The sequence below is a fragment of the Phragmites australis genome, chromosome 1, assembly GCF_958298935.1.
Source record: "Phragmites australis chromosome 1, lpPhrAust1.1, whole genome shotgun sequence".
NCBI lineage: Eukaryota > Viridiplantae > Streptophyta > Magnoliopsida > Poales > Poaceae > Phragmites > Phragmites australis.
Window position 1 is genome coordinate 8,092,857 of NC_084921.1, and position 56,623 is coordinate 8,149,479.

The 56,623-nt window shown below is 41.0% G+C and overlaps 2 protein-coding genes and 1 pseudogene across 2 annotated transcripts; 2 read left to right on the forward strand and 1 right to left on the reverse strand.

Annotated features, from left to right (window-relative positions):
- Positions 1-3,772: 3,772 nt before the first annotated feature.
- Positions 3,773-4,700, reverse strand: LOC133887438 (uncharacterized). The gene has a single exon (XM_062327398.1). The coding sequence runs from the start codon at positions 4,638-4,640 to the stop codon at positions 4,059-4,061; it is 582 nt and encodes a 193-aa protein (XP_062183382.1). The 5' UTR covers positions 4,641-4,700; the 3' UTR covers positions 3,773-4,058.
- Positions 4,701-23,580: 18,880 nt separating this feature from the next.
- LOC133904187 (eukaryotic translation initiation factor 3 subunit A-like) lies at positions 23,581-31,913 on the forward strand. The gene is made up of 14 exons (XM_062345692.1): positions 23,581-23,728; positions 23,923-24,003; positions 24,743-25,224; positions 25,686-25,901; positions 25,986-26,354; positions 26,443-26,472; positions 26,974-27,201; positions 27,315-27,476; positions 28,027-28,248; positions 28,331-28,534; positions 29,380-29,583; positions 29,667-29,747; positions 30,171-30,372; positions 31,135-31,913. The coding sequence occupies exons 2-14, from the start codon at positions 23,958-23,960 to the stop codon at positions 31,623-31,625; spliced, it is 2,937 nt and encodes a 978-aa protein (XP_062201676.1). The 5' UTR covers positions 23,581-23,728; positions 23,923-23,957; the 3' UTR covers positions 31,626-31,913.
- Positions 31,914-32,631: 718 nt separating this feature from the next.
- On the forward strand, positions 32,632-46,602 carry LOC133930794 (probable histidine kinase 4; annotated as a pseudogene).
- Positions 46,603-56,623: the final 10,021 nt, after the last annotated feature.

Sequence of the window (56,623 nt, forward strand, 5' to 3'; positions counted from 1 at the left end):
TCTGACCACACAACCTCTTGAGCATGCTCATGAGGCTCTTGTTCTTGAATTGGCAAAAGAAGTTCGCACCCAAATGACTCATGCACCACATACTCTACAAATCTGGCCACACAGGTCCCATCATACCATCGTTCTTTCTATTTTGCAGATTCTGAATTACAGCGAGCATCTCAGCATACACTGTGCAGAAACCAATACCAACTGCTTGTGTTCTCACTCTCCACAAATGCAAAAGCCAACGGTAGAACTTGGTTGTTCCCATGAACTCTAATAGCAGTCAGGATCTATCCCTTGTATGTGCCGGTAAGGAAAGTGTCATCGATGCACAGGATAGGCTGACAATGGTGAAAGCTTTGATACATGTTCCTAATGCGAATAAGCATCGCTTCAGGACATACTTGCTAAGTTTGGATAAAAATGCATACTTATCAATGTCGTAATACGTCTCCGGATTTCTTCGAGCAATAGTCTGCATCAAATGTGGCAAATTGTCATATGACGCTTTGTAGGTCCTAAACCTCATCTCAGTTGCCTTTCTCTTCACCTTCCATACATTGTTGTAGCTGATAGTGTACTTGTACCCCTCCTCAATTTACCTGATTATGAACCCTGGTTAGTAGTTCATGTTGTTCACAATATTGGCGTACATCATATTGGCAACAAAGGTTGAGGTGATATTCATGTGGCTAGGCTCAAGTTCATCCATCATACAAGTGTGGTCGATCACAATCGACATCTCTTAATACTCAACTCACTTCCCTTGAAGCTGTGCACCTACCAAGGGCAACTCTCCTTCACGTATTTCACATCATATTCCTTCTTTCTTGACTTGACAATATAAAACTGTTATCGAAGCGATGTCGCCCATTAAGTTACAACATCCTTTATGACATAATTGGTAGGATACCTAGCACCCTCGATCACCTTATTCTACATATACTCCCAGGGCACCTGATTCCCCTCATTCACTACAAAGGTTGTTAAAGTTAGAATTGTTCTAGTCCGTGGGAACATGAGCATCATCCTCATCATCCAACATATCATACTTAAGAGATTCGTCGGCCTCAACATGATCCCGCTCCATCTGTTCAATTAGAGAATTGATTTGTTTCCCTCGTCTGTCTCACTGGTCGGTCCAGTCGGATAATCTGATGAATGTGAACCATCCGAATCAACATCCTAATCATACTCTTCCTCATCATCCTCCTCCTCCACGTACCCCACTCTGCATCTCCCCAACTGCCTCATTATTCCTCCATTGGATAAGCAACATATGAGACCAACCTCTGTGCATAACATCATGCAGGTACCTCCTCTAGACTTCATTTTCCCTGAGCGGGTACACCTCCCAATACATATCATCTCTCATATTGTTACCCACAATGCTAATAGTCATCTCTTGAACCTCGAGGTCCATTTTGAAACGCTGCGTCAGCCAAGCGTACAAATGTCTAACACTTTTGTGCATAAGTCTGGAGATACCCTTGTCTATTGACTGAAATACGGATAGTATTACCTCTTTCGGACCATATAATATTTCACTATCCCCATAAAAAATTATAAACTGTCACTGATCCAACATATCTGCCAATTATCGACATAAAACCCTAACATTATTATGATAGAGCATAAAAAATATGTAAAACTATATCTACAATAATGCAACATTCATTAAAAACATGACCCACCAGCTAATCTATATTGCAATAAAATATCCCCAGGTTGCTACATCAAACACATCTAAATCCTACATTCACTACCTTAGTTATGCCTACACTATATCTAATACTTAATATATGTCTAAATACTATATCTAATTACTAAAATATGCGTACAAACTGGATCTAGTTGCTAAACTATATCTAACCTTAATTCAAAACCTAGATCTACATTCTAACTTACGTCTAGTAACTATCGTACCGGGTTTTAAAAAAATCCTAGATATATCATCTAACCTATGTCAAAACCTACCACTACTGGATATCCTACCGGATTTATAAAAAATGGATAAAAAAATATACCTCATTCCTTAGGTAGGGATTCACCTCCGATTTCCCCTCCCCTCCTCCCCTCTCCCTCTCCCTCTCTTAGTTGCGCTCGGTGCAAATGTGGTGCTGATGTCGGCCGGGCTGACATGCATGATTTTTATACCCAAAAGGTGTCGTTCGAATAGTGGCAACACATTTTGGATGGGCCCGCCGACATTTCTCGCACGAAGATCTCACCCGATCACTGGACGACAATAAGGTGTCACCTGGTGAACGGAAGATACGTGGCCACACAACATTTTTTATTTCATGACCTACGGGCCCCATAAGGTGTCGCCCATTCACAGGGTGTGATCTTGCTCTCGTCCGATGAACAGGTGACGGTAGGCTATTGTTGCAATTTTTTGATACCGCCGTATAATTTTGCAAATAGTTTTAAAAATATTAAAATTTTCAATAAATTGCTATATCCTCCAAAAGAAATTAGTACATATTTGCTAAAAAATGGTTATGTATACTTCCGAGCAAAGTTTCTTTAGACCCCTGATAAATTGCTATTATGGCTACTTTGTCTTCTCAAAGAGAAATATTGCTGGAAAGAAAATTATATGTGTAAGCTAATAGTTTAGGAGTCTCCGATGATGTATCTCCTCTTATAAATTTCTGTTGAGCAAAAGAAATGTTTATCTCGCAAGTTGCAACCATTGGGAACCGTTTTGTTGAGTGTTTTATATACTTGCAGGTAGATGATACACTGGCATATCTTATGACATCTCTTTGTTAGCTTCAAAGCAACATGGCTTAAAATAAGGACCATTTTCATACATGCTCCATTTTTTCCCCTAACAAGTTGTAGCATGTACAGCTAAGGCCCAATCGGTATTTTGGCAAACATATCTTTGCAAAGTTAGAATACAGCTCTTTACTCCCCTAATAATAATATATGCCCTCTATAACCTGTGTGCCGTCTGGTTAGTACCCCACAGAGTCGCACATATAATACACCAACCAACTGTAGGATATAAAATGTCGAAGGGAAATGCGAGAACATATTTATTGTCATAATTTTTTTGTGTGCTACCATGCTGCTCTTTCATCAGAAGATTATATATATTTATGGTTTGACAGAATTGACGCAGAATCAATCTGTCGTGCTGCAAATTTTCAAATCTAAACTCGATCTATGTGTTCAGACAAAATAAAAAAATTGCAGGAAAAAGTTATAGAATAAAAAAGGTAAAGAAGATAAAGATTGTATCCATTTATATTTGCATTTTCTCTCTGTACATAAGAAAAATTTTAGTTGACCTTTTTTGCAGAAGTGCTAGATTATACCAACTTTTTAAAGCATACCCATTACCATCATTTTCCAGGAACTCCTTCCATTTTCATATTTTTGGCAACGTTGAATTTACTATTAAAAATTGGAACTCTAACAATTTCTGAATTGTTCGGTTACGATGAATGAAAGTTGTATCATTATTTTTGTTATGCAACATACTTCAGTAATATTGCATACTTTTATGTATTAGCAAATTTATTATTTTAAAAAAGCGGTCAAAGTTCACATGGTAAAATCAACGATGTCAGGTAAACGAACGGAGGGAGTAAATTAGCACATGGCACCAAACGACAGTAAAAATATACGTTACGGGGAGACACGATCAAAGAAATTATAGCTCAAAGCAAAAGCTAATATCATGTAAGAAAATGTAAGGCCTCGCAATAGTTGAATTGTTTACCACAAAATTCCTAAGTTCCAAACAAGGCACAGAGGTGGCAAATTCTCTCTCGTTGTAATCTATGCTTTATATGGGAAAAACCCCAAACAGCACCATAAGACGCACACTCAATTTCTTATTTTCCTAGCACAAAATTGACAATAATTTTGCCAGCATTGTATGCGTAAACAAAAAAAATGGCTTTACAAAAAAAAGGCAAAGAGAAAAAGAATAGCTGGAAGCTAGCTACTGCACACTCGAGAGCCAGCTCAAGCTAGCTGCCGCCTTCCTAACACCAGCGAAATCAGAGCTGCTCACTTCTGCGGTTCCCGGTCAACCGACCGCCGCGTCATGGAACCTCCTCTATGGTGTCCAGCACCGGCTTCCACGACCGGTGCCGCGTCAGCCCTGCGGCACCGCTCGACTTGCTGACGCCAGCGGCGGCACGTTCATGTTGATCAGCGCCGAGATCGGTGGCCTCGAGCAGGCCGAGCATCGGATAGACCCTGGCGCCATCGTTGCAGCTGTCTCTCGCCGGCCTGCTCGTGCTCCGGTCATGGTCGCGTCCTCGAGCGGTGGTGATCCTCTTCCACGACGACGCAGCGGCTGTGGCGGCGTGGAATCCGGAGAGCGCGGCCATCTCCTCGTCGGTGAGCACGGAATAGAGCATGTCCATGGGCAGGAGGAAGTACGCGTGGCGCGGCTGGAGGAGCTCGTCGGCGGCCACGCCCGGCACGCGGCAGCCGACGGCGAGGCGGCCGGAGTCGCAGACGAACTGGCCCGGGTGGTCGAGCATGAGCTCGGACGCGCGCACCGGACGCGCCAGCCGTGTGACCGTGCCGTCCACGTGGATGACTTTGGTCGTCGCCGACGCCGAGGACGAGCAGCCGCCCCCAGAGGGCAGCGGTATGCACGACGGCGTGTTCCCCATAATTCACTCAGTCAGAGACCAGAGGGATACTGAGAGAGAGCGAGAAAGAGGAGAGAGAGAGAAGGGGATGCTTAGAGTGAGAGGGAGATGGTGGTGCTGGTGCATGTATACGACGCAGCAGCAGGACAGGGTGGAAGAAAGAGTGGAGCGGCGCATGCATGGGAGAGGACAAGCAAATAATTAGACTCTAAGCAGCGGTCTCTATCTAGTAGATAATTTAAATTTAACATCTATAATACTATTACAACATCACATAATATTATTATAATATTCTTTATTTTTATCTCTAGCGTCTATTATATTTTCTACCTTTTATTACTTTTCTTTTTTTAATCCACACTACATGAACAGTGATAGAAGAAAAAAGAATACCTCAAATGAGAGGTTAGGAGCACCAAAACCACGACAGGTTATTCATCACTTACAAAAATTAAATTCTTTTATAGATCTCTACTTCCAGTTTTACATCAAATTATAAAATTATAGATTATAATAAAATAATTTAAATTACTATTTTTAATTTAAAATAGAAATAAGATAGTTCACCTAAGCTACCCTCTATATACCCACGAATCAATTCTACGAATTCCTAAAGTTAATACCAGCTCCCGAAACTCTTGCAAACACTTAATCCACGGCCTTGCGTTGTGGGTACGTGGCAGCGAGAGGACGCGAGACAGCTAATCCGCTCGGACAAAAGGGAGCTGATTCAGTGGAGCGCCAAGCTAAGCATGCATGCATCTGGACCATCTCGGTGGGATGTCACTGTATCCGCTTCTCTAGCCTGGCATATGTTAATTGTTAATCCGTTCTTGATTAAGCTGGGTGTCACAGGCTCAGCTGAACGCTAGCTGCTAATCAAATAAATCGCTTTCTTGCAGGCTGCTGCTTAAAATATGAGCATGCATAGCCTGACAAAGTCGGGCCGGCACCAACGACCGCTTTGCACTCCCGTGTTAGCTAGCTAGCGATTGTTGAGCTGGAGGCCACAAACTGATCGGCAAAAGTTTCATAACAAGAAGGATTTTTCGGTTCAACGAAAAATGTTAAGCAGAGATTAATGCAGAACCCATAAATCCATTGCCTCGAATCGGGATCGCAAGAACAGCTAGGGGTAGCTGCAAATTTTGCAGAGGCAGCACAGGAGAAATAGCATGTTGCAGCCTCGATCGGTCAGCACAAGTTCAAGAATTTCCACAAAGTTTTCGTTTCGAAGAACAGTTCACAATCTAATCACGATTACAAAGACTCATGTTCCTCACTCTGACTTTTGCAGTGGACCGTGGAGTTTGTATATAATAATATCAACACGATAAAAGCGGTCGTTCGAGCTGAAGACCTAACTAATTCCAGTTCGCTGGAGAGCATAAACAATAGCTTAATCGACACATTGTTTTTCTTTATTGTTATCTTGCTCTAGGCAGATGACTAAACAAAAGGAGTATATCATTTGCAGGGGAACGAATGCGACAAATCCAGCTTGCATGCGACCTACTGAAAATCCGAGGATTGTGGCGTTTGGCCCCATATATTCCCCAATCTCTGCTATCTGTGTTGGCGACGACAATCAAGGAGCTGGAATCTTATTAGAAGTTTTATTCTTTCTTTCTTTCTTCAACACTGCGAATGGTTAGCTCACATTTGTCCGGTCGATCTATAGAGCTCAAGTACTGCATGTGTCCCCTCCAAAGATGAACATTTTTGCACGAAAGAAGCTACTTTTATATAGTACTAGTAGTAACATTCAAGTAACCATTTTTTTTAAGTGCAAGACGGATATGCACACACTCACACATATATACCGTACTTAGTTCACACCGACCCACGTGAGTGGTTCAAGTAACCATTGAATTAGAAGAGTAGTTTTTCCCATGAAAAAAAAAAAGAAATGGCCATAGGAAGTCAATTCCATGTTTAACTTTTCCCCCTCAATTTTTTTGTTTTTAGCGAAGAAGCCTAATGCATGTGCAGCATGTTAAAAACAACACTCTATCGTCACATTTCGGTAGCAAGCTGGAGAAGATGATGCACGTACAATGTGTAATTTCCGTGCTAGTGAAGGATGCCTCAGAAGTTTTTCGAGACAATTTTAGACATATTCCATGTCGAATCGGCATAGTGGCGCTGTGGAGGTCATGTTAATTAGATTCCTATAAAGCATAATCAACGAGCGTTTTTGGGGCGAGGTTTTGTAATTTCCTGTTCTTTAACCCTAATAACATGCGTTACCTTCTACTTGTCTTGTTGAAATCACCTTTTTTTTTTTCAATTTTTCACCCTAAAACACAGATAAACACTTCGTCACAAGGAAGACAAACAATACAAGTATTTTCGTAATATAAGCACTTAACTACCATTGTGATTATAATAATTGCTAACATATAACTAGCGAAAACAATGGTAAAACATGTTTATTATGGATAGTGTCCATGTCACAAAAGATATCTAAAAAGATAGAGGTAGTATTAGGGCTTATTTGTTTTAGTTTCAGATCGTGAGACCAATTTATTCTGCAGAATTTGTAGAAGCTTATTTTCTTTTTCTTTTTCTTTTTTGCTTTTGAGATTAGAATTCATAATTAAAATAAAAAACAAACAGGGTCTCTGAACTAATCAAAAAATTGTTGGACAGGATACAATATGATGACGATCTTTTGTGGCCTTCTAGTTCCATTGGCAAGGCCTACTCGAGCTTGGGCCACACTTTTCACTACCCAATTCCTATTTTTTTACTTTTTATTTTTTAATATAAATAATTACAAAAATATATCCCTATAGAAATATGCATCTATCACCCTCTTAAAGAGTTGTAGCGTTTTCAGAAGGCGATAAGCATGCCACGGTGGCACGGGTAGCCCTTACCGCTCTCTCATAGGGCTGTTATGTCCACGCCGCCCTTACTGCCCCCATGAGATGGCTGTTAGACATTGCCGCTATAGGAGGGGGCGGTTAGCCTAGTTTATTTTTATAAAAATAATAAAAATTCTAGAAATTATTTAAGATAAAAATAACAAAAATCATAAAAATATTTAAGTGAATATAGAATAAATACATGTAAATGAAATGATTAAACCACATTGAATGTAAGATAGAATGTGTATATGAGATGAATACATGAAATTTAAACATTACTAATGACATGTAGGCTACATCTAATATACATACATGCCTTAGGTAATAGATTAAAAATGAGAAAACCACCTTGAATTCAACAAGTATAACAATTAGTAGCATAAATATTACGGACGAAATGGCCCTTGAAGTTGTATGTGTCTTATCTCCCGATCCATCCAATGGTAATCATATTCTGGGGATTTTGGTCTACATGGTGCCAGTGTATACAAAAAATAATCAAAGTTAGGATTCTAGTCATCTACCCCATCGTCAGAGAATTCACAACGTTGTGAAGTTCTCTGAGTAGTAAGCATGAAGTCATCATCATCGTAACCAACCCATTCGGTTGTGGCAGAAGTGGTAGAAGCACGTTCTCTTGTGGTGGTTGTTGAATGACCACCTCTTTCATGACGTCTCGAATCATCGGCTCTTTCATAGTGACGTGGATGTCTCGAATGACCATATCCGCATCTCTAGTTATGTATGGGTAGGCAGCTATCATCGAAGAGCAGATGCAACTCTAAAAATTTTTCGATAAGTTTGTTCAGCAACTCTTCATCGTGAGGGAATACATAGTATATAAAAAGAGCATAAAAAAATATAAACGTGCCTTAGAAGTGTATCCTAATAAATAACAGGGACATGTAATAACGATGAACATACCTTAATGCGCTCCTCGTACTACTGATGGTGCATAAATATGGTATGCGCTCGCTTGTTAAAACACTTTGCTATATTGGCTAGTTCACACACTCTGATATATCTCTGAAGACACTTTAACAAGTGGGTCTTGAGGTCCATAAAGGTCATAGAGCTTACCGTTCATCATCATTCCTCCATGGTGAAATAGGGACAACATGTCATGGTCTACCATTTTGACAACACTTTGTTCAGATTCTTCTCCTTGAACACATCGTCACATTTTGCTTAGGTCTTCTTCAGAGTCTATAGGGCTATCATTGAGAATTTGGATGTTCATGACATCTACTTGAGAAGCCAGCAATGGTTTGGTATTAGGTATCACATGCTAGTAGTGTTCCAAAAAACTACGATGTCATGGCCTTCTCGTTGCCTCGGTCTCCCATTTCATAAGTAGAGACCGATGGTTTACATACCAAGTGTATATGAAATTTGGAGATAGTGCATGCATTGGATGCCTTCCTGTAGTGAGCGGTCACTGGACTCTGAGTAGTTGGCAGCGTGCGATCACATTGCTCTGAAAAGGTGGTGGTGAGAGGTTTCGTCAATCTAAAAGGCTAATAGCGAGGTATCATATCTCTATGTAAAGGTGGCAGCGAGAGGTGACGTCACTCTAAAAAGCTAGTAGCGTGCGGTCACATGAGATTAAGAAATGCACATGGTAAGTAGTAACGTCTAAACATGTAATATATAGAAAGTAGACATGTACGAATATGTAAGACTAGACGTGTTGTATATGCTCTTTGTTATATAGCTGACAAAGGCAGATCATCGGAGGGAGATAAGAAAATAGAGCAGATGACTAGTTTGCGAATCGAAGATGCATCATGAAACAAACATCTAAGTTACAAAAGCAAAGATAAACTCCTGTTGATGTCTCCCCGTTGCCGTTTGCTGTTCCCACCATCATGGTCTTATCGCCGCACGTTGGTTCGCCCTCATGTGGCCCCTAGAGTAGGTTAGGTTGTTCGTGGAAAAACCTGCCTAGTAGGCCTCATAGCGATCATGAGTGTTGAGGCCTCCTTCTGAGTCTGTTGTGTCGGTAGTGGAGCACTAAACAACTGGGACTGCGTGACGACATCGTTGTCCGGTGTGCTCCTGAAGAAGTCCCTCACGATGTTGAACGCAGAATCCAAGCTCATCTTTTTGACTCAAATATGATGACTATGATGTTGCTACCATCATCCATGCATAATCACTCGAGGGCCTGCGAACGGATGAATTTGTTAGATACGGTAAATGTGAAAAGAAATGTATTAGTAAAAATGCAATGTTGTACCTGTATGGTATGTAGGTGCAGCTGTAAATGGTCATGCCTGATTGCCGAAGTAGGGTGCGGACATTGGAGGTGTAGATGCAGACATCCCGACTTCATCACCGTTGTAACTTATAGACAGATGATTATATTAGATATACTATTGAATATATTTAATGATGTAGTATTTTGGCGCCCATTACCTAAGAGGCCTACGAACGATGAAGATGTCGGCGTTGGCCATGGTCTAGGTCTTTGTGCTGTTAAGTTTGTAGGTGCACCTAACATATTTTTTTAAATAAATGCATAAGTAAGAAAAGAATATCTCTAACCGATGTGCGTATGAATAAGGCATACCTATTGTTACTAGCCCCAGAGGGCGTGGTCGACGGGACGGTGTGGATGCCAGCCCCAGTGAGGTCGTTGCACATCAGACCTCCTGGATGACTTTGTGTTGACCTTACTGGACCTAGAAGGGGCATCGACAACCTCTGCGGTGGATCAACATGACGTAAGCATCAAGGCCCGCTGGGTCTTGTCAAAAACCTATTTGACAAATCCCGCTACATCTGCCGCACTAAGATGCATCCCTTTCCTGAGGCGTCCCATAGCTCCAGCTGCGTCCTTATTGATTCGTATATGATATCGGGCTATTAAAACAAATGTGATTCTCAGTTTATAGCAGTTCATATGAGATTATATGTTAACAAAAATGATAAGTTACTTAAACATATCACTAATGTAGCATCCTCATCCCAATGGCCCAGGCAGGCCTTCATAGTCGAAGCGACGTGTAGCCAGACAATATATGTGGTGTAGGTGACTCGTGTACGTACACACGCGACGTACCACCGTAGGTACTCCTTGTAGCCTGGGTCGGCAAAACGATGAGGCTCGTCGCTAACATCCTCAAGATCATGGGCCCACGTTGAGACGTATGGCGTAAGTGATGTGCCCAGAGGTTGCCACCCGGTTGGCTTTACATGAATACCTACGGTTCAACCACGTTAGATAGACTATAAATGATACGAATGCTATACATTATATATTTGATTTTACTTACCTGAGAACGTGGGACTGAATGATGCGAATGTTGATGAGAGGGAACACCAGGAAGCGTTCGAACTGACTCATCATGCGGTGGGGTGAGTACTGAATGTTCAAGATGTCGTCTAGAGAAGGGGTGATTAGGTGTTCCTAAAAATTAAAACTTTGCAGCGGATTAACACAATCCGTAACTTCTGGGTTCAATCTGGAACTTCCGGGTACCAAAAGTTTTCAGTTCAACCCAGACTTTTCGGATGTAGAGAACAAAATCAAAATATAAGTACGTGGATCTAGTTGATTCTAAGTGTTACCACATGTTACTAGAGATGTAGTAGGACCTTTCCATAAGTCATCTGGAGTCATAATCACACAAACACATAGATTGGGGTAAATCGCCCAAAAATCAACTAGAGTAAGAATGAACACAAGTAAGCAAGGAGACAAGAATTTGTTTCCCGAAGTTCAGACCCCTCCAATGAGGTTCCTACATCTCCATTGAGAAGCTCTAAAGAGTCGGGTCTCTCTTAACTCTTTTCCTCACCAAGCGATCACTTAGATCAAGCTTGGGCTTACTCAAGTATCCTCTTCCCTTGTGGAGGTAAAGATGAACCTTCACAAATGTTCTTATGGCGCACCACACACTTGGGTGCTCACAAGCGACGCCTAGCCGTCTAGGAGCTCCAAGCTCCAAGAGTAACAAGTGTGGAACGATCGGCTTGACGACAAACTCAAGTGCTCAAATAATGGTAATGTAGCTCACTAGCACTCAATCTCAATCTCTCAACCTAACTCTCAAATTCTTGTAAGAAATAAAGCCAAAGGGAGTGAGGAGACCTATTAAATGGATTTGAAAGCTTTTGTCTCGTTGTAGGTTAGCAGCAAGTGAAAAGAGGGGGTGAGGGGTATTTATACCCAACCCCCAAAAACTAGCCGTTATGCACCTTTCTGGCTTAACCCGAAACTTTCGGGTTGGTACGAGATTTAGCAATCGAGAACTCAGGTCAGAAAAAATCTAGAGGTTCCGGCTAGCAGGAACTTCTAGGTCAACCCAGAACTTCTGGGTTGGTTTGAAAAACCAAACCGAGCACCCTGCTTGGAGCCTTACCCGAAGGTTCCAGCTACCCAGAACTTCCGGGTTGCACCCGGAACTTTTGGGTACACAGGGCAACTTAGGCAACCCGTTCTTTGCGGGGTGTTATGTTTCACATCCCCAAAAATTAATCATGTAATTAAACATTCTTATTCACCATCATGTTGGGTTTTTACGCATTTGAATATTAAGTTGAGTTAAACATGTTTCAAAAGTATGTGGACATAGTTTAGAGCTTGTTAGAAAAACCCTTAGTGCCTTGGAGTTGGAGAGGTATGCAAAGAGGGGAGGCTTAGGAAAATTCAGTAAAGAATCCCACTCGGGTCGGTCGGTCGATATTGTGGGTTGTGGAGCTAGTTCAGCCCACTAGGACACGACCCTTTGGTGGTGGGCTGGCCTAGCAGGTCGGTTGCTACCGGGCCGAACAACGACCTGATTTGGTCAGCCACGGTAGCAGGCCAGGGTAGCCTAGAGCGCGTGGGTGCACGGGCACGATGGGCAAGCGAGCGTGATGGGCGAGCAGAGCAATGAAGGGGGGGGGACGATTGCGAGCAATTACGGTGTAGCCGCGCCGATGATCTTGTCGGAATCATGTTCCCACTAGAGTTCTGCGACGAGATGCTAACACTGTTCACCTATGTGCTACAAGGAACTTGGTTAGGGGTTCACTGAAGGTAAGCCATGATCGGAGCAACGCTGGATGACAACCGAAGAAGGCGGCAGTGGTGCAAAACTCGGACAACACCTTCCCTATTCTACGCGCGATCTACCTACAAGGAAAAGGAGCTTAGAGCTCCTGGGCTACATGGCATGATGGTCGGACCACACCTAGAGGGTATACGCATGTCGACGGTGACCATAGCGCGATGACAGAGGGGAAAAACACTTTGTTGTACACGACAGTGCGAAGAGAGAGCACTAGGACGTCGACATGTTAGCTAGGAGGTTACGCAAGGGGACGGGGATGCTCACCGAGCTCAAAAATGGTGAGAAGCTGGACGACGGTCGGTGATGCAATGGAGCAACCCGGTTTCTGGTGCGGGCATGCTCACGTCGGGCTTCTAGGTAATGGATGGTGGCAGAGGAACAGTGGTGACCTCCTGGTGCTCTTCGACAGCTCACGGGAATGGAACGACGACGGCAATGTCGCAGCGGCGAGGAATGGCAGTGCGACGGTGCTGTGGTGGCGGCTAGGTGGGAAAACAACGAAGGTCAGGCTACCCTATTTATATAGGGGGATGGATGAGCAGAGAGGCGATGCGATGCACTATGCTATCCATGGTGAACAGAACAACGACGGTGATCTTTTCTGTGGCATGGAGGCTCTACGCCGGCCATGCGTATGCTTGGGAGCAGAAGTCACACGACGTCGGGCGCTCGAGCGGCGTGCTGCAAGGGTAGAGAGAGGGGAGAGAGAGTGGGCAAGTTGCCGGTGCATTCAATGCGGGGAGGTGGTGATATTTCCCCATGGGGGGATGACGGCTATCACGGTGGAGGACAACACGATGGTGGTGCGTTGGAGGAGGGAGACAGCTCGGGCGGGTGAGCAGGCGGATGGGCGGCATGTGGATGGCTACGTGCGCGTGGGTGCATGCGGCAGGCGCGCGTCGAGTGGGCTACGCAACGTGGTTGTTGGGCCGAGCACAAGGAGAACGGGGAAGGGAAGCCGGGCCAATGGGTTGGTTTGCCGAACCATGCAAGGAGAGAGGGAGAAAAGATTAGGCGCGAGGAGAAAAAGAAAAATGGGGAAAAAAGAAAAGAGTTTTGAGACAAATTCAAAAGAGAGATTTGAATTTGGATTTGAGTTAGGTCTTGCCATAAATTCAAATGGGAATATTTGATTTATGAGATGGGAGTAAAACTCTAAGATTTGGAAGATTATTTGGATAAAAAATATTTGAATTCAAATTGGATTTAAGCTGAATGGAATCTAAGAATATATTTGAAATTAAGAGACATTCAATCTCAAATCTCCACTTAAAGAACCATAAAAATAATAAACCAAATGTACATGAATCAATTAATGTTAGGAGAAGTTTAAAAATTAAAGTAGTGCATTTTAGAATACATAGCCAATTTAATATATATGAATATATACATACTAGTGTATATATATATTCATATACATATTTCCTTGATTTATTTGGTTTAATTAATTATAATTTTTTTAATTTGGAGTAAAATTTACTATTAATTAACATGCTAAAACTCATGATATTACACTATGTTCCTACGTACCCGACGCCGTCACCACATCGAGCCTGTGGTGTGCCCATCCTCCTGAATGGTACGGGGAGTGGTCCACAATGGGTCGGTTGATCATGAACTCGTTGTACGACCACAACTACAACAGGAGTGAGCACCCAACAAATGTGGTTAGTGGCTCCTTTTTCGTGCACGTGTCGCATAAGGCCCGATTTGTCGCCGCTAGGACTGCGGAGGTCTAGCTGAACTGGGGGACATCATCGGGCTCCGCATATGCGATCCCCCTCGTGTAGGGAAGAAGGGTCATCAACACCATGCGGCCTTGGTTGCTGGTGAACATAACACAGCCGGACAACCAAATCAGGTAGTACTCCAGGTGCCTCGCGACTGAGTACGAACCAGCGTCCAGGTGGATGTATGCAGGTTTGAAGTAATGTAAATCTGGATGAGTAAAATATCTTGGAAATCGTAAAATAAATAGGAAGATAAATTGCAAGGTACCTATAATCGGATGATCCACTTCTTCGTGGGCCAACACGGATTCAATAGGAACTCAGGCATGTAGGCGGGTGCATCGTCCTTCCATTGAACAGCGCCGAACCACACAAGCATGATGTTGATCCAGTCTATATCCACGTTGGCGACTCCAACGGTGGCTCCAACGCAAGGTAAACCTAACAAGTAGGCTACATCCTGCAACGTCGGAGCCATCTCGCCGCATGAGAGTTGGAAAGTATGGGTCTCAGGCCTCCACCAGTCGACCAGTGCAGCGATCAGTGAGCAGTCAAAATAGAATCACCTCGCGGCTACCTCAGGGTTCTCTGCCACTCAGGCCTCCACCAAATAACACAACGGTAGGAGTCTAGTTGCTGCCAACATGTATCAGTGAATATAGAACATGCAACAAATAAATAATCAGAACTATACGTAGATAATTTGCGACATATCGGTGCTTCCAATGATCGTCGATCATAAGTAGCTCCCCAAGGCCACGTGATCGGAAAACTCCTAACTCGGTCTGTTGAACGGCGAACAAGAAGCTGTGATGCTTCTTGTCCACTGCAAGGTCAAGAAGCTCGAGGGTCGGTGGGTGTGCCATATCTCTATTGAAAACAAATATAAATAATTTGTACCATACATATACACACAGTTACATGAACATTGTATAACATACATGTACCCACAGTTACATGAATAGATTACATATACACATAGTTACGTGAATAGCGTATACTATACATGTACACACAATTACATGAACATATTATAACATATAGGTATACAATCAAATATAAATGTAAGGTCTAAATACAACGTACATAGGTTAGGTGAAAACCTCACAAATATAACATCCAGATACGATAAACACATTCACACTTGACCATCGTTATGACCCCATCTACATAACACGTGCGTTTCTCAAGCAGTTCTTGTATGTGTGACCAGTTTCATCGCACTTGCTGCATTGCTTCACCCTTGGACCTGCCTCGGATTCATCCATATCATTCTGAATCTGTTGAGTTTGTCAACATCCTAGTGTGTACTTCATCTTCTCAAAGTCTGGCCCATAGATTCGCGAGGGACCTGGATCACTTATAAACGTATCAACAATATCGTAGCCATAAAACTCATGGTTTCATGTGTTCAGTATCTAATCGTTCATAAAGTAGCAGCAAACATATTGTCGGGTAGCATATTGAACTCCCCACATGTAGCTATGACGTGTGTGCACAACATATGTAGCAATTGTGGCTTCTGGCACGAACAGACGTATGTTCCATTCCTAAGCACGCACTTTTGCACATGACGCTCGCGTCTGCCACTCCTACGACCTTTATCCCGACACAAGATATTGAACCTGTGCTCGCAGTTCCTTCCTGATTTGTGCGGTGCATATATGCCTTCTTTGTGGCTTTCTTCATTACTCACATAACATTTATCCATACAGCATATAGTTATCTGCCATTGCCTTAGAAGCAGATGTGTAGCGATCAATGAAACATCTGCAAGTTTCATACAGAATACCTTCAACAATTCCAACAAGAGGGAGGGATCTCATACCCCGCATAACCCAATTGTAGACTTTAGCAAGATTAGTTGTCATTATCTTATACCTTGCCCTTCCAGTATCGTACATCAAAGCCCATTTCTCTCTTAGCTCATTTCATATCCATTGCGAGAAGTTCCTAACAGATGACCCTAACCTCCTTATAATCTGGGGAGTATTTATTGGGATGGGTCAAAAGCAACCGACTCATCTTCGGTGTCTGCTACCTCAGTTGACTACTTCATGGTTAGTTTGTCTAACCTTGCCCATAGTGCGTTGAACTTTCTCTGTTAGTTTTAGCCACACAATTTCTTGAAAAGATTTATCAAGTGCTTGTTTTTTAATTGTCTTTAAAAGTCTACACCCATATGCCTCATGCACCACTGCTCTTCAAGTCGGGTCACTTTGCTGTTACACACCGTCTAACATTGTCGTATTGCATATCCAGCAAAGCCTGCAACAGCCCTACATGTCTATCATTAATCAAAAATACATCAAGCGGGTCTAGAACAATAGCATGCTTCACTCGCTCAAGGAACCAATACTAGCTATTCTCATTCTCGCTCTCCACAAAGGTAAACCCCAGTGGCATGACTTGGTTGTTCCCATCTACCCTAATTGCAGACAGTCTATCCTTTATAATTCCTAGTGAGGAATGTCTCGTCCAAGCAAATAATAGGTCAACAGTGCCTAAATGCCTTGATGGTTGCCGCAAATGCAAAGAAAAGCAGGCTGTAATACTCGCATTCCAGACACTTCACTCAAGGGGCAATGCTTGATGTCAAAGTAACTTCTAGGGTTTCTTACACATATTGTGACTAGTTGACGTGGTAAGTTATCATATGATGCTTTGTATGATCCAAACCTCATCTCAATAGCTTTTTGTTTTGCCCTTCATGCCTTAGCGTAGCTTATTGTGTACTGAAATATTTCCTCAATAACACAGATTATTGATCGTGGCTCATACTTTCGGTTGCGCACAATCTCTCTGTACATAACATTGGCAACAAAAGCATATGATATATTCTAGTGGAAGAACTATATCTTTTCAATGTGACAGTTATGCTCCCTAACTATTGAGCATTCACAGTGGTCAACCTATTTCCCCCTAAATGCGTGCACCCGTCACGAATAATCAGACACCAAACACTTGGCATCGTACTCTCTCTTGTTTGACTTCACAACTTTGAACTGCCTCCAAAGAGAACACGATAAGTATTTCACTGCATCAATAACAACCTCCTTATTATAGTACATAGCACCCTGGGACACCTCGTTCTAATAATATTCACATTGTGTTCGATGACCCTCACTGACCACTAGCTTTGAAAAATCCTGATTCCTTCACTCTGCAGGAACATGAGCACTTTTCTCCTCGTTGTATGAATCCTCATCGACTATGGCTTCCTCGAGTTTCTGATCCTCCCTCTCTATCTCTTCAATTATGCTAGAGATATGCTCCCCCTCATGTCTACACCCCTCGGTTGCAACTCTTGCATATCCCCAACGTCCTGCTTGTCTCCCACATTTGTTGAGTTTGTTTCATCCACCACTGCCTAACTTGTTCAGGCTATTGTTTCCCCAACGTTTATCTCTGTTGGATCCTTCTAGTACGCTTTAACTAGCAGCATAAGAGGGAGATCACGTTCACATGCTATATCTAAGTACCTCTTCCAAGTAGATGTCACATTAATAGGGATGAGCTCCCCATAGTACCCTTGAGTAGAATGGCTTAGCACAACTCTCAGCTTAAGCTCATGGTGCTGAGGATTCAGTTGAAAATGGCGCATCAACCACTTGTACACAATGGTCCTCTCATTGGCTGTACTAAGTCCCTTGATGACATGCTGAAATTACCAGAACCAATGATCATTTAACAATACGTTTAGTTCACTATAATAAATATTGCTCCCAAGCAAACTTAAATTAATTAAACCCCGTCTACTTAATAAATTTATAATTATTTATAATTATTACTTATATCACTATTTTATAGAATCTAAATAATCAAAACTACCACACTCTAAATATAACTATACCCAATTCTTCGTTCCCATACTATAAAGCACGAGTTTCTCAAAAATATTTCTCACCCAACAATTATCTACCCAAATCAATTTAATAGCGTTGGATCTGTTGCACAATTTTTATCCAACAGCATGCATGGATGGTGGCCCCACCTGTCCATGCCCGTCCAAGTGCGGGCACGCCTAGGATTCAAGAGAACGCTTGTGTTTGGCCTCCGAGGTCGCCACTACGCGCACCAGCCCCATTTCTACCCACCCGCCGATACCCGCTTCTTGCCTCCATCGCCGCCGCCGTTGGCTCCACCTCCCTCTGCCGCTCTCGACCCCGTCACCTCCCTCTCTGCCTCCCTCCGTCGATCTCAATCGGCCACCTCCCTCTCCGTCATCCCTGGCCCCGCACCCTCATCCCCACACCACACCTCCTCCTCAAATCCTCAGATCCACCACCTCCTCTTCACCCTCACGCCGCGCCGCGCTGTGCCTCCACACCACACCCCATCCCACCCTGGATCCAGATCCGCCACCACCACAACTACCTCCTCCACCACCGTGAGGACTAGTAGGACGATGGCGACAGCATGGGGTTGGACCATGGTGGGGTCGAGGCCACCTCAGCAAGGAATCTGCTAGTATGGGGTGCCTACCGCTCGGGCCCTTGCTTGCTCCGACTACCTCCACCGCCATAGTGAGGGGTAGGTGGCGGATGTGTCCAGTGTGGCCCCTACCATGGAGGTGGTAAGGAGGCGGAGGACGCGGAGGTGCTGTGCTTGGGAGTCGCCATGGATAGTCATCACGGTGGACTTCGCCCTTTCAGATCCGGCGAATCTGCCTCCAGATGCGCCTTCGACATGGGAGGGGGATGGTTGGAGCTGAGTACTACAGCTCACCAAGCTCCACAACACCAATCGCCGAGCCCTCCCACATAGGATGCACAACAACCTCTAAGGTCCCCATGGTGGGCACACTCCTCTTTGTCGATCTACCTCGGGGCTAGGTACACCAGGTTGAACTCCCCCCTATCTATTTTGTTTGGAATTTTAGACGAACTTGTATTGCTAGGACTTGTGTTCTTGGAATGTGAGAACACATGAGCAGAGGGTGCAACTTGATTGCTAGCAATGTTAGGGCAAGGTATGGCAGAGTGGAAACTGGATTGTTAAAAATATCTAATCAGAGATTTTGATGGATTCTTGTTGTCCTAGCACAGTTTAATTTGCGCAATTTTATTCCTACTTCTACAATTAAGAGCTTTAACTGCTAGTGCTTGTGCTTGAAGAGAAGGGAAGGTACTTCAGGGCCACCCTCACTCGACACACTTCGACATAGTGAGGATGGGTAAGGCGACGACTGGATCCTAGGAAGCTCGTTGCCCTCTCCATCCCATTGTCTGCGCAGCTGTAAGTGCTCTAGACTCCGGTGCATGGCGCTTGCCTCTCAACCTGTGACACGGTGATGACCTTCCCCCATCTCATCAGCTTGCACCTGCGAACTTCATGGATCTAGGTTTCCTCTATGTTCCTATCTACCATTTTGTCTTAATTTGACTATGAATTCAGAGATATTTGGCACTCTTCCATCCGTCTCCCATGGGTGGTTTAAATGAATGATCCCATGGAGGTACAATATATTTTTGCGTATGTTTTCTTAACTGAGATTGGCTTGAATTGCTATCATATTCTCTAATACAAAAAAAGACATAGGTATCAGGCTAAGCTTGTCCATGTATGTAATACGAATTTCTTAGGTAGTCAGATTTTTATGGCACTTTATTTATGTTTAACATTCTGAAGTAGATACTATTCTATAACTTTCTTTAAAAGGAAGAGAAGAAATAGATGTAGCCCCATTCTATTTTATTTAGTATTAATCTTTCGTATCAAAATTTTCATATTGAATGAACTGTGTTCTATATACTAACAACCTCCATTCCATGCAGTAAGTGACCACAGCCAGGGAGCTGTTGGAGCAGCTGGGAGTAGAAACTATACTAGAAGGGATATCAAGGTGTGTTTTCTTCAATGATGTAGTGTTGAAAGCTTTTTTTGGAATGTTGATATAATGATATGCCAGCCATCTGTGACCCAGCCAATGTTTGTTGAGGATCCATTCCAATGCAGTATGTGACCACAACCAGGGAGCTATTGGAGTAGCTATGAGCAGAAACTGCACCAGAAGAGATATCATGGTGTGTTTTCTTCAATAGCGTAGTGTTGAAAGCTTTTTTCGGAAATACTGATATAGTGATATGCCGACCATCTGAGACCCATCCAATGTTTGTTGAGGATCCATAATTTTTTGAGAAAAAAAAGGCGAAAACCAGCTGCCATATGACAGCATCAAACAAAAACATCAAAATTCTAAAGTGAAATGTAAAACTGTTAAACATAAATTTCAACATTGATCTTGTTGTGTCATTTTGCATTAATGTAAAATCTTGAAGTCTGTATGAGGAGTACCAACTGCTAATGAAAGAATAACTTTGCTGCTATTTGTCTTTGGCTGACAGTGTGTTTCAATATTTTGTTAAGCCTTTTTAATGTCTTTACATTCTGATTACACAAGAATGCCCCCCCCCCCCCCCCAAAAAAAAATACCAAGAATGAGGATTGAGAAACTCATGATCTTTCTTTTACATATAAGTGCTACACTAACCTAGCTTCCATAGAAGTCTTTCTTCTTTATCCTTTTGTATGTAGGGTTACAATATATACCCTTTTGTTGTGCTAATAGAAGTGACACATCAACATGGAATTTCATTTTTACCGATGTTGATGTGTTGCAATAGATATTGTAAAGTTGTTTTTATGAATCTTTTTCGGTAATGTGAACTTGTGAAAGCAAGGGTTAAATCTTATTTCTAGCTAACCTACTGGCTAAATTAGTCCACTGTTTCCTTCATATTGAAATATTGTATCGTAAAAGGCAACATTACTTTTGGGCTCTTAGATGCTTACATGATGCATTCATATGATGTTTATGAGAAAAAAAACTTTAACCAGAACTCTATAGAATCTGAAGTAGTTCACCCAACTACCATACATTAAGCAACTGACTTCTTTTCTCTTGGTGAGAGCTAATAATAAACTATGTTGGCATCTTTGTTCAAGCATCAGCTGTAGTATTGCTTAAAGTTAGCTAGGGAGCAATGTCATCTAGTTGTTTAATTTTCATGAAAATATAGCACTACAGTTGTTGGGTACAGCTATATGACCGAGTCAAAAGTCTAAACTGGAGTGCATGCATGGAATCATAATATCTCATAGAAAACATGGATAATTTATATCTGAGATTTTATTCCTATTTACTGGTGAATGTTGATAATCTTTTCACCACCCCTGCGGTCCGTTGTCTTGTGGTTAGTTTTTTTTGAGAAATTACATACATACAACACATGCACGCGACCCCCCGGTGCAACACCCGCGTACGCTCAAAATTCATACATGGGCGGGTGGGCCGTTGCCACCCACACCCCATCACGGCCTTGAATCCGAGTCGTCACGGTAATGCTCGGGAGTTTTGCTACCCGGGCCAGGAGTCGTTCACGTCTTGTGGTTAGTTAGGTTTGGAGTTTTTGGCAGAATGTTGCACACCTATCTACATCTGTGCTGTTGTTGCAGCTTTTTCCCCCTTGGTCGTAATGCGCTGAGTGAAGTTATTGTATTATGTTTCTGGTGGTTTTGACTTTTGCATACATTTGGCTTGAATCTGTTAATGGAATCTGAAAACCTATTCTTGCTCATCTTGTACACTGCAAAATTGAAATTTCACCAAAATGTTTGAAAATTTTCAGCATACAGAGGATCTAATCTGGGTGCTACGGTACATGGTAATAAGCAACTGGAGGTTAGGCATTTGCAAGGAAGCTATACTGCTTAGTCTGGCCATCAGCTGCTTCATAATCACATCTCCCATCAGGTCAGTTGTTGGAAGGGCTGCTTTTGTCTCCTCCTCCTCCTTCTTTCTGAGCTACTGTAGTGCCCTGCATACTGCATCCATACATCTATGCTTATCCTGAAAAGGCTGAAGATTATTATGGAAAATTGTTTCATGAAAAACATGAATTTCTGGCTATTTGCTGATTGGTTGCGTAACTATGTATTAGCTGAAAGTTTGAGTAGTCTTGAGGCAATACTTGCCTACTGATGATCATCTACGACATGATCTATGATAACACTTTGTAACGCATCTCCACTATATTAGTCAGTAGTGTTTATATTTATGTTAGCATTGCCATTTAAAATTGAGGACACGAAAAAGAAAAACCAAACTAATATGGAGAAATAGTGTAAGAAAAAAATGAGAATGCCTACATTAGTCACTCAGATCTAATCAGAAACTAAATTCCTATGTGTCTTGGATTGTCTTGGATTGCACCATCAGGATCCTACAGGTACCACGTTAGTGGGGACGTGATGTACCAGAGTACATCTTCGACGAGAAAAGTAATTGGAATTGGTGGTCGCGCTCCATTTAGTGATCAGACAAATACAATAGGCAATGCTAATGAATGTATACCGCATGTTGTATTATATGCGGGTTGTTGTAGCATATGTGTCATTGCTTCGCTCCATAGTATATTTTATGATGAAGCTATATGATGACAATCACTCGCTGTTTATCAATGTTTGTGTTAGATGTTATAGGCAATGAGTATTTCGATAAGGCTGAGCATAGGCGGCAAAAGGATAGGAAAAGGTTTGCTAAGATGTTCGATTAGGATAAAGAGAACATCCGTGCTAGAAAGCGTATATATCAGTGACAATATAGGGATAGAAAGAAAGTACTGGTTCTGTGTATCGATGAGCATGTCTCATCACCATCTACAACGTCTGCGACAATATCTTGTGTAATAAATGACAACTTTTGATTATTTATATTTTTTAAAATTAGCTATCATCAATGTTTTTATAAAATCAATTGCACGCTGGTAATTATATAATATCTTGTAACTTCAGATGAACATGGGGAGAACGTTCTGAACCAGATCATGTGTAAAAGGAAGCATGGGATGGCAACATACTAGTAATGGATTTAACCTTTTTTGGTTGTCGTAGCTGTTTTGCATTTCGCCCATGTAGGAAGCAGGTAATATATAATTCCTCACAGGAGCATCGTGAGTCAGAATGAAATGGACATTGACTTGGAGGATATAACAATGTAGGAACCACATAGTCTATAATTCTTATACACATTGTTTTATTTTAAATACATGACTTTCATATAATATATTGGATGTAAAATACATCTACATACATGTATAAAAATTGCGCGTGTGATTACTAGTGCAGAACAAGGGTCCCAATTCCTTCGTTCCCCCGTCTGCAGAACAAGGGCCTCACGCTCTCACGTTTTGATCACGACCGCCCGTCCGAAGATCAGACGGTCCGTATCGGCCCTTGAAACACCGACGTCCACAGATGCTCCTCGCATTTAAAAATAAAACTCCGACCCCACCTCGCATTATTTCTCTCATCCACCTTGCGCACCCACGCAACCCTAATAAACCCCTCCCTCCCTCGCGCCGCCGCCTCCACTTCCAGATCCCACCTCGGACGCAGACGGCATCACGTTGCCGTCCCCCGCGCACTTCTCCGGCGATCTACAGGTACCTTCGACCCCCAGCGCTCAGTATCATCCGATAGTGGTTTTTGAGGGCTTTTTTTTTGGGATTTTTCTGTGGATTTACCGGTCGAATCGGTCTATTGAGTGGGGAGCTGTTGGTTTATGGCTTTCTCGTTTCTGTTTCGTGAATCTGTGAGCTAATCCAGCTTCTGGTGTTGTTTTTGGGGTGCAATACAGGAGTAGATCGCCTCCGCAGAGCCCTCGCTGCGACCATGGCGACCTTCGCAAAGCCCGAGAACGCGCTGAAGAGAGCTGAAGGTCAGTCGCTGGGATCTCTTGAATTCGGTGGCTCAATTGTATCTGAAGTGATACTGGCTGTTGCCGCGGTAGTGTTGCAGTGATGCGCATGCAAGTAGGGTTTGTTAGTTGATTAGGATAGCGATAAGATGCAGTGTTTGAGTTGTTTATTGCTTTGCGCTGGTTCATGAGGAAATATGTAATACGTTTACTGCTGATGAAGCCGTCAAGTGGTATGTTCTAAACGTTAGGTTGACTTGGAACATTGGTTACACTGAGGTCGTTTCATTAGATAGGTGAGGCTTGGTTACCGCATACAAACAAATGTTAGCTCGCTGGCTTTTCAGGCTCATTACGTGGCGGTGCCTTGTTTCATTGGTCTTTTAGTATTGATGCGTGTATAAGTTATGTAATAGTGCTAGGCCATGTCATGCTGGTGTTAAGAATTTCAGTGGATGTTGAAGTGACCACCCACTGTTATGTTTATCTTCACTTCCACGTTTGAACTTGTTATTGCCTTCTCCTTGTGGACCAATAAGTTGTCAAAAAGGAATAATAGAAACCCAAGAGTTGTTGACTTCAGTTTCATTTTATCCAACCTAGTTTTAGATGTCTTTAGGAGAATTACTATGCAGACTTATAGCATTACATTATTGATACTGGTAGTTTTGAGCATGCATTGTTCTTCAGTTTCAAATTCTTAGACATGATATTTGGCCACAAGATGTGCAGACTGATTATTACCTCTGCCTTCTTTCAGAATTGATTCATGTTGGGCAAAAGCAGGCGGCGTTGCAGGCTTTACATGATCTCATCACCTCAAAAAGGTATAGGTCATGGCAAAAGCCTCTTGAAAGGATTATGATGAAGTATGTGGAGCTTTGTGTTGACCTGAGGAAAGGAAGATTTGCGAAAGATGGCCTTATTCAGTACAGAATTGTCTGTCAGCAAGTAAATGTGTCATCCTTGGAGGATGTGATAAAACACTTCATGCAGCTTTCCAATGAGAAAGCTGAACAAGCTAGGAGCCAAGCTCAGGCCTTGGAAGATGCTCTGGATGTTGAAGATCTGGAAGCGGATAAGCGGCCGGAGGATTTGATGCTTAGTTATGTTAGTGGTGAGAAAGGAAAGGACCGATCAGACAGAGAGTTTGTCACTCCGTGGTTCAAGTTCCTCTGGGAGACATACAGGACGGTGCTTGAAATACTAAGGAATAATTCAAAGCTTGAAGCACTATATGCTGTAAGCTATTCTACATGCTTTCCCCTTATATATCTATAGGTATTTTGTTATCTGTTTCTGATGAATTTGCTTTCGATGTGATAGTAATTTTTCCTGGGTAGTGATATAACTATTTATGACTTACAAAATTGTTATAGTTCCTTTAGTTGTTTTTGTTTGTCGATGAATTCTCTAGACTTCATTCTCTCTCCCAACAGGTTCAACATCAAACCCTTCATCCTTTTGTTGCTGTGACCAGTTTTTATCTGATTTCATCCTTTTGTTGCTATTAAATGCAACCTGCTTGTTGTCAGAAACTTCTCTTTTGGAGTGTTTGGTGCCATAGTTTTATTGTCAGAAACTTCTCTTTTTCTTTTGCTTTTCTTTAATTTCAGAAGTACTGATTTTATTCCTTGTACATATTGTGCTCCGCTTAATACTTGTAAGGAGCTTTTGTGACTGACTAACTTCCTAATATGCAGATGACTGCTTATAAGGCTTTTCAGTTTTGTAAGCAATATAAGAGAACAACTGAACTCCGTAGGTTGTGTGAGATTATCAGAAACCATCTTGCTAATTTGAACAAATATCGTGACCAACGAGATCGTCCTGATCTGACTGCCCCTGAAAGCTTACAATTGTATCTTGATACCCGGATTGAACAACTTAAAATTGCTACAGACCTATCCCTATGGCAGGTTTGTTCCAAAACTTACATATCTTCGTTCTTTATGCTATGAACGTTACATTCACTGTATCATCACTGAACCTACTTCTTGCAGGAAGCCTTCCGATCGGTGGAGGATATCCATGGTTTGATGAGCATGGTGAAGAAAATGCCAAAACCATCTGTTCTGGTTGTATATTATGCGAAGTTAACTGAAATTTTCTGGATATCTGATAGCCACCTTTATCATGCGTATGCGTGGCTCAAGCTTTTCAATTTGCAAAAGAGCTACAATAAGAACTTGTCACAAAAGGATCTACAATTAATAGCATCTTCCGTCTTGCTTGCTGCACTTTCTGTGCCACCATATGACCCAAAATATGGTGCATCTCATCTTGAGACAGAAAATGAGAAAGAGCGTAACCTGCGGATGGCCAACCTTGTCAACTTTTCGCTCGACTCCAAGCGTGAAAATAGAGAATTGGTCTGCCCTCCAATCTGCTTGTGAATTGAAGTTTATTTTTCAGTAGCACTTTTTTCCGTCCTAACAAATCTCCTTTCCCCTTTTGCAGCCTTCAAGAGCAGCTCTCCTATCTGAGTTGGTATGTGCTGATTATTATTTTGAGAACTGTTATTTCTGAAGCTGTTTCGCCTAATTTTTGGAAGTGCTCTTTGTTATCACATATGTTCCTCATTAAGCAATTGCTTCTGTTTTGTATATTTGTTTGTTCCTATAATATGTGTTGTGATGACTAAGGAAAGTTGGCTAGCTTAGCAAAAGTAAATTCATTTACGGAATTACCTGAAACAGTTCAGCATTGCCACAAAATGTTTGATGCTCTTTCTAGTATTTCATCTGTGCTGTTGTGTTTATATGATAATAAACCGATTGTTTGCAGCACTTACATTGCTGCCTTTTGTTCTGTCATTTGCATAGCTGAAAAATATTAAAGCAGTGCCATTATTTGTTTTGCAAGTATAAGAGAGTTAGAGAGCCTCATTTACACTGCTTCAGTTTCTATGCTCTTGTAGTTTTGTTGGTAGCCATGAGTAGTCCATGCCATTTTTTCTTACAAAAATATCTATATTTTGATGGTTTGTAGGCATCCAAAGGGGTGATTTCCTGTGCTTCCCAAGAAGTGAAAGATTTGTACAACCTTTTGGAACATGAGTTCCTTCCTCTGGACCTTGCATCAAAAGTACAGCCCCTTCTTTTGAAGATTTCAAAGATTGGAGGGAAGATTTCATCGGCTTCTTCTGTTCCAGAAGTGAAGTTATCGCAGTACATTTCTGCTTTGGAAAAGCTGACAACACTGAGGGTGCTGCAACAGGTCTTATTCTATGCTCAGTACTGTAGGAAATAGGCCTTCATGTTGCTTTGCATACCTTAGTAGTTTGTATATTGTTGCATACATGGTATAACTCCCCTTCTGTACTTTTGCAGGCCTCTCATATTTTCCAGTCCATAAAAATCGATATGATCTCAAGAATGATCCCATTCTTTGACTTTGCTGTTGTGGAGAAGATTTCTGTTGATGCTGTGAAACACAATTTTGTTGCTTTGAAAGTTAACCATTTATCAGGTGCTGTTCATTTTGGTACTGTGGTATGTAGCACTGTCTCTGCCCATCAGCTGTTTTTACACGTCTCATATTCTCACTGATATTATATGTTCACCATTGTTTCTTGGTTGTATGTTTTTTGGTTGATAATATAAGTATATGAAGTGCTACATGATTCATACTTAGAAGTTGTTTCTTGGTTGTATGTTTTTTGGTTAATAATATAAGTATATGAAGTGCTACATGGTTCATACTTAGAAGCTAGAAAGGGAATAGTCTTTTTAAATACGGTTCAAGCTGTAGCACAGTGGCTTCACATAATCACCATGTTCAATAGAAGAATCAATCTAGTTTGGTTCATATTATTTCAGGAATGTCACCTTTTTTCATTGATGATATTGTGCCATAGTGCAAAGCACCAAATCTCATTGTCATGCTGCACATACAAAATCATGACCGCTGACTTCTTTTGGTGTTCCTATATGTTAGTGTGATTACTTGAATTGCAGTATATTCTATTTCATTTGCTATTGAACGCAGAACGCCAGCTTGATCTTGAACACCAACTTTATTATGACCGTTTTGTTGTTGTAGGACCTAGAATCTGATGGGTTAAGTGATCACCTTAGCATTCTGGCTGATTCCTTAAATAAAGCGAGGAATCTTATTCATCCACCTGTGAAAAAGCCATCCAAACTTGGCGAAAATTTGATTAGTTTAGCTGGAGTAGTGGAGAATGAACATAAGAGGCTTCTTGCGAGAAAATCCATCATTGAAAAGCGCAAAGAAGAGCTTGAGCGCCACATATTAGAAAAGGTATCTTATTTGATTACACTTCAATCTTCTTAGCTCTTGGCTGTTTTATTTAGTTTTGTTTTGCTTGTGTTCTCATTTCCAGGAAAAAGAAGAGGAAATGAAGAGATTGAGTAAGCAGAGGAAAACTGCAGACGACGAGAGGCAGAGGCTAATCAATGACCAAAGGCAGAGGGAGAAGGAAAGGATCCGTAAAGAAATAGAGGAAAAAGAAAAAAAAGAAGCACAAAAGATGCTAGATGAAGCTACGAAGCGCACAAATAGAAGGAGAAAACCCGTCATTGAGGGGGTAAGAACCAGTAATTGCTTTCCAGCAACTAGCTCTGCTTGCTAACTGTCTGCATGTGATGTTAGCATTCGGGATCCCTTAGTATTCTATGTATAGTTGCTTGTACCTTACAACATTTAGTTTGTGTTTGAGAACACTTCGGTGTACCATTTGCTTATTCAAACAGTAGATCACCATGTTCCTGTATGTTCAGTTCACTTCTGAATTTTAATGAGTTATAGATTAATAGTAGGTGATGTAGATGTAAAGCAGGATCAAGCTTAGGAAGTCATCACTTAATTAGATCATTGGTTCATTTCGGTATGGATTTTTTACAAACATATTGGCGCATGTATCCTCATTCTGTTTTGTTGGTGTAGGCAACTTAGAATGTTCTGTCCAATAAGATGCAAGGAACAAATGAATATAAAATGAATATTATTTTGGGCAAGTGAATTTATGGAAAGTACTCTAAGACCTAAGTTTTAAATTTTATACATAGGTGCTAATACAAATGGATGTGGACCTGGTAATGGTATTTAAAAGCTAGCTTCCTAATATTCAATTATTCATTATCTGGCTGCATGTTCCTAACAGCCTATGTCTGTGCCATCTCCTTTTTTGTTTTAACTTGGGTGTTTGCATTATCATTGGCCCACCTCTATTATGGTATGCATGTTAACATTTAAAACCGACCATCACCTTGCAGGCTTGAACTGAAAATTAATATAAACAACCACACCTTTTGTGCTAAAATCCTCTAGTCTAGTGTTGGTGAGAACTCAAAATACTTAGTTGTACATCTTACTGTTTTTACTATTTTTGAACTTTACACCACTAAAATATTTTGAATGTTTTGGATGCAGGAGCTTACTAAACAAGCCATCCTCGATTTGACATTGAGTGAACAGTTGAAGGAGCGCCAGGAGATGGAGAAAAAACTACAGAAGCTTGCAAAAACAATGGATTACTTGGAAAGGGCAAAAAGACAGGAAGAGACACCGCTGATTGAGAAAGCTTTCCAAAAACGTCTTGAGGAAGAGAAAATCCTTCATGAGCAAGAGCAGCTGGTCTGTTTTCTACTATTCTTTTGTTGTTTACAAAGTGCAGATAACCGTCAGCACTCACTTTAGTTATTAATTTCTGCTTGTAGAGAGAGATTGAGCTCAGCAAGCAACACCATGCGGGTGACTTGCAAGAGAAAAATAGACTTTCTCGAATGTTGGAACATAAGGTATGTATGCTACTTGTGACTTTGTTAAGCATTTACATCACAGTACAGCCTGTATATTTTTGGTAATAAAATAATTATATATTTCACTTATGATGCTATTTTGGTCCAAAACCAGCTTTTCTAATTGCAAATGGAGTATTCTGATATATACTGCGAATGATTTGTTACCATATAGTGTATAAACGTCTGCTTTTTTTTGTGATTGATAGAATGTGTTACAGCGTTAGCCTATTCTATGACTTAAGATAAGATTGCTCAGGATCAACTGCTGGCAATTTAGTGTAATTTTAGTTGACGTTTACATAGCATGAAGTTCAAATATTACTTACTAAATGTACTGAGCAAACTCTATTCCCACATCTTTGTTCTCGTCTACCTTCTCACCTCCCTTATTGTTTGTGATTTCCTGTTTTGCTGCTGCAGAATGTTTTCCAGGATAGAATTGTCCAACGTCGTGAAGCTGAGTTTAGTTGTCTGAAGAAAGAGAGGGACGAACGGTTCAGTCAATTGATATCATCAAGAAAGCGTGAAAGGGAGACAGTAAGGAAATTGATGTATTATCTGAACTTGGAGGAACAGCGGATCGAAATGCTTCGTGAGGAAGAGGAAGCCAGAAAACTTGAAGGCAAGTGAACTCAGAACTAATTAGCTCTATCATCCATTGTACTTGTTGGGTGCAACACTACTTGTGCTTGATTAATTTTTTTCGATAAATTTGGAAGTGCAAGTTCGGCAATTTATTACCCTGTGTTGAAAGCTAAATGACTGCAATGCAGTATAAGACTAGGAACGAGCAAAAACCGATGAACCTAATTGAGCCAAAATAACCCGCAAAATTGGCCGGGTCTATTTTTGCTTAGTTTGGTTTTAGGTTCTGCAAACCTAATAAGCTGAAGGATCATATAATTGAGTTTTTTCACCTAATTTATTAGGCTTGTAGATTTCTTACATTCATTATGTTAACAGTGTTTTTATTTTGCATGCTTTATTTAACTTAACAATTGTTTTAGTAACAATTCACATATGTTTTGTTTATGATTGTGCAGGCAAACCTTGTATTCATTGAATCGATATCTTGTTCATAGTTAATTGACATAAGCAAATTTCTGTTTGTTTACTTTGGTTTTTGACAATGCAAAACTAAAATATATTTTTGGTTAGCACATCTATGAAAACTGACCAGTCTGAACTGACTGAATACCCTAGCATTGATTTCTGATACTTAGGCAATTAATAGCTCAAAACTATAAATGCTACACATTGTGTAACAGAATGTGCTTGAATTGTGGCTATCTTGTGATTCTATATCTGGCCAAATGGAACTGATTTTTTTTCTTCAAAATCTAGCTTATCCATGTTATTGATTATTATGTTCACTCTTTTGCAGAGGAAGAGAGAAGGAAAAGAGAAGAGGCTGAGAGGAAAGCTAAGCTTGACGCTATTGCAGCCAAGCAGCTACAGAGAGAGAGGGAGTTAGAGGAAAAGGAAAAGCAGAGGAGGGAGGCTCTCTTAAGAGCTGAGCCCACGCGTGCACCTGATGCTCCTGTTGCACAGCCAGTTCGCGAGCCAGTGGCAGCCCCTGTTCCTGCTGCGGCAGCACCAACTCCTGGTAAATATGTTCCCAAGTTTAAACGTGGTCCCGATAGTGGCAGCGCTGGAGGCAGCCAGAGGTCAGCAGCGCCACCTGAACATGACAGGTGGGGTGCACGGGAAGATCGACCTCGCCCCGCACTCCGCCAAGATGCCCCCCCTGCACTCCGCCAAGATGCTTACCCACCCCGCCAGGATGGCCTTCCAGCTACTGACCGCTGGCGCGGATCAAAACTTCCCTCAAATTCTTCATCCTCTTCGTCAACCTGGGGGAGGTCTCGGAACTGAGACCTGGCTGAGGTTTTTGCCATCCGTCAAGGTTGAGACGTTGGTACACAAAGTCTGCCTGGGAAGCGTGGTTACTTGAATTTGTTTTTTTATTGCGCATCAAATATTCCTTAAATTTTGAAGCTAGGACTTCTGTTAGGAACCTTGTCCAGCCTATTTTTTTATGTTCCGATTCCAGTACTCCAAACACATTGTGTCACTATTTATTAGTAATACTCGAACTTATGATGCTTTTGTTGGTGTATACCTTAAGCCAAGCCTTGCTAAATGCAATCACTATTTTCGGTCTGTCTGGGTTTACTTCAAAGAGTCCAAGTAACCTTATAGCATCTGAGTTTGTGGAATTATTACGTCGTCCTGATTTTACCCTGTCTAAGTCTGAAGTCTAGAAAATTGATCCGGCAGAAGTGGCACCCTTGCTTGGTGGATGGAGCCGTACGGGGGCAGTAGTTCAGTATTATAGAACATATTATAAGTAGTATTTTATTAGTATTGGTTGTGTAAAAATTGTGTTTGAAATTGTATCAGTGTCTGTTGTTAAACTCTCGCGCGCGAATATCGACTGAGGCGCTAAGAACTAGTACTAATAGTTTATTTTCAGTGTCGATTCGAGTTATAACCAGTACTTATGTGTCAGGACTCGAAATATCTGTTCAATTGCGTTATGGCTCTGTTCGTATTCGTCGGTGGCTTATCTCTTTTCTTGTTCGTTTGTGGCTATCGTTTGCATACTTAGTCCGTGGCTCGAAGGGGCGATGGTGTTCTTCGCTTCGGCCGTAGGTGCCAGCGGCGTGTCCATGGTGCAGAGCGTGTCCCGAGGGATTGGCCTCAAGTTCGTGAGTTGCCCATCTCCTATCCCCATTCCCATTCCACCTTCCGTGCATCGCCTCCTCTGTTCACCTGTATCTACGGTTCGCTTCTACCGTGTCTTGATGTCCACACATCGTGAACCTGGGGACAGGCGAGGCAGCTGTTGAGGAGGAGCCAATAGGGTCGTGTTGTCACTATGTGCAGCACGGCGAACTCCGCCGCGGAGGTCCACAAGCTCAGGGATGAGCACGCGGGGCGCCTCACCATGCTGCCGCTCGACGTCACCGACGAGTGCACCATAGAGGTACAACCATGGATCCTAATTACATATGTTGGTGTTGGTCGGCAATGCTAAAAAAAGGGCAATCAATTTCATTCTTGGGAGAACAGGAATAAATTGTGTGGAATGAATTTGTTATTGTTATGATTTAGGAGTACATTAGCTCAATGTAAAATGGAACAATAGCCCATATTCTTTTTTCTCTCCTAATTTTGCTAATTGATACAAGTGATTGGTTCAGTTGTACTTGCTAGTGAAGGAAAGGTAATGCGTATTATTTTGTTCTTCCATTGCAGACCGTAGCATCCTCGAGGCTACCGTTCATGTATGTCTCCCCAAGGGTTCGATTTGAGCATGCGACGGCGGTGGGAGCACCGCGGTGACAATAGCGATAATTGAGCTGGCTCATTTATTTTTTTACTCCCGAAATCTTTTCGCTGCTGGTTGGAGCCACCAACTGGCAATGAAAATAATTTTTAGTACCAGGTCTAGAACCGGTACTAATAGTTTATGACTATCAGTGCAGAGTAATCAGTGTTGGTTTAAAAATCGACATTGATGGTTCAACTCTGTTTTTCAATGAAGGTTTGCCGTTTAGTTGCCTGTAGCTATTCACACTCTGAAACATTATGTTATGTTTTAGTGGGGAAAGGCTGAAAGCGCAATGCTCTCATCGGGCAATGGCTAAAACAGTTGTTAGTGACTCTAGAATTGAAAGCGGGACTATGAGATACTCATAAAGAACAAACTTCAATAGAAATTGTGGTCAAAGCCACAATAGAGTTGTTGCATGTGTTACCATGTCAGAAAACCAAAGGTTTATAAATACATAACTATTCATATTAGTATTTGTAGTACATTGTGGGAAAAATGGTAACCTTGTTATTTTTTAATAGTATTTTACTGTTTATTCCACATATATCTTGGGGGAGCTTTTGACGTAGAGTCATTAGTGGAAAATTTGTTGAGGCAGCTAGCTAGCAATCCGGAATTGGTGGTGAATGTTTATGATGTCACAAACAATTCAAAACCTTTTGTCATGTATGGGTCTGAAGTTCCTCTTGGTAGCGCCTCACCGTCGCACATTTGGATGCTAGAGTTTGGCGATCCATTCAGAAAGGATCACATGATTTGCAAGTAATGTTTGCACTGATGATTGATTTTCTCATATTATATTTTGAAATGATATAATTTTATATCCCATCTTCCATAAATCTTTGCAGATATAGAAACAAATCTCATGTCCCATGGCCCGCAATTACTACAATTTCTGGTGTCTTTGTTATATGGATGCTTGTGGGCTGCATATTGTATGCTGCTTGGCGACGATATGATAATGTCAAGGAAGGTTGCCGGAAAATGGAAGAGCTGAAAAAAACGAGCAGAAGTTGCCAATATTGCCAAATCTCAGGTTTAATTCAGCTGCAAGTTTGCTGATTTTATAAATACCAAACTTTTATTTTATCTAAAAGACTCTTGTTTATCAATGACAGTTCCTTGCAACTGTTTCTCATGAGATCAAAACGCCCATGAATGGTGTCCTTGGTAATTCTTTTGATCCTACAACACATTTGATCTTAGTGTTAATGTCACTCTTTCATTAAAGGAAAATGTGATGATGAATCCTTTTCTTGTTTGTGTAGGAATGCTTGATATGCTATTAGACACAAACCTAAAGTCAACCCGAAGGGATTATGCGCAAACTGCTCAAGTCTACGAAAAAGCATTAATATCTCTGATCAATTGCTTGACAGAGCTAAAAATGGAAGCTGGCAACTTGGATCTCGAGTTGGTACCATTTGACCTGAGATCCATCCTTCATGATGTCATCTCGTTATTTCTTCCAAATCATGAGAGAAGGGGATTGAGGTTAGTCCAACTAACTTTAGTAATGATTGCACAGAGATCACAGGGCAATAAGACATTGCCATGCATCATTTGCATTGACATCTCTTAATCTAGCCGATTGTCATGCATCCTGCATGTTTAACCTCTTGTTCTGTCCTTACTAATTTTCTTTTACTCTGCAAAATTATAGCTTGCTGTATATTTCTCTGAAATAGTTCTTGAAATCGTATTGGGTGATCCTGGAAGGTTTCAATAGATAATTACAAACTTAGTGGGGAACTCGATTAAGGTAAGTTTGCATGACCTTTCTTTCCAAGAATGATTATGAACAATGAAGGCTATTTTATGTAAATATGGATGGAACAACTCTGTTTTATCAAAACGTTGTACAATGTTTACTTAGTACACTAAAGTTCATTGCAAGCATAAGTATACATTTGATTTTTTTGCTTTTGAACCGTATTTACTTTGTGACAGTTGACAGAATGGGGACATATTTTTGTACAAGTTCATTTGGCGGACCACTCAAATCTTGCAACTGAAGTGAAAGTTGAACCAAAATCTATCAAAAAAATTCAGGTTTTTTTTAACTCTAAAAACTTAATTTTTTTAGATGATTGCCCTTTCTAATACTCCACTTTTGAGGGTATTTTGTTTCCCTTTCCTCTACGTCATCTCCTTTTCTTTCTTTCATCTTGTTTGCATGCAATTTTACATCATAGTCTGAAGGCATGAATCACACTGTCAATGATTGCAGTATGCTATTAATCACTTTTCCATGTTTCTATTTACAATTGTTGCATGTCGTAGTTAATTACTCATCGGGGAGTAAAAACACGACGTTTTGGCAAAAGTTCAGCCAAACTTTAAAAACTTTGACTAGCAATAGCTTTCAAAATATTTAGTTTGGAACATGAAAAATTATATGTGCACATTTATCTAGAAAATGATTTCATAATATCACAAAAATTATTGGATTTTATAAACATATCCTAATAGAAGACAACAACTGCAACAACGAATCATAGGCGGCAATCTTGATAGGAAACACAAAACCATGAGTGGAAAAATAACTGCAGAATAGAATACATGAACAAAATGTAATATGCAGGATTTTGCCCCTCCTCTGAAACTAAAGCAAAAGCAAAAGGTACAGGTTTTCAGAATTTCTTTAGAAGTCATGCCATCCAAAATTTGCCAAAGGTAGGCATCTTGATCCATCTTCCTTTATGTATTTCTCGTTGAGGCCTAGTATTGGTGTGCAATCCAGTATTTTAATTCTCTTGCATCATGTACTCAAAAAGATGTGAGAATTTTCTGGGTATTGAAGGTATTATTTGGAGTGTTTGTTTGAATATTACATTTATCTATCATCTTCTTAATTTCCACTATATAATTCTGACAAATTTGAATATCACTAATTGTTTGTCATGCCATGTGCAAACCCAAACCATTATTCTAAATGTTCAATGTTTTTTATGTGAACAAGCTTAGTTAATTTGATCACAAAATTCGTCCTATTGGTACATTTAGATAGCTGCAATTTGTGACAATTGATATAACACTGAAGATATTATATTTAAGAATCCAATGCTAGATTTATAAATTATAGTTTTCATATGATGCGAAGATAAAGAGCTCGTATATGTGAGTACAATGTACATCTCTTTGGCACATTGACGCTGTTTCCGGTCCGACAATACCTCAATGTTCTTTTGCAAGGGTTGTTTCACACTTGCTATGGTGTCACGTCACTTTTGTTTAACAAAATTTTGGCGTCCGTCACAACGCACGGCAGAAAACTAGTTCTTTAAATAAAAATATACAAACAAAAACATCCAAAGTACCGAGTTGAGGTGTAATCTTTGGCCGCAGCTCGAGCCTTAGGCATGTGCTGTCTCACCTGAAGGCCCACCCCTCACGCTGCCATGGCCATAGTCACGCACGGGAAAGTCTGCAAGTGGCAGTAGAGCGGGATGTTGGTGAAGTACACGAAATTAGGCCTTAGGCATGCTCCCTCGCCGCCCGCAAGCATGCATAAATCTGGTTTTGAGGCCGGGCATTGTGGGTGCGAATCTGGCGAGCGGCACGGGTGAGAGGATGACGTGTCTATGTTGACTACCCACACCTAGCCGCACGTAGTTAAAGATGATTAAATGGGTCAATCGGGCTGACCCAGCACGGGCCCAACTCGGTACGGACCGAAATCGGCACGGCCTGATTGGCCCATTTACTATAACGGGTCGTGCCGTGCCGGCCCGCGTGCCGAGTCGTCGGCCCACGGCACAGCCCAGCTGTCACCGTGCCGTACCAGGCCGTTCCACAGCACGATCGGCACGATGGGCCAGGTCGACACGGTGGAGGCACGACGGGCCCGGCACGGCACTCCGAAAATAGGAAAAAATAAAAAAATAATAGCTAAAAAATTTCAAAAAAAATAAAAATATAGAAAATAAATATATAAGAGCTTTATTGATTGGTTGCCTCATTAAAAATCTTTCTACTAGAATGAAAAAAGAGTACAACCTATGATTATGCTCCAAAAATTACATGATTTCATTAGAAACCCCAGAATTTTACTTGCAATATTTAATATGCTTTCTCAAGTGTCCCGTTCCATTTGGAGATCTGGCACCTAATTCTTTGTTGTATATATTACACTTAGCAAATCTTACATGTTCCCCGTTAATTTCTCTAAAGACCTTTTCAAAATGTTGCCACACCCATGACCATGCACGCGAGTTCTCGGCGTCTTGATCCATGAATTGAAATATGGAATTGATTTCTTTATGTGAAGTGGCTACTGGCTACTTGGCTAGCAACTAGGAAAAGAGAGATGGGTGGCCGATGAGATCACATGAAGTTTGAGATGGTATTTATAGGCCAAGATGAGACGAGAGGTGGGTGGGGGTGGGGCCGTAGGGATTGTTTTTTAAAAAATAAACAAAAAACATGAATAAAATAAAAAACTTAGAAATAATAGGGACACATGATTAATTCTAAAAATGAGCTTTATTGATAGGTTGCCTCATTAAAAAGCTTTCTAGCACAGGAAAAAAGAGTACAATCTAGCTTAGAAAATTTGAAATTACACTTTCTCATCAGCATCTAGATACAAATTTTGGAATGATTCTTCAAGCTCAGTATTTTCTGCAGTGTGTTGCATTCGTGCTTCAGCTTGTTCCCAATCCTTTACTATGGTGAGTATCAACCATCTCACTTGACAGATTTGTTCTTCTCTCTTCGATTATCCTTCCAGTAAGACTGAAGGCAGCCTCAGAAGAAACTGTAGATACAAGAACTGTTAACAAATCTCGCGCTAACAATGAAAGCATTGGATAATTCGTTTTGTGCTCATGCCACCGTTGCAGTATGTTGAAGTTTTCTTGTTCATAGCTGATAACATCACTGTCGATGAAGGTAGTTAGCTCCCCTCCGGATGTTGAAATTCCGGTGCTCGTAGACGATCGTGACGAAGAGTCTGAACTTCTTGATGAAGAACCCGCACCAAATATTTTCTCCCACGTTGTCGTCTTCTTACTTGTTGTGGGTGCTAGTGGAGGTCGTTGCAGGCGAACTCTGTCATACTTTGTTTCATATTTACTATAAATTTTAAATAACTTAGAACGAACATTAGTATAATAATTAGAATAATCGTGACCAAGAGCATCACCTAGAATTGCGAGAACTCTATAGAAAACTGCAATTTTAGCTCTAGAATTTAAAATAAAGGCAAATGCGTACAATAAAGGAATTTAGATTTCATAGAAACTACACAATCTCTTAGAAGATTGTCATTTTCATAGTTGTTTAAGTGAGTAGCAATTTCAATAATATTATGCACTACTAAACAAGATGTTGGATAATAAACTCCTAATAAACTCACAGTTGAATCATAAAAAAATTCAAGAAACTCCAGTATCCTTTCAGCAACATACCAATGCGCTTCTGTGAGTAAAGTTTGACCCCCATGCTGATGGTAATGTGTATAAATAAACACACCAAATGTGCTCTTATATGGTATAATATTTTTAAGCATCAAGAAAGTAGAGTTCCATCTCACCGGCATGTCCAGAGCAAACTTATGTGGATACACACCTATTGCAACACAATACTGTTTATATGCTGCAATTCGTTGGTTAGAGGAGTTCACAAAAGATATTGCAACATTTCTTTAATCTTGCTACGACATGTATTGTAGTATTTTACCATATCCCTACTAGTTGTCTGTCTAGAAACATGCGTGAACCTAGGATTATGAGCTTGCTTAATGTAATCTTCAAATGCAGCAGACTCACCAATATTGAGTGGTAGATCCGCTCTTTCAATGAAGCGATATAGCTCTTTTCGAGCATTGGCAGAGTCGTACTCCCAATGACGAACAGAGCCATCGGGGTTGTACTGCAACATCGTCTGCTTCATGGCTACTCCACTCTTTCGCTTGTAACTTGTGGCGTGCCTCTTCAAGTGCCCCGTTCCACCCGAGAACTTTGCAGATAATTCATATTTGCAAATATAACACCTAGCATACATGAAACTTACCCCATCTTCCTCTTTGTAGAACTTTTCAAAGTCTTGCCAAACTTTGGAAGTACCGACTCTTGATCTTTTAGACCCGGTGCTTGCTAATGTGTGCGCACTTGTAGAGCCTAACGATGGAACTGCTACTGCATCACCTGCATATGAACCAACCGGAGGTTCACCGTCGGGTTTATCATCACCTGCAACATTGGTATTAAAGGGGCCGTAGTCCCTTGTGAGTCCTTGGAGAAAAAAAATCATGATCTATGGATGTATCATGATCACCGACATCCATGATCAATGTCGAATGACACTACAAAAATTGCAAATATTCAGAGTTAGAAATAATCAAGTAATAAAACTAATAATAAAATAAGACTCAACAACAATGCAAAAAAATCACCAAGATTTCTTCAACTTCAAGACATCAAGTCAGCAGGATGACAATTTTGGAATTGCTCGGATTTTTTTGCAACAATTCAAACTAATTTTGCCAAATTATCGCTAATTCTCAAGAACTTTGAGACAAGAATGAGAGGAGGAAATAAGAGAGAAAATGGTGTTGCTGGTGTGGAATGGAAGGGCAGGGTGCTCCTCTATTTATAGGTGAAAAATGGTGATTTTTGCAAAAAAAATTTGAATTTTTAGGAGCTCAAACGGTCACAAAACGGTTATAAAATTCAAAAATATCGGGTTAACGGGTTAAACGGGCTGGGAAACCCCTGTCGGCCCGTCGTGTCCCCGCGTGCTGGTCGGGCCGTGCCCCGTGCGCTGGGCCGTGCCGTGCCCGGGTAGTGCCGTTTCGGCCCGGCCCGGCTGTGCCTCATGGGCCGTCTCGTGCCCGGGCTAGGCCGTGTCATGTCGGGCCGTGCCCGTGCTGGCCTAGGCTGGGCTGTGCTCGTGCCAGCCCGACTTGGCCGAGCTGTGCCGTGCCGGCCCACTTGGCCCAGGCATGGCCCATGGCCTCGTGCCGTGTCGGCACGGCCCATCTCGGCTCGGGCCGTGCCGTGCCTGGGCCGTGCCTACAGTGCCGTGCCTCGGGCCGGCCCAGTAGGCACGGCCCATTTGGACATCTTTACACGTAGTTATGTAGTAGAACTTTCTTTGTTGGTACGCGATGCCCAGTTGGGCTGTGATAGAGTGGTTGTCATGTATGTCGGGGAGCTCAGCAACGCACAACAGCCCTGGCGAACACCATGGCTTTGCCGAAGCTGGTCACTACAGTGACGATAATGGCCTACTATAGATCTGGGATACCGACTAGAGGGAGTGAATATGTGATTTTAAAATTAATTGTTTAGCAATTAAGAAAATTTACGAAAATAAACTAAAAACACTAGAGCAATATGAAACAACTATGTGCCATGTCAAGGTTTGCGATCCTATGGTGAAATGGAGCAGTTTATATTTTAGAAAGATAAATTGTATAAGGTAAATTGCATGAAAGTAAATAGCTCAAGAGATGACACTCGAAGTTTGTCCCGTGGTATCAGTGATTTGCTGATCACTCCTAAATCCATATTGAGGTGAGTTTAAGCTTCTAACCGCTTCTCTATCAAGTATTCAATTCTCACATGAGAAATGACTCACACCGAGCAACTTAATTTTAAGCCAGAATAGAGCAATAAACTACTTAATACATTGATTTCACTAAAGTAACACTTTGTCGCTCCGGCAAGACGTGCTCAAAACCTCTCACAAACACAACCGTGGCTCCTTCCCAAGCTTCTTTGAAGGGTTTAACGGTCAGGTCACCACCCGAGCAGAGGGTCCAAAACCCTCTGTTCCTTGGCGGTTAGACATGGCCAAACATACGGTCAGACTGGGGCTAGAAAACTACTCAATATCAACTAGGTTTATACAGCTGTTAGACCGATCATGCCTGGCGGTTTGACCGTCACAACTCAAATGTTCGGAAGGCATTGTTTTCTTTGACTCTTCTCAAACTAAATGTTCTCGTCCTATATGAAATGCAAGTTTGAGCAATTTTGGCACTTTTATATCTTAGGTAGACGCACATCAACTCCTCTTTATAATACGGCACTTATCCTATTAATTCAGTTAATTTTCTTCTCTAATCACCTTTACCGGTAAAAGAAAAATACCTTATATTTTATACATTTGCCTTGAGCTAGCCATTTGCATATATTCCACACATGCTTCTTCTAGCTTTGCAACACCTTTTGGACTAATTTTTTTTATAACTTACTCAAACATTTTAGTCCCCAAATTACATATTATAATTGATTATCAAAACATAAATTAGGGACCTAGATGCTTCACCTGCACGATGGGGCTGCGGGAGAAGTCCACCTTCTGGACAAAGCTGCCCAACATATGCTCCTTGCTGTAGGACTTTTCATAGTCGTGCCTGTTGGAATTTGGCCTATCGAGATGCGTAATTCTGAAAAATTCTAAAGCATTTTATCTTTTATTTGTGGCAGCTGTAAGTGACAATTAACTAGGTTCATTGGTCGGTTACTAGTGGTTATTTATGATGTTTATTCTAATGGTTACTAGTGGTTGTTTATTGAGGTTAATAGCAGCCATTACTACTGACTTATTGATGCCTATATAAGTCCTGAGACATCCAGGCATTGAGAATTTTTGCGATGCAGCAAGTCTGCGAACAAATTAATCATATATCTATTTTCTCTCCTCATAGTTGCTATGTTGTTGTCTTGAGCTGTTAAATCTTGCTGGCCCTCTCCTTGATGTGCATCGAGGTTGAGGATGAGCGGTATCTATGAGTTTTTACAGTCGTGAAGCCTGCACGAGGGGCAACAATGAGGTTTCTGGGTAACGCAACTGCGCGACCGCTCGTGCACCGCATCATTGACAATCTGTACTACTTTCTCTTTGATCTGCATGGCTACAAGTCATCATTGTGTCAAATCATTTTCTCCATCAACCCTACTATGAGTCCATGTCATTCTCATTTATTCTGTTTTATAATCTATTGCTAGCGGTAAATTATTTTGCATTGGTAAATCGATATGGAATATGCCTCTAAGTAGAATATGATATTCTTAGAATAATGTGCATATTTTCAACATTCTAGAAATCTTATCATGCTTATTCTATTCTAGGAATGGCTGGTGCTTCGGATGTAATGAAACTCGAGAGATTTTTTGGTAGTAACCTCCATAGTCTAGTTTTAGGCCATGTCTATAGGAATGTGGTGGGTGATCCATCCACATATCACTATGACAGAATAATACATTAGTGATGGATGATAACTGTCATTAATGATGGTTACCGTATCTGTCACTCTTATTGTGTCACTAATGATGAAATATTAGTTACGGATTATGACCCGTCACTAATGACTATCATCAGTAATGGATCACAGTTGAGACCCGTCACTAAAGTGCATCTTCTATAGCCTGAGAAGGCTTGATGCCCATCACTGTGACCGTCATTAGTGACGGGTGTATTTACCACCCGTCACTAATAATCGAGTCCCAGTGACGGGTAGCTTTCCAACATGTATCAGGAACTTGGTCATTAGTGATGGGTGTATTTACCACCCTCACTAATTATTAAGTTCTAGTGATAAGTAGCTTTCCAACCCGTCTCAAGGACTCAGTCATTAGTGACGTAAAAGTCAATAATTAGTAATGAGTTAGAAGGATACCCGCCACTAATGACTTCATATTAGTGACGAGTTGTAAGGAAATCCATCAATAATGACTTTCATGACACATTAGTGACGGATGAAAACTAAGACCCGTCACTAATAACTTCTACAACTCTCAATACAGAGGCATGTATGGAAATAGAGAGTACTTAAACATATCCTATTCAACAGAAAAGAACAGAACTTCGATAGACGGCATCTTGAAGCAATGTCAGGATTTGACAGTCGTCTTCACATTCAAGAATACAGATATACATCCAAAAATTTCAATTTAGCTCAAGTCAGTCATATAATATAGCTATGCATACATTACGTACTTATCCAAATATCCATACATCATTACACTTGAGTATTTACTAGAGCACGTAACCTGAGATATTTAATATAATGGAAATCTACAATATTGTATCCTAGTACTTCATCGATATACATTAGAGCATGAATTAGTGCACTCTCTTTTACTTGACATGGACGACCCGATGTTTTACCATAGACAGTAAACAATGTCTTATTAGTTGGTTCATTTCTCTTAAATAAAATCTTATATCAGCCTGGAAGTTGCTTTCAGTAGTGAAGTCCACTTCAGGGTCATAAAAGCTTAACCCAAGATGCTCCAAGGATTGATCTAAGATAGCATGAAAGCTAATTGACGCAATAGTGTCACCAAAAATATCCAACAATCATAGAAAATAAAATTATGAAAATAATACACGCTAACAGTCATCTGTATCAAAACAATCAGATTACATATTACTGTAACATATCATATTCAATGAATTGAGCAAGCCTCTCATTAATCAAAGCCAAATACTCTTCGTCCTCCTCAAGCGCTTGTATTCGAAAATAGTTGTAGTCAGGCAAAAAGAACCCATGCTCCTTAAGCATTTTCAGTCACCCTTCCACAGCGGTTTTTTCGGCATGCAACACAATCAATGATGCATTACCACATGCCCTAATAGTGATATCCCCAATACTTTATCCCCTTGAACATATGTCAAAAGAGATATATAGTTCCACAAAATTCCTTCTGCCTATCATGGATTGCACCAAAGGTGCAATACCACTTATCACAAGGATTACCTCTTTGAGCCATACAATCGGTTTCAACACCTACATGATATGATGATATGAATTGAGACTAATGTACTATAAACTGAATTAAATTGCTATGTTCTAATGAGTGTTACTATGAATCTAACAATGAGAGAGAAAAAGGAAAGATGTTACGTACTATGCTCAGGCTCAATCCTGGCAGCTGTGGGGTCGTCATCGAGGACGCCGCTAGTGGGCGAACGCCTAGAGGGTAGTGGACGCCTGGTGCGTGAGCCGATGAAGGAGCCATCGAGATCCATCCAAGGCCATCACAGCCACAACCCCCACCATTACCTTGATCCATCACCCTAACCCTAGCGAGTAGAAGGGGACGACGACGTTGGGCTGTGGGGGAGGCAGGAGGATGGCGGCAGTGTCAGGCAGCGCGGTGCTAACAATGGCAGTGTCGGGAGGCAGAGGTGAGCGGATGTGAGCGGAGATGAGAGTGGTCGAGAGAGAGAAATGAGCAGATAAAAGTGGTCGAGCAGCAGATGGTTGGCACCGAAATTAGTGACGGGTGATAAGGACACCCGTCACTAATGAGTTAGTAATTAGTGACGGGTAAGAACTATGACCTGTCACTAAGTGCTTTAATATTAGTAATGGGTCTAATAACAATCCGTCACTAATGAGTATGCTATATTTAGTGACGTATGCCATATCTACCCGTCACTAATGACCACATTATTAGTGTCAGTCTTTAATATTACCCGTTGCTATTATCTTTAGTGACGAGTTATTCCCTTGCCATCACTAATGAACCCTCATTAGTGATGGGTCTTGGCCGGGTCCTAGTCTGGGTCACATATTAGTGATGGGTCGACACTGGATCTGTTACTAATAGTGTATTAGTAATGCATACTGAGGAGCTGTCATTAATGATGTGTTTCCTTTGATGGTTTCTTACGTAGTGTATACCACTTATGACTGAGCAGGCTGCCAATATTGATACTACGAGTGACACTACACTCGGTTGCATCTTGACCCTTTTAGTTGATCAACTTTATGGTGTATATATGAGCTACAATAACCTCCCACAAAGTCATGAGATGCACTAGAGCACAAATTTGCGGTCTTTGAATCCGATCGCTTGCTTTATTCCTGTGAGCATAGTTGTCATGGCTTTGCCATAACGTTGCCATATCAGCGTGGCGGAAACCTACTTCTTGCCGCGCCGACTCCAAGGCTCTGGCATGTCTGGCATCTGTCATAGCGTCATGGCATCCCCATGGTGCCTGTTTGGCATCCTATGGCGACCACTCATGTCATGGTGGGTGCAATAGGTGGCGTTCTCATGAGCAAAGATGATACATGTTTAATCGAGTGAAGAAGAAGGCGCAACCCATAAGGAGCCCACACCATTCTATCCATCGAGATGCAACCGCAAGGAGCCCTAGCTCGAGCTGCGACGGCCACCACTGGGACAATCTCCCTCCGCTTGCCCCCACCTGGATCTTCATCCACCTCAACCTCTCTCATCTGGATCTCGTCTGCCTCATCTCCACCTTGACTTCTCCCGTCCATTAGCCTTGTTGTCTCCTGAGTCAGTCGCCCCCTCCCTGGGTCAAGCTTTAGCACCTGCTAGTGGACAAAGACAGAGCTTCAGTGCCCACCAGTGGCTAGAGACAGAGGCATAGAGCTTCAACGTCTGTAAGCTCTAGCTCAAGCTTCATCCCCTGCTAGGTACTAAGCTATAAGATCTAGCTCTCTCTCTCTCTCTCTCTCTCTACTCTTTTATGATGAAGTACTAAAGTAGTGAAGTGATGGTTAGGTACTAAGATGTTCTTCCTGTACTATGTTATTGTGTTATCCACTTGTGCTCAAGAACAGAATTGAAGTAGTGAATTAGTGACTAGTGAAGGTGCTAAGCTGAAGTGGTGGTTAGGCACTAATATGTTCTACTGAAGTAGTGAAGTATTGAAGATATGTTGTTATGATGGATTGGAAGTAGAACATGATATGGCTAAAGTATTGAAGGTATTGATTTGATTGGTCAACACTCAAGGACATATGCTTCTTCTTTTTTTGCAGAACATGGCTACTTAAGGGACTAGAAGCTCGGATGCCTCAGACACTGCATCAAATATTGGCCTAAAGACTTATCCAAAGCGTTAGCCGACAAAGTCAAATGATCCTAATGGAAATATGGATTTTGGACAACCATTGGCGATAGAGATGTTGTGCAATGTTGCTTGTGTTGTAGAAGAATAACTGGAGGAATTAGAAGGCTCAAGGAGCATCTTGTGGGTGGTTATGGAGATGTTCAGAAGTGTGCCAAAATGACAACAACTATAGCTCAAGAGATGCAAGATGTTATGAAGAAGAAGAAGATACCACTCGTCCTTGATGATGAAAAAGGAGGGCATCAAGGAGAAGATCATGATGTGATTGTTGTAATAGAGGAGGGGTCCCCAGATGTTAGTACAAGCATTGTCTATCCTAGTTTAGGGACAATTGCCAGAAGAAAACAATCCACCTTGAAGTTCAATGCTCCAAAAGAGCCCAACACCAAGTCTGTTGGTTCAATGCTTCGGAGAACTCCAACAAAGGTTGTGGAAGAAAGACATTCGAATGATCTTTCTCAAATCAGTATTCAAGGTAACATGAGGATAAATAAAGAAAGAGATGCTGTCAACTTGGAGTGGACCAGGTTCTTTTATTAGTGTGGCATATCATTTAATGTTGTAAATTCTAGCCAGTTTGAGATTGCTATAGAGACAACTGCATAATACTGTTCTAGATACAAGCCTCCTACCTACCATGAGCATTGGGAGCCATTGCTTTAGAAGGTTGTTAAGGAGACATATAATTTGAGGAAGAAGCATGAGGATGCATGAAAACAATATGGTTGCATATTGATGTTAGATGGCTGGACGATATGAGGGGCACCATTTGATCAACTTCTTAGTCAACAGTACAGAGGGTACTTTCTTTTTGAAGTTCGTTGATGCATCAAGTGAAGTTCATGATCAAGTGATGCTAGTTGATTTGTTAGAGAAGAAAATCATGGACATTGGAGTAGACAAAGTTGTGCAAGTTGTCACTGAGAATGAAGTTAACTATAAGGTAGCAGCCAAGCTTTTCATGGAGAGTTTACCTACACTTTATTGGACTCCTTATGTTGGAAGACGTAGGGAAGTTGAAGGAATTTAAGAAGCCTATATCACATGCTCGACATGTCACTACTTTCATCTATAGACATGGAAGACTTCTTAGTGCAATGAGAGAGAAGACAAATGAGAGGGATCTTGTGAGACCTGCAGCCACTCAAACGGTTACCACATTCCTCACCTTGCGAAGTTTGTATAAGCACAAAGATGCATTGAGATTTCTGTTTACCATTGAGGATTGAACTAGTTGCAAACTAGCAAAGACAGAGGCTAGGAAAAAAGTCTGATATTGTGCATTCTAGGAAGTTTAGAACTCCGTTGAGGATTGCGTTAGAGCTTCTATACCACTTATCATTCTGTTGAGGGTGGTTGATGGTGATCAGAGGGCTGCCATGTCATAGGTTGTTGCTCTCATGAATTATGCAAAAGATAAGGTCAAGGCTAGCTTCTCTACTGAAACAAGAGAAGCTTGCTCCATAGGATCATACAAATTATTGAGAGTTATTGGGATAGGCAAATGGACACCCCATTCTATGGCGCTGCCCTCTTTTTGAACCCTGGAGAATTATATATCATCCGAAAGGAGAATGATGAATATGTTGGGCATATAAGGAGTTATTTCAATGATGTGCATGCATGAATGGTAGAAGATGAGAGACTTCAAAACAAAATTGATCAGCAATCCATGCTCTATGAAGATCAACGTTGAGATATCTTCAAGAATTACATGGCGCTCCAAACTATCAAGTCAAACTACCCTCGTAAGTGATTCAAAAATTATTTCTGCATGTATTTAATGCTTAAATCCTAATATATGTATGTGTATTGTTAATTTAGTTGATTTGTGCCGTATGTATGGTGGCCGATCCATTGACCTACAAAGATTTGCAAAGTGTATTGTTAGTCTTTGTACTTCATCATTCGGTTGTTAGCGTAATTGAAACACTTTTGAATTTGTAATATAAGTATTCAAGTTCCATAATTCAATTGAATGAAACCGGTTGGAGCATATTTATTAACTTTGCTTGCTTTTATGGTCAATTGTAGATTCATACTAAGAGGAGGAGATGGTTGGAGCATAAAAGATTGAATGATTTGGTCTATGTTTCCTATAATCAGAAAATGACTAGTAGGTTCCAAAAGCGTCGCAAGGAAGTGGGTAAAAGTTATGACCCTTTGGCTATAGAAGACTTTGATTGGAACAATTGAATTGGTAAAGCCAACGGCCCAACCCGAAGGTGCTCGTGGTTCGGACCTCACATGGGACCAAGTTGATGAAGCCATTGATGTATCATGTGAGTTTCGAGGTCATAACCTTCCTAAGACCTATGCTCATTGTGCAAGACATATATCAAGAGTGGTTGAATAAGATGAGGAAGAGAGAGAGAGAGAGAGGAAGAAGAGATCATTTTGGATGACGATGATATAGATGATTTTGGTAAACAACCAATGGATGCTATTAAAGATGGTGGAGAGAACGTGGATGCTTCTAATGACCTTGATGAGTTTCCAATGTATGACTTCTGAGAGATGAGAGATTTGAAACTTTGTGAGATGAGAGAGTTCTATATTTTTTGTGCTATATTTACATTGCTATTTTGATTTTCTAATATCCTAGACTATAACTTTTTAGCTTCATTTACATTGTCATTTGCCAATATAATTTCCTAATATCCTAGATTATAATGTGTGTATTCGTCTATGCGTGTATGGCATCGTCACGCTATGCACCATATGTGCTGTAAATATGAATGGACATATCTCTAACTCTAGGATTTGAAATCCGTCGTAGATTACAACCGTGTTGTTCATAAAATCTGCTCAAAATTTTATTTTAGCGAAAAAGAACCTATAGATGCGGAAAAGATATAGAACACTTTATATACTATGATTCCCGCTGATAGGATCTTACAGTAACAATATTATGCAAGAGAATGCTAAGTTTATTCTGACTTAATACACGTATTACTTCAGGCCAAAAAACATGATGAACTCCTTCTAAGGAATCATCATCAGTGCCTAATAGGCGTTGTTCCTTACCTAAAATACATGCTACTGTCCAGAATAACAACAAGTTTGATTGCTCTTTTAGATGCCATCCAATGAACACTAATGGTAAATGCAAATATAACAAGAAGCAAAATCCCTATACATCAGATCAGGTTCAAGACATTTAATCTAATACTTGTCGCAAGTATGGATGCTACAAGCACTCCACTAAAAAATGCTACACCCTGAGACATTTAATTGATCTATATTTACAATCTATGGGATGTAACCGACCTGTTCAAGGGAAAATATATGAAGCACACTTCAATATTCAAACTGACACTACCAAGGAGGCTAGTTGTTAACAACAAGTTCCACAAGAACCAAGTAACAACTAGATTCTTCTGCACTATGAAGATCCCGTGAGCATAAAAAACATGTTTGTCGTATTTACTTCACACGACATGTTTGGAGACCTTATCTAGTCTCTTTATTCCTTAGATACCATGTTATCTACGTCACATTCAGTGTTATAATATAATATGTTGACATCAATTTACTAAATTGTATATCACAATATTGTATCAACACTATGATAATACATAAAATGTGTATGTATTCTATATATCTGATAAGAATTTCATATTAAATTCTTCATTTATATATATAGATTTCTACGTGAGTCAATCCGATGGAGGAAGAAATATGCCTAGTGGATAGTTGCGCCATAAATTCTATATTTAGGGAAATCAAAATATTCTCAAACTCTTACTAAGAGATAACAAAATTTTGACAATCACAAGACACGATGCAATGATTATTGGCTCCAGTCGTGCGATAATTACTCTCCTTATGGATACTCAAGTCATAATCGATGATACTCTATAGTATCCCGATTCAATCCGTATCTTACTAAGTTATAGAGATATTCGTCAAAATGGTTTCTATATTGAAACTCATAATAACAAAAAAAATGGAATTTCTCCTCTTAATCACAATAACAGATATGGTAAGCTTCCATATATACCATCTAGATTGTATTATACATACATCAAACCCATATCACATATTCTGTACAAAATAATTTTTTTATCTTGATCAAATCAAGACTTGGCCCTTGGTCACTCTACCTTAGAGATGATGAGAAAAATTATTAACAATTCTATTGGTCACAGTATCAATTCCCAAAATCTTCAAATTTGTGTGCACCGCATGTGTCATAGGGAATTTAATTTTAAGGCTCTCTTATCTTAAAATTCACAATGTGCCACTCATTTTCTTGAATGCATTCAAGAACTTACATGTGGCTCTATTGAGCAATTTTATGAACTATCTTCGTACTCTATAATGTTGATTGATGCATCTTAAAAATAGTCCCACGTCCCTTATACATAAGGTGCCGCACTTTTACCAAACTCATTGCTCAAATAATTAAAATTAGAGTAAATTATCCTAGATGCAGGATCAAATTTATTCGCATGGATAATGATATTTCTTTACTTGCATTCAATTATTGTTTGACTTTGGACACTACTGCATTAATTCATAATGGATTAATGGACTAACTGAATCTCTCATCAAGATAATCAAATCTTTTGCATGACCAACCATAGTTGCAATTTGCCAACATCTTGTTGGTGAAATACGGCTTTACACATTGCATCATTAAACCAAATTCATCCAACTGTTACAGTTAATACGTGGAAATTTGGCCTCAGCCAAGTATTTCTCATCTGCGAATCGATTACGTTCTGCACGTACCGATATCATCATCGCACAACATACATCAAAAGGCATCGCGGATCCATATGAGGTATAATTATCCATCAAACATATAATACCTTGAGTCCATCAAAGGAGATATATGCATTGCCCATATGTTCATAACATTTTTAGGACTATTCTCGGTATTAGAGGGAGATTAATACCATAAAGAATGTCAGAAATCATAAGAGAACATCATAAACATTCACATTCGGTTCTCATATCCATATACCAAAAATTTGAACCCTTATTCAGAACATCTTGTATTTGCAACATATTACAAATAATTTACCAAAAGCGTTTTGTCGTCATAAAAGGTGTCATCAAATCAAATTTCTGCTATTAATGTAACATCCTGAGTTTAGCATATTAGTTAATTACATATTTTCTCTTTAAATTAAAACTTTTTGTGATTAATTAGGCTAACTAAAATCAATGAAATATATATGAATGTATATATATACTAGTATGTATACATTTATATATATTAAATGTATTAACCTGACCAGGTATTCCAAAATGCACTAAAATTGTTTCCAAAATAATCCCTGCATTAAATTGGTTCGTATGTGTTAGTTTATAGTTTTTATGGTTATTTGAGTGGAGATCTGAAAATGAATGTCTCTCAATTTCAAATCTATTCTTAGTTTCTATTCAGCCCAAATCCAAATTGAATTCAAATCCTCCCTCAAGAATCAAAATCCAAGTCCAAATCACAATTCAAATATGTTTATTTGAATTGATATTATCCAAAGTCAAATCCAAATTCAAATACCTCAGTTTGAATTTAAACCTAATTCCTTATTCCATTTTCTTTTCTCTCTCTTCCCAGGCCGAACCTCTTTCCCTTGTCTCTCGCAAGGCCCACGGCAATCGGTCCGGCCTTCCTTCCTTCGCCCCCCCCCCCACTCCTTCCTTCCCCGTGCTGGGCTACAACCGCGCCGCTCGGCCCACTGGGCTTGCTCACCCTCACGCCAGACACCTCGCCCGCGCGAGCGTGGCCGTCCATGCGTCGCACATCGGTCGGCCCCCTACCCAGCCTTCTTCTCCTCCTTCCTCCAGTGTGACACTGCGCAAGCCGTCGTTTTCCCCTCCAGGAAAATATCCCCGCCTGACTTCTGCGCCCTCGCTCTCTCTCTTCTCTCTTTTCTCTTCTCCCTTCTCTCCCTGCCCATGCTCGTGCACTGATGCCTCTACGCCGCGTGACTTTCGCGCCCGCGCACGCACATGGATGGCGCAGAGCGCCTGTACCATAGGAAAAGCGGTGGGCGCTGCCTTGACACCTCGCCGTTGCACTGGCCGCTGACGTCCGCCTGATGTCATGCACGCACCGCCTCTCTATGTGCCCCCTCCCCACTATAAATAGGGCCCTCGGTCTCTCTCTCTCTCTCTCTCTCTCTCTCTCTCTCTCTCTCTCTCTCTCTCACGCCACCTCGCCACCATCGCCATTCATGCCACCGCACCTCCATCTTCGCCGATCCGCCGTCCACAAGCCACCTTGGAGCTCCAGGGAGCCACCACCATCCCTATGCCATGGTCCGTTCGCTAGAAGCTCGAAGGGAGGCTGTCCGAGCTAAAGTTGAGCCGTCCGCTGCTTCGACACCATCATTTCGCCGTCCCACTTCTCCCTCCCTCTGAGCTCGGTGAGCCTTCTAGTCCCCCCTCACGACCGTGTAGATAGCGTGTCACCGCCCTGAGCTCTCTGTTAGCGTGTAGTAGCGTGCCGCCATGCTTATTGCCTTCCGCCGCCATGTGGTGGTCGCCGCTGGCGTGCTGATGCTTCGTGTGTGTGATCGGCCATCTTACCGTGATGCCTAGGGATTGTTTTCCTTGTAGATTTGCACCTCCCATTGCAAGGGAGGTGCTGCCAGATTTTCCCCGCATCGCTACCCCCTCTCTGGCTATCATCTGGTATCGCTCTCGCCGCCGGCCACCGTCAATGAGCTCCCAGCTGAATTCCTCATCGCGTATAGATCCCCGACGTGGATTTCCCATCGTGAAACCCTGGATAGAGCGTGTCTTCGGCAGGCATTCCAACGCGGCTCCGCTGCAATTCCTTGCCGTCGGCCGCTTCCCCCTCCCCTCCGCCGCTCGTGCGCATTCGCGCGCCCACGCGAACCAACAATAAGGCGTGGCTCGGCCTGGCCGAGTGGGCCACGGCTCAGCCCGATCGCGGCTGGGCACCAAGCCAGCCCAGCTGCTCGTTGCTCGCACTCCATTGGCCAGCCCAACTCCACAGTCCACTAGCCACCAGCCTAAACCCGAGCGGGCCAGCACTGTACGGTCCAGTACTATGTAGCCTAAGCCCGACTTGGCCCATCCAGGCTTGGACCCATCCCATCTAAGCCCACTTAGGCCCAACCAGTACTATTCATATGGGTCTAAGCTACTGTTTAGTGGGTCCCACCCATGGGCATCATATGTGAATAGTGTAATTTCATAATTTCTTAATTTAATTTTAGATTAACTCTTTCAGGAGTTATAACTTCTCCGTTCTGGCTCTAATTTTGGTGATTCTTTTGTCGAAATTCATCTAAATTCAGTATCTACCTATCCATCATAGTGTGATATACATTAGGGATCATTTGATTTTCCATTTGGTGTTATTTGATTCTTTTCTAGTGTCATCATTATTTATCGTAGTCGTAATTGTAGAACCACCAGAATTCTACGAGTGCTACGCTGGGAGCATTAGGAGCGAGGAAGATCCTGACTACAACCAAGAATTTGAAGAAAACCTCGGAGAAGGCAAGTCATATCTCCTTGATCGTATTGAACTATGTTTTCAACTAATCTACATGATCAACTAAACTGGACTTATATCGCATATGCTATGTATTGCGCTTTTATAAACTGCTTGTAGTAGTTAATCCTATTAAACACTTTGCCATGCCATAAAGGTTATCATCCAAAGTACATATCACCTTAGGATTATCTGTTGTTATCTATATTAATGATAGACGACGTATTGATATCTAGCATGCTTAGGATTGAATACGTCTCATCGGAGACATCGCTTTTAAAACACCTCTCCTCGAAGATAGGAATTATTGTTGTCAATGTTAAACTCATATACCATGGATCCTTGACAATTATGAATTTCGTGATGGTTGTGAAATCCTTGATGTCATATGGGATATTGTGGATGAAAACTGTTTGGCGGGGGCATGTGGAGTAGTACTCTGGATGAGGATACTCCTAGGGCTTGAGTCACCTATGTGGTGTTCATTGTCAGAAGATATCTACCCTAGCCACTTAAGGGCTGAGTCTTGCACTGTCATGCTTAGCCACACCTGTGCAACCATGCATCCTGAATAGGCAGGATTTGACTTTTCTTCACCAGATTGATTTGGGCATCATACTAAGGAGGCTGAGAGCAGCGAGCAGTCAAGTGTCCATATGTCTCTCTATTTGAAGGTTGCTAGAACTGGCCTAGGCTTAAAAAGGGGATTGGCCTTCAGTACATGGACTCTAGTGCTTAGGGATAAATCTCGTAGAAAAGCCCGATAGGAAAGGTGATTGTAGTGTCTCGGTATGATTCGTTCTTCCGCTTGCAACGGTTGGAGGCTAAGCATATCACATAAGTAAGTTGTACAACTTCTGCAAAGTGTAAATCTATTCGAATAGTCGTGTCTATGGTCATGAACATGCAAAGGCATGGTCACGCTTGAATAGACTCTGGGTGCTTATGTTTTGATGAGTGAGGGTGTGGACTAGATATTTGTGTGATGAGGTTCCTAGCTTAATCCGCCAGAAGCTATGTGGTACTAGAGGTACACCAGATGTGATGATAGAGACTATAGAGTGAGGCGTAGCCCTTTCCAAGACCAAAAAACCGCCAAGATATAACTTGTTACATGGTTTTGAATAATTTAAACTGTTTTAAAGTCAATCATAGATGATGCAATTAGGTACCTACATAAACTGCTTTATATTTAAAACTAAACCATAAAGTTTTATCCTTGAATTACCCCCTTTATGCATCTATCAACACCTTGAAGTAGTATAGGGCTTGCTGAGTACCTTTCGTACTCATTCTTGCTGTTATTCAAATGAGGAAGCCGATGCCGACTTCGCCGGAGATAAAGGCGAGGATGAAGAGTAGTCTTAGAAGTCGTGTTCGCACCCTAGCTGCTTGTGGTTTTGGTTCTTTGCTTTCTGCTATGCTTTTTTTTGGCGTTCGGCCAGGTTTGTAATATACAGTATGGTTTGTAATATTTTGTTCTCTGAACCCTAATACTTATGTACGAAGTTTGACTGTGATACTACAACTGTTACTGTGTGTATCAGCTACTTGATCCAGAGACTAATACGGGTGGCACAAGAGATCTCGGGTTAGGGTCTTACAATTAATGTGCCAGAAAGAGTGGAAGTACCTAACAAAACCATTCAACTCCCAAACCAAAATAAGAGGGGGAGAAGTATGGTCATAAGGGATATAACTTCTTATAAGTATTCTTAGAAATAGGAGGAGAACATCCTCTAAGATAGTATATGCAAATCAACATTGAGTTGATAGACATAATGCCAATAGACATTCAACATCCAAATGTCTAACACAAATGTGTACACAAATTCAGACGGTGGGTGATAGGAACACCTTAACTCTATTGTTTGGGAAATACACAGAGTTAAATAGGATAATATTTTCACAAACTATATTGATTTCATAGAATCAATCAATACAAAGACTACAAATTATTGACATATATTTCTTCTCAAAATGGTCGTACACCTTCAATTGGATCCAGACCAAAAGTCTTATGCAAAGTGCTTCTGCACTCAACTTGGTCAAACCAAAAAGTGGTAATTAAAGAGAATTTCTTTCGCTCAACAACACAATGTCTTCCATACGGAAGCTAAATGAGCTTTTATTCCATAAGGTGGTGAAATAGCGAGCCTTGTAGCACAAGGGTTCACGCAGAGATCCGAAATCAATTACGATGCTACATATCCTATGGTATATGTGTAAATTATGTTCTTATATTCAATATCATTGGCAGATCAAATGAATTGGATAGATTCGAACATATAAATCCCTAATAGACTTCATATTTTGAATCTAAATACAAATCACAATATATATTGTGTACAACTTAAGTTACTCTATGAATTCAAACAGTTAAGTTGATTGTGATACAACTAACTAAATAAGTTCCTTCCACAGAAGTGTTACTCCAACTACAATGATTGCATATGTTTATTCATAATAAAGTCTCTATTGGATTTTGTATCATCTCCAAACTACAAATGACAAAGTATACAATCATCTTATGACGGAATTTGAAATGAATGATTTGGTTAAAACCAAATTTTGCTTAAATCTACAACTTGAGCATATTCCTTCAGGAATATTTATCCATCAGTCCACTAATATCCAAATGATATTGAACAATTATATATAATAAAACACTTATGATCATTTAATCCCTAAATATGAATTAAGATCAATTCATACATTAAGTTGATGATGAAAAAATATTAAAACTAAAGTTTTATATCTTAGTGACATCAAAATACTCATGTATCTTACAAACCACAACATGTCTGAGATTGAAGATAACTTGTTAGTACAAATAGCGCAGCTCTAACAACATCTTTAGACGAGATTCAAAGAGGATATCCATATATATCTTTATGGTACTAAAAATCTAAATTTTTTTATCAAAAAAATCAAGATATGATTATAGTGTGATATCCAAATTCTAGCTATATAATTGATCTCCATAACATAAGATCAAAGACTAATTTCGTGATGATATAGTCTTCTTATAGGAGTCATAGAAAAAATTCTAATAGCTACTTTCACCTATTATTTTGAAACATCATATACATATGCATGACTTCGTAAAATGATCAACCACATACAATAATCATGTGCTATTGGTTCCGTTGATTAACAATTATCTATAAAGATAATTCTTCATATATTACTCAAATACAA

What these genes read in the sequence shown, in the direction of transcription:
- LOC133904187 (XM_062345692.1), top strand. Translation starts at nt 23,958, where the DNA reads ATGGCGACCTTCGCAAAGCCCGAGAACGCGCTGAAGAGAGCTGAAG. An exon ending in GAAAACCCGTCATTGAGGGG is followed by an intron (nt 28,535 to 29,379) that starts GTAAGAACCAGT and finishes TTTTGGATGCAG; the next exon opens with GAGCTTACTAAACAAGCCAT. An exon ending in CTCGAATGTTGGAACATAAG is followed by an intron (nt 29,748 to 30,170) that starts GTATGTATGCTA and finishes TTGCTGCTGCAG; the next exon opens with AATGTTTTCCAGGATAGAAT.
- LOC133887438 (XM_062327398.1), bottom strand. Translation starts at nt 4,640, where the DNA reads ATGGGGAACACGCCGTCGTGCATACCGCTGCCCTCTGGGGGCGGCTGC.